Raw genomic sequence first — 72089 nt, 5'->3', positions numbered from 1 at the left:
TCATCCAGAAATCTTTGGACAATGTTCGCTCGATGGGGACAACCCCCTGTTGAAATGGTTGAATGTATGCCTACAGGATTTGTAAGAATTTGTAAAAAGAATTTGTAAAAAAAAAAGTTTTGCTACAAAAAAAGTTGTCACACATTTATTACAAATGTGCTTTAATATTCGCTTGCTATTTTGTCTAATGATATTTATCCCCTATCAATGTACTGCATATTATGCTTATATTTTCTTGCATACCTTCCCCATTGCATGCTAATTTCATTTTCTTTATATCTTTATATATATATATAGTAGATATTCGCTTCTGTTCTGCATTCGCTTGTATTATTCGTATTTGTATATACATGCTTGCTTTCCAATTTTGTTGTTTATTTGTTGTTTATTTTTCATTTGTTTCTCTTTTTGACAAACGCATATCCCTTTTCCGCTTTTTAGTAGATACTAATTGCTTATTATTTTATTACCATATAAGAGTAATTCAGTTCATTTATTTTTAAGCTGGAGCACCGCATGATACATCTCCAAAGATGAGAGATATTATTTCTGTTTTCGTTTGTTACTTTCTTCCAAATGAGAGTATTTTATGTTTGTTTTGTGTTGTGTTTGTATCTGTCTTCTTGCCTGACTATTTCCATTCTTCCTTTCTTCAGATGCTTGCTGAGATGCTGCTTAAGAAGTGTTGGATAATTCCATCTTCCTTACAAATTGTTTATGTTTTATGCTTCTCCTGTTTTGATAAATTTTTAAATGGCTGATACAAATAACTCATCTTTCAAATTTTATGATAATGATTCATCTGATAGAGAATCCAGTGACTTTAATACCTCTTCAGCCTCATATGATAATAATTTTGCAGATAACTTTAATCTATCATCTGAGGAGTTAAATTATGCCAATGATTCTAATCAATGTTCACTTCCAATCCCTCCTCGAAATATATAACCCAATTACAATTAAAAGAAGTAACAAATTTTTTTTCTTCTAAAAACTCATTTTCCTTACTGCATATGAATATCAGAAGCATAAGTAAACATTTTGAAGACCTTCAGATTCTTTTAGACAACCATAATAAACATTATTTTTCAGTTATTGGCTTGACCGAAACTTGGCTTACAACTGACACAAATTTACCTTATGCATTAAATGGATATGATTTTATTGTTAATAACAGATCAAAAAAGTCGGGTGGGGGCGTAGCACTTTATCTTTCCAATAATTTTGAATTCACTGCCCTAAACGAACTTAATTTTATGAATGAATTTATTGAGTCATTATTTGTTGAAATTTCTATTCCTCATAGCAAAAATATAATAGTTGGAATTATTTATAGACCCCCAAACTCAAATAATAATGATTTCTTTCAATTTATAACATCTATTCTGAGTAACGTCAATTTTATTAACAAAGATGTATTTGTAATGGGCGATTTTAATATCGATCTATTAAAACATGCTAGTAACAATTTCTCACATGACTTTCTTGAAACACTTTACTCAGCCTCGTTCTTGCCATTAATTTCTAAACCTACGCGTGTTAGCAATCACTCAGCCACTCTCCTTGACAATATACTGTGTAACTCATTACCACCCCCAGAATCCTTAATAGTCCTTTCTGATATTACTGATCATTATCCAATTATGTCATTTTTTAATCTTAATTGTTCCTTAAATAAAGTATATCCCTTACCAGCAAGACGTAGGGCCACCCCAGAAAACTTAGCTAGTCTTGGTGTCAGTTTAGATAGAGTTGATTGGTCTAGTGTTTATAACACTGACGATGTCGATCTATCCTTAGGCAATTTTTTAAGTATATTTAAAAAACATCTAGATGATCATATTCCTAAAAAGAATGATAATCGAGTTAATTATAAAACATCCCCCAGACTTCCATGGATTTCTAACTCCCTCTTGCGCTCAATTAATAAAAAAAAAAACGACTGTACTATAAATTCAAAATAAAAAAGAATGAACATTCAAAAATTAAGTATACTTCTTATAAAAATACATTAATAAAAATCTTGCGTGCAGAAAAAAAGAAATATTACTCAATTCAATTAGAACAATATAAACATGACATGAAAAACACATGGAAATTTATTAAGCAAGCCCTGAATATTTAAAAAAAGAAATCAAATATTACTAAAATAAGATTTAATAATCGGAATATTGAAGATCCCACAGAAATCGCCAATGTTTTAAATTCATACTTTTCTACCATAGGGGAAAATCTGGCACAAAAAATTCCACAATCTAATAAGCATTTTTCTAAATTCTTGGGACAACCTAATGCCAATTCCATTTTCTTCTATCCGACTACTATTTATGAAGTGACCGATATTGTTTCCGCCTTAAATAATAAACACAGTGCTGGTCATGATGACATAAGTAATTTTATATTAAAAGGTACCATTTCGTCTATTGTTGAGCCCTTGACACATATATTAAATAAATCTATTTTAAGTGGTATTTTTCCTAAGCAAATGAAAATTGCGAAAGTTATTCCCTTATTTAAAAAGGGAGACGAGCTTGATGCTGGTAATTACCGTCCTATATCTTTACTCTCTTCTCTTTCTAAGATTTTAGAAAGATTAATTTTTATTAGAACAACTAAATTTCTTAAAGTCAATGATATATTTACTAACTTTCAATTTGGTTTTAGACAAAAACAAAGCACTATCCACGCTCTTTTAAATTTTGTGCATAAAGTAGCCCATTCTTTGGATGATCATTCGCATCTAATTGGTATATTCTTCTCCAAGGCATTCGACACTATTAACCATGACATTTTACTTTACAAACTTTATCATTATGGAATACGTGGAATTGCCTTGGAGTGGTTCAGGAATTACCTTAAAGAAAGAAAACAATATGTTTATTTGAATAATCACATCTCTGATCAACATGACATTAATTGTGGTGTCCCACAAGGTAGTATATTAGGGCCTCTTTTATTCATTATTTACATTAACGATTTTCACAGATCATCTGACATTCTTTCATTTATTCTTTTTGCAGATGATTCCAATGTATTTTTTGCTCACAAAAACCCTCACACCCTAGTTCAGATTATGAATTTGGAATTGCTAAATTTGACTCAATGGATACGTGCCAATAAACTATCTCTTAATTTAAACAAAACCAAATATATGATATTTAGTAATTCTATTGAATCTTTACCTTCTGACATCATCTTTGATGATACACCTTTACAATGTGTTTCCCAAATTAAATTTTTAGGAATTATAGTTGATGATAAACTTTCTTGGAAACCCCACGTTCTTAATGTGAGCAAAATATTATCTCGTAATATTGGTGTAATTAATAAGTTAAAACACTCTTTTCCTTCCGTCACATTACTCATGTTATACTCCTCTTTGATTTTACCTTACCTTAATTATGGTATATTAGCTTGGGGTAATACCCGCAATTCTTTATTGGACAAAATATTAATTTTACAAAAGAAAACACTCCGAATTATATGTAATGCACCATTTCGTTCTCATACAGATCCATTGTTTCTGAAACATAAAATCATGAAAATAAAAAAATTATATTTGTTTCAATTAGGTCAATTCATGTTTAAATATAAAAATAACTCGTTGTCACGCATATTTGATTCCATGTTTCCCCGAAACCAATCCCTCCATAACTATCCCACCAGGCAGTCAAATGAATATCACTTGCCCCTTCTTAGAACGCTTCTAGCACAAAATACTTACTTATATACAGGTCCAAGATTTTGGAATTCCCTTGACGATGAGATTAAAGACGCCCGTTCTTTACTGTTCTTTAAAAACAAACTAAAACTTATGCTCCTAAAGTCTTAATGAATTATGTTTATTATTCTAAACTAAAATTTTGCCTTATTGCTAGTCTATTATCTATGTTTATACAGAACATGACATATTTTTTCCAATTAGACATACAAAAGTTATAGCTTGTCTATACATTATATTCTACTTTTTATATTGTATATGTGTATGTGTGTATGTCCGTATGTATGTGTGTGTGTAGGTGTGCGTGTGTATATGTGTATTTGTATGTATATATATATATATATATATGTGTGTATATATATGTACATGATGTGTATGTATGTGTAGACATAATATATATGCAGCAGATTAGCTATGCATCCCTCTCCCTATCTCTATTTTTCTTTCTATATTCTAGGCAGTTGTCTTCGTACTATTGTCCACCCTCATGTACCGTCCTGTGTTGTGTTGTGCCGTGTATTGTCTTTTGTCTCTGAATTTCACAATCCTGTATATAAGATTTTTTTGCCCCTTTCGTTATCTTCATGTATTCCTTTACGTATATTTTAATATTTTTTCTATCCTAACTTTTTGAGGGGTTCACATTTTACAAGCTTTGCTTTTCAGTGGACCCCTCCATTCTTCTCATGATATATGATTATATTGATTTAATTATATTTAATTATATTGATTATATTGATTTAAATTTGACATGCATGTTAATTTATATTTGAATCACTTATTGAATATGTATATTATTTATTCAATGTTGAATTTTGTTCATGCTTTTATTTGAATTGAATTGATTTATCATGTAATTATTTGTATTATGTTGAAGAATGAAAATAAATTGAATTGAATTAATTGAATAGGATGGCCATGATCATAGCATTTGAATGGTCCATTTCTTGCAATTTTCTTTTACTGACATTTCTATTGTTTAAGGCATTTAACCACCCATGCATGACTGTGAACATGCAAATGTCATGTCATACTGGAAGAGGAATATTGTCTGGTCATGTTGACATACAATAATTTGCCTTTAATCGAATATCTATATGAAATATTTTAAGTTTTCTAAGTGTCCAAGAAATTTTTTTGCCGAGTGTATTAATATTGTGTTCTATTAATTCATTTGCAATCTATAAAATGGGTTTATTATCAAACCCGCAAGACCATTCCTATTTTTGTATATATCACTCATTCAATTTTTTTTAAATTTTAGCTCGCTTGTTCTTTATTCAATAATGTGCTTTGAATTTCTAGTTTTCCGATCGAATTGTAAAAGAATAGTGAAGCTCGCGCTTTGGACTAGATTCATTTGTTTAATTAGATACACCAGCTCTCAGCCCCTTAATCATATATACATGTATAGGAAGATACCCATCCCTTTCATGATTACCAAAAAAAATGCACATAGTGTCCCGCTTTTTGGTCTAACTCTAGAAATGTCAGCACACGCTTCGCCCTCACAAGATAATCGAATCTTGTGATGGATTTTGTCATAATGTTTAGAATAAGATATTTCACCCTTTTCCCTTTCCGTTTTCTTTCTTTACCTTTTTTTATAGGTGTTGAATTTTTGTTTGCCCCACCCCTTTTCTAATCCAGTGTGACCCTTTAATTTCTCGTAATATTGATGTTTTTTCAACCTGAATATGAAACAAATTATAGAGGCCTATGTAAACCGCAACTCGATTTTACATGATTTCAGTGATGCATTGTCTTCTGCTTTGATTGATTGATTGATTGATTGCATTTATTCTTTTTCATTCCAAAATTTAACAAAAGTTACAATGTATAGCAAAACACAAAAAATTTAATATACAGAAATGAAAAAAAGGGAACCCACTGGAAAGCAAAGCTTGTTAGTATGGGTTCCCTGCAATAAATAGTTAATTAAAGTATATATTTGATCAATGAAATTCAATTCGTAGATTAAAAAGGTTTGTACAATGAAAAAGAATACTAGTGGGGTCAAGCTTTTTATGCCTACTCACTATGTTAAAATTAACAAAAATTATAAGTATTATCATTGATCAAACTGAAGCCCATACAAGAAGCATGGAGTTTCGTTATAACGATGCAGACAATCACTGCTAACCCATTAACAATACGCCGAGTGTTCATTCACAATAGGTCCATGTGGTATATGCACTGAGGCGAATGAGCACACAATGGCGGGAAATTTTGAAAAGCTGATGGGCAGCCGAAAGTGAATGTCTTTTGTCAACAGGAATACAAGCCATGTGACAACAGTAATGGCGTATATGATAAGGCGCCACAACGACCATGAGGACAGCAAATCCATAAACAACGGATAAGTGTTCTCAAATAATTGGACATCAGAGAGATTTTCTTTTCCTGATATTACTACATTCATGGGAGGAATAGATGGAAGCTGCAGTGATTTTAAACATGAGTTTGGTGATGACAAGGTAAGTGAAACAATTATCTAAATATTCTCCAAGGAGCCAGTGTCATTACAAGTTGAAAATCTTGTTTGTTCTGTTTTCCACATAATGCACGATTGGCGATCATGTACGCGAGTCACTCACACAAGCATGCGAGGTTAGTTGTGTTATGAAAATCGCAAAAATCACGGGGAAATTTCATACTTTTTACCAGCCTATACAGTCTGCATAGTGAGTTGAAATATGATTTATATTCACCCTATCATGACTATATATTATTTGTGGCAATATTTAGGGTTGTGAAACGTGACAAAATGCTTGTTTCAGTAGTGTAATCTGAAGTCGAAGCCATATTTCTTTAGAGCCTTTTTTATAGCGGTAGTGTCCACCTTGTGATGACAAGCGACCACTGGGAAATGTTCAAAACGGTGTTAAACTTTTGCGACCTTTTAAAAATGGTTCAAAGCAATCCACTTGTTTCAACCCTTTTATCAATGACGAGAAAACAAAATGTGTTGGTGTTTGCCAATATCCATATCAATGTTTATGTCAGTTATCATGCAAACGTTAAGGAAAACTAGCAAGAATGGAAATAACTTCACAGACACGGCACAACTTCGTTGCAAAGTGACGAAGTGTCAGACATGGGTGTCGATCCGGGGGGAGGGGGATGGGGGATATATCGCCCCGATATTTCAGGTGGGGGATGGCCTGTGTAAGCATCTACCAGTAATTTAAGGTCGAAGATCCTATTTCGATGTGATGAATCATAAAGTATGATCATGATGATACTAATAAACAATGATTATTATGTTATGTTATATTATTTTATTATTATCAATATTATTATCTTAATAATGATAATGATGATTATTATGATGATGGTAGTGATTATCATTTTTGGGTGTAACTACCATATATAGGGGGACAAAATGGGTATCAATCACGCACGGGGGGGGGGGGGATATATCCCCCTTTCAAGTGGTGGTGGCGATCAAACATAATATTTATTATGAATCATATGACAAGCATGTGAGTATGATGTTCGTCAGAGAGTAACACGTGTCGCGGGTTCGCCTCCTCTCTCCCATTACGTAACGTGGATATTTGAAGTTGAAAAAAAAAATCGGTAACTACGAAAATGTCGAGCGGTCATCGAGGGAAACAAGGCGGGAAACGCCCTCGACCATCTACCGGCTCTAGTCCCGAAGGACCTGCTCTCTTGCCTGCCATTAAGAATCTGTTAGCAGAGGAGATAGGAAAGGTACTAGATAGAATTCAAGTTTTGGAACTTAACTTTGAAGCCAAAATAAAGAAATTTGAAGAAAAACTTAACGATGTTGTGAATTCGGTCACCTTTAATGGACAAAATATTTCAGAACTTCAGCAGAAAATAGAGGAGGATAAGGAAATAGTCAACCAGGAAATTGACAGCCTCAAGTCATACATTAATCGAGAAAATTTACTTTTTCACGGGATAGTAGAAGGTAATCAACAGGAAGATGTGGAGAACCTTTTACGCGACTTTTTTGTGGAGCATCTTAGATTGGATAGAGCGATTGCAGATAGGATTGAATTTCAAAGAGCCCATCGGATCAACTCTGCCAAAAGACCGCGCCCCATCATTGCAAGATTTTTAAGATATAAAGATCGCACTGCTGTGTTTCTAAGGGCGAAGAATTTGAAAGGTTCACGCATGTTTATTACAGAGGATCTCCCACTGCGAATAAGAGAACGTCAACGAGCTCAATTGCCAGCCTTAAAGGCAGCCCGGTCTTCAGGTAAGATGGCTTATTTCTCCCGAAGCGAACCTTGGAAATTGTATATCGATCGAGTTTACGTGCCACGGGAGAGACAACAAGTGTTCATTCGGCAACTTCCTACAGAGACACATCCCGGTAACCCAGGAATACGTCTTCAGGGAGCTACTGGTGCAGAGCCCAATCTCCCTGAATAAGCGCTATGAGAATACAAGGAGAAAAGCTTGGATAAGTATCATTTATGTTTACATTCGCTTTACACTAAGCATTTAATTTTCTAGACTACGGAGTTAAAGAGGTTTTCACAAAGTGAGACCCTTCTAAACACCATTTAAACTGTTTAACTGTGATAAGAATTTGGTTTGATGAAATATTTCATAACAAAATGCGAGTCAACTAACAGCAAAATTGTATATTATTTCTGAAAGATGCAATGAGGATGATTGAAGAATATTCCTATTCAAACCAAAAAGGAAGAGAAATGCAGGACAAAGAAGACAGGAAAATATAACAGCAATAACTAAAGCGTGGGGTGAGAAAAGATATGGCGTACTCTTATCAACTGAGAACACTTGCGTGATGGAGAATGAGTTACTAAAAACTATTTTTTTTTGACGCAAGGAAGGAAAGGAGATGCAATGTTCAAAAGTGAAAAGCTAGAAAGCTGATATTATGATTGTCAAAGATATTATGCAACGAGAAGAAACTAGAAGAAGTTCATGGAACAATCACCCTTTATTTTGTGTAAAAGTTACATAGACATGTATACATATATTTATTTTTCTTTAAATAAATATTAATTAGAGCCTAAAGTGGCTCTGATTGCTTGTGTAGGCTATTCTTAGGCCTTCTTATATGTACCAAGTAAATATTAAAAAATATAGGCCTACTAAAGAAAGCCTCTTCTTTTTTTTTTTCTTTTTTTTCACCATTTCTCTTTTATATTTGTGGGAATAAGTAATAACAAAACTTTAAGTTCAAACCAAGAGAAAAGGAGGAAAAAGGTAATGGCATTTCAAGTTGCGTCTTTTTTAAAACTGCAGTGAATTAAAGTGCTGTGGAGCTACTTTGTAAAATAAGTATGGATTTCCTTTGCAAAATAACTATGGATTTGAAGAGATAATTTTTTTTATCCAATATAAATAAGTGGATATACGTATACATTGTATGTATTTACAATATGCATTTTTATTTTATGATCTCCTTCTATCTCTCTCCCTCCCTCTCTATACGCTCTCGGGGACTGCCTCAAATAATGACAGGAATGCAAGTTAATGTTGTAGGTCTGATGCCAATATCTATAGCTACGTGTATCTGGTTTTGTCAATCTCTCCGCTTTGCATAGCAGATAGGAGTAACTGTCTGAAAAAAGGGAAGACAAAAAAGGTAAATCTTCCTTCAATAGTTATGATGTTAATTGGATAAAAAAAATAGCGCATTCCGATAGTCCATTGGTATTGTCATTATTGTAAGCGAGAGGCGGAGGGAGAGAGAGGGACTGGCAAAAAGATGTTCTTTATTTATTTATTTTTTTTTTTTGAGAGAGTTTATGCATTAATCTTTGGTGTGTTGAAAAAATAAGGTACACAAATGTTACCTAACTTGCAATTAATTAATTTTTGAGCTTGAATTTGCAAGGTAGGAAGGGTTTTCTTGGCTGATTCACTATACCACTTTTAGCCAAAAAAAAAGGTGAAGAAAGGAAAAAAGGAATGGAATGCACAGTCTAATTTAAATGCATAACCTTAATCGGTTTTATAAAAGAATAAATATTGCTAATGAAGGTAGACAGGATGAATAGCTCTGTGTGCAGTTGCAATTTTGTTCGTCTGTATGACCCTGAGTTGAAAGCAATATCTTGTTGCTGGTGATTATGCATTAAGTCTTTTTTCTATCGCCCATCCCAGAAATTTTTGAATGATAATAGTCGCATGGAATGACTCTTTCAACAATTAGAGTCCTTGAAATTTCTTAAGGGTTATTGATCTACATATTCAATGAAACAAAATAATGAAGGAGTGGAAGGATTTTGCTTCATGCAGGTATAGCTTTAATTGGCAGAGTACATTATTTGGATATCTGTGTTACAATGGCTCTAAACAAATTAGCATAGGCAATTTGAATAGCTCCATTAATGTTATTGAAAATAACCAGCTATTCGAGTGGCAAGAAATTTGCTCTCATTTGTTTCTGATTGTTCTGATTAGAACGGCGCTATTTTATATGGGATCTCAAGTACTCTGAAGAGTTTTGTCATTTATTCTGATGAACTGGGGGACAGAGCGATTTTGAATGATGTTTATTGTGTGGGGCAAATGTTTGTTCCATGCATGCATGTATAGTGGGTCTAGTGGGTGGAACATGCATGACTACATCGCAGAACGAGTCTGAAAGATTCCCATATACATTCTTAAGGATAATCATGACGTTGTTGTTGGTATTGTCATTTGATTTGAATTGATTGAAAGGTGTTCTTTTTTTCTTTCACTCATTGTATCACTTATCATGCTTATTATAAATAGAGGACACGTGATAGTAGCTCTTCTCATACCAAATTTCATTCATATTGGTTTACAGAAGAATAACAAATATGCCAATGCAGGTATACAAGTCCTGATGTATATGTTTATTGGAACGGTGTTATTGTTATTTGGTATTTTTGCCTTTCTATTAGGATGTAGAAGAATATGAATAGTTTGGACAGGTTGGAACATAATGGTCATTGAGCGGTTCACATGTGCGGTCATGTGTATTTTTTCATGCATGTATAATGAGTGTAGACTATTAAGTGTACAGTCTAATGGAAGTACATCATGACATGTTTAAATTGGGTTCTTGGGTTCTTTTGTTCATATAGTGATTCACCAAAAAAAGGGTGAAGAAAGGAAAAAAGGAAGGGAATGCACAATCTAATTTAAATGCATAACCTTAAATCGGTTTATAAAAGAATAAATATTGCTAATGAAGGTAGACAGATGAATAGCTCTGTGTGCATTTGCAATTCTGTATTAATAATTCATTCGTCTGTATGACCCTGAGTTGAAAGCGATATCCTTTTGCTGGTGATTATGCATTAAGTCTTTTTTCTATCGCCCATCCCAGAAATTTTTGAATGATAATAGTCACATGGAATGACTCTTCCAACAATTAGAGTCTTTGAAATTTCTTTAGGGTTATTGGTCTACATATTCAATGGAACAAATAATGAAGGAGTGGAAGGATTTTGCTTCAGGCAGGTATAGCTTTAATTGGCAGAGTACATTATTTGGATATCTGTGTTACAATGGCTCTAAACAAATTAGCATAGGCAATTTGAATAGCTCCATTAATGTTATTGAAAGTAACCAGCTATTCGGGTGGCAAGAAATTTACTCTCATTTGTTTCTGATTGTTCTGATTAGAACGGCGCTATTTTATATGGGATCTCAAGTACTTTGAAGAGTTTTGTCATTTATTCTGATGAACTGGGGGACAGAGCGATTTTGAATGACGTTTATTGTGTTGGGCAAATGTTTGTTCCATGCATGCATTTATAGTGGGTCTAGTGGGTGGAACATGCATGACTACATCACAGAACGAGTCTGAAAGATTCCCGTATACACTCTTAAGGATAATCATGACGTTGTTGTTGGTATTGTCATTTGATTTGAATTGATTGAAAGGTGTTCTTTTTTTTTTCTTTCACTCATTGTATCACTTATCATGCTTATTATAAATAGAGGACACATGATAGTAGTTCTTCTCATACCAAATCTCATTCATATTGGTTTACAGAAGAATAACAAATATGCCAATGCAGGTATACAAGTCCTGATGTATATGTTTATTGGAACGGTGTTATTGTTATTTGGTATTTTTGCTTTTCTATTAGGATGTAGAAGAATAGGAATAGTTTGGACAGGTTGGAACATAATGGTCATTGAGCGGTTCACATGTGCGGTCATGTGTATTTTTTTTTCATGCATGTATAATGAGTGTAGACTATTAAGTGTTCAGTCTAATGGAAGTACATCATGACATGTTTAAATTGGGTTCTTTTGTTCATACAGTGATACATGCAACACTGATCTTAATTGGATATTGACTGGAAGGGTATTTTACTTATTCATTGTATCACTTTAATTTTAATGGAAACAAAATAGGTCAGCACACATACCTGGTGATGTTTCCTCAATGAATATTCTTGACTGATAGTTTCGAATTTTTGTTTTGTTTTTATAAGCGTAGTTTGGGCATTTGATTAAAGCTAGATAGTACAATTGTAAATATGTAAATAGATAAACGAGAATAGGTACAAAAGAAAGGCAAAAAATAACTTTTCTCCTTATTTAATGCTTTGTCAAATTCTACAAAGACAGACAGACAGGTGCCTTAGTTTCTGAGCTTTTTGGGGGAGGAAGACTTTAAGAAATGAACGGGAAGGGAGGGGGGGGGTGGAGCGCGTCACGCATCAGTCTCTACATCTGTGCATTTTTTTTATCTCTCTTGTATACATAATCTTTCAAAACCCTACTCAAAGGGCTCTTTTAGAAACAAGCTTCGTCTCAGCATCTCTAGAATATTTTGAGGTATATAATATTTGTCATTCATTTTTTTTTTTTCTTCTTAATGGATTTGGATCGTTTATCTGTTAATTGCAGTTTTCTCTCTTTGAATGTGAAAGGTTTAAGAGATAAGTTAAAAAGAGAAAGAATTTTTACTTGGTTGAAGGATAAGAAAGCAGATGTAGTTTTCTTGCAAGAAACTTTTAGTACAAGGGAAGTCGAAGAAGTATGGGGTTCTGGGTGGAATGGAAACGTATACTATAGTCATGGTACATGTCATAGTCGGGGGGTCAGTGTACTAATCAACTCCAAATTAGGCATCCAGATTCTGGACACAAAGACTGACGAAAATGGAAGGTTTATAATTATGGAATGCATTTTACAAGATATAAAGTTAGTTTTAGTTAATGTGTACTTCCCTGTTCAAGGTCATAACATGGAGCGAAACACAGTTTTACACAATTTGAATATAGTTTTAAAAGAAAAACATGATCGAGGTGTTCCTCTTATTATAGGGGGAGATTTTAATTTAGTAAGGAATAATAACTTAGACTACATGGGAAATAATACAAGACAGTTTCAGTCTTCTTTTCAGAAGAACTTTGATAATTTTGTGTGTGATTTAAATTTAGTTGATATTTGGAGGGAAATTAATGGCGTTAAGAGACAGTATACTTTTAGACAAATTAACCCCTTTATGCAAAGCAGGTTAGATTATTGGTTTATTACAGAAAGTTTTAGAGAATATGTTTTAACATGTGATATAATACCGTCTATAGCGCCAGATCACTCGGCGGTTGTATTTCAACTCTTTAATAAACCCTCTCAGCCATTCCAAACATTTAAAGGCACTTATTGGAAATTTAACAATAGTTTGTGTACAGACGGTGATTTTACTCGACAAATGAAAGACGAAATTATCAATTTGAAAGAAACTTTTAAAGAAGAAATCAAAGATAAGAGAATATTTTGGGATTTCTTGAAAATGAAAATCAGCAATTTTTCTCGGAAATATTCAAAGGAAAAGGCTAAAAAACGAAGAGAGAAAATCAAAGATTTAGAAAAAGAAATTGATGGTATTCAAACGAGATTAATTACAAATATGAATAAACAATCAATCGATTTATTAGAGAATAAAAAGACAGAATTAAAGGCATGTTATGATTATGTGAGCGAAGGTCTTAAAATTAGATCGAGAGCTTCTTTTTATGAAAGTGGGGAAAGGGATACCAGGTACTTCACTCAGTTAATGGAATCCAACAAAAGGAAAACAAATATTCGTAAATTATCAATAAGAGATATAATAACTTTTGATCAAAAGGAAATAAAAAATGAAATAAGGAATTTTTATAGCATGTTATATGCAAAGAGAGATGATAAAATCCTTGATGATGATTTTTTCTCCGATGTAACAAAATTATCAGACGAATCGATGAAGTCATGTGAAGGGAAAATTACGGAAGGTGAATGTTTAGCTGCCTTAAAAGGGATGAAGTTAAATAAATCACCAGGTAATGACGGGCTTAGCGTAGAATTTTATTTAGTGTTCTGGCCGCTGATTGGGGATGTTTTAGTTGATGCTTTAAATAATGCTTTTATAAGAGGAGAACTTTCGCCATCACAAAGACAAGCAACTATTACTTTAATTCATAAAGAAGGAAAGGATCCATTATATATTAAAAATTATCGGCCCATCTCACTGTTAAATGTAGACTACAAGATTTTGGCGAAGGTACTATCAACAAGAATAAAGGAGGTGTTGCATGAAATAATCAATGTCGACCAAGTAGGATATTTAAAAGGAAGGAATATTGGGGAAGCTATTAGACTTATAGATGACATGATTTTTCATTCAGTAAATAATGATATATCGGCATATTTATTGGCCATTGATTTTGAAAAGGCATTTGATTCGGTTTCACATTGTTTTTTATTTAAAGTATTGCAAACTTTTGGTTTTGGACTATCATTTTGTAAATGGATAAGTACTTTGTATAAAAAAGCTGAAAGTTGTGTTTTTAATGGCAGTATTTCAACAGGTTACTTTGATATAGGGAGAGGGGTAAGACAAGGAGATCCGTTATCCCCCTATCTCTTTATTTTATGTATTGAAATTTTGGCTAACAGAATAAGACTCGATCCAGAAATTCACGGAATTAAGTTTGGAAATACAGAAGTTAAGCAAATTCTATACGCAGATGATATGACAATTTTTGTAAAAGACACTCGGTCCATTGAAAAGTTAGATATGCTGTTCAAATGTTTTGCCGAAACGTCAGGATTGAGGATGAATAAAGATAAAACCTTTATTATGTTACTGGGACACCATGAACAAACAGATCAAATTTTACCTTTTGGTAAAGTGGAGCAGATGGTTAGGATCTTAGGTATATATTTTTCATTAGATAGAGAAAGTCAAATAAGAATAAATTACAAAGAAATACTTAGTAGAATAAAGAAAATTTTGATGTGGTGGAAGCAAAGGGATTTGACATTAATGGGCAAAATTCAGTTAATTAAAACATTTGTACTATCTAAATTGATATACATTTCTTCTCTTACCATTATCCCGACATGGGTAATAGAGGATCTTAATACATTGATCTTTGGATTTTTATGGGGTGGTAGAGATAAAATTAAAAGAGACATTGTTTATTTAGATTATGATCATGCTGGTCTAAAAATGACAGATTTTCAGTTATTCATTAAGACACAAAGAATTATGTGGATTAAAAGACTTATAATGGGAGAGCCAAAAATGAAATGGAAACAATATTTCAGATACTTAGCACACGGTATGGGAGGATTGCTAATTTTTTTTAGTAACCTCACAATGGATTTGATAGGATTTGAACTGCCGGAATTTTATACAGAAATGTTAGATGTATGGTTTAATAAGAAATTGTTTTTACTTAAAGCAGAGAAGAATAAAAGAAATGAGATCATTTTTAATAATAGGTGCATCCGTTTGAAAGGACAAACATATTATAATGAAAAGCTGTTTTTGAAGAAAATTTATAAACTCCATCATATTGTAGATAAAGATGGGAAAATGAAGTCTATTTCGACCTTTCAAAAAATGGGGTTGGATCGTTTTGAAATAGAAAATATACTCGAAATTTTTAATAATATTCCATACTTTTGGAAGGACTCGCTGAAAAAAAATGGTCAAAGTTCCATAGATAGTGAGTTAGTTTTGGATTTTCAATTAAAGGGCAGGATTTTTGATTTGCAAGACATCACATCAAAAAGAATATACGATACTCTTATAAGTATGAAATCGGATATACCCCAAGCATTTAAAAAGCTTGAGGAAAAATATAATATAACAAAAAAAGATATTTCTGAGATTTTTCTAAGACCACGAAAATCGACTCTGAATAGTAGACTCAGAGAATTTCAATATAAAATATTACACAATATACTATACACAAAAAAATATTTATATTTATTTAAAATGACAACAGATGATTTATGTTCATTCTGTAGTAAAGAAGAAGAAACATATGATCATATATTCTTTTCATGTGATAAGATAAAAACTATATGGAAAGAATGTGGGAACATGCTTCAACTCCCTATCATTACAAATATAGATAAAAAAGGTGTACACGTAGGCGTGGAATGTTCAACTAAAGGAGAGGCTCAATTATTAAATCACATAATAATCCTGATAAAGTATATGATTTTAAAGAATAGTAGAAACACAAAAGATCCACCGACCCTTAACCATATTAAGGAAAAAATACAAGAAGATAGACTAGAAGAAAGAAAACTAGCTGAACAGAGAGGTCTATTAACAAACCATTTCAAAAAATGGGACAAGTTTATTTTCTAGAGATGCTGGGGCTAAGAAAATTCAAGCATACATTTAGGTGGACAAGTTAGATCATGATTGCGGCACAGAATGCAGATTGAAATGGAGGGTAGCTAGGTTGAGGGGAGGGAAGCAGGCCGCGCTTCCTGGGCTGGGCTTAGATGGGATATGGAGGGGGGGGGGGTTACTCATTCATTTTACTCATTCAATTTAATTGCGTTGCTATAAAATTTTTGTTGTTGTTGTCTGTATTTTTTTTTTCTACAGACTAAGTATTTACTTTGTTGTAGATGACTCGAATGTTATATTCTGTATTTTTTGTATGTATAATTTTTTGTATTATGAACAATTATTTATTTGACTTTGTGAACAGTGTTTTGTTGATATTATATTACTTGTATGAATTTGAATTGAATGATTTTAATAAACACTATTACAAAACAAAAAAAAAAGCATCATCATGGTAAGAAGAGTATTATGCTGATGGTTCCGTAATGAAGATATTGATTGTTGTATATATTTGCTTTTTTTCTCTGAATTTACTTATCTATTGAATAAAACCATTCCTTACAGATATTGTTAGAAACAGATAGATAGAGAAATAGAAAAAAAATCCAGGATAAAACAGAATAACATTTTCATACATGACATTATCTTTGTTAAAATTTACACCTACCGCAACCAAGCGCTTAGGGTGTGCTCGCGCACCCTTTTGAATGTCACCTCATTTTTTTGTTAGTATTCTTTATCCCGGTTTATGATGCAAAATAAGTGGAGAACATACATTTGTACATTGTAAAAGAAATGAGAATTGGAATTTTATAGAGTGTATGAAAGGTTAGTAACCCCGTAAACCGATAGAATTTCTCAAAATGGCTAATTTTCAGGACAGTTAAAAAAAAAAAGCTCGGGATTCGCGCTCACATTGATCTCGTACACAGTGGCGTAACTACGGGGGGGGGGGGGGCATGGGGGGGGGCACGTGCCCCCCCAATCGGCTGGCCAAAAAAAAATAAAAATAAACGGGGAAAAGGAGAAAAAGAGGGAGAAAGGAAGAGAAACGTGGTGGGGAAAGAAGAAATTATGTTCATTATAAATGTTATATTATATCATAACTATGTTATATTACATAAGAAGCATTTTTCATAACTTTGTGAAACATTATTTGCTCAGGGCCTATGTCTTTATTGTTCCTGGTGCTCGCATAGACTGTTTAACGAGATATATAATCCTGTTGTACTAAAACCTCCCGTTTTCAAATCAATATACTGTACACCAAATATATTTCCTCGCAATTCGAGTTATTATTATTTCATGTAGTGACATTTGCTTCTTTTTCATGACTACTTAAAGTGATTGCCCGATTTAAGGTCTTAACATAAAACATTTCCTGTCTGTGCTAATTTTCGCATTAGTTGATAGGTGAGATGTCTGCTCTTCATGAATTCCTAAAATCAGTCCTTTTCTGATCTCAATATCAAAAATTTTCAGCTCGCGCTTCGCGCTCGCATCATTTGGTTAGTGAAATACGTACGGTCTTAGTGAATTCCTGCAAACAAGCCTTAGAATGCCCCTCTTCAGGTCTGAATTTCCTAAATTTTCAGCTCGCGCTTCGCGCTCGCAGTATTTGATTAGTGAGATTCGTATAATAATCATGATTACCATGTCTACAAAAAGTGCTAAATGTGTTTAGATGTAATTCTAACAAAATCAGCAAAGGATGGCACTAGCATAAAATGACTATGCTGAGATATGTATACTCTTAATGGATTCCTAAAATACAAAAATTCCCTGTTTGGGGTCAATATATACAAAAATTTTAGCTCGCGCTTCGCGCTCGCATTGTTTGTTTAGCGAGGCAGGTACGTTTCATGATTACAAAAAATTTGCTTATAATGTCCCTTTTTAGGTCTGAATATCAAAAAATTTTAGCTCGCACTTCGCGCTCGCATTTAATCAGTGAGATACATATCCGTTTAATGGCACTGCATGTCCTTAAAATGTCTCTATTAGGTCAGTATACCTGGCAACTGAGCACGCTTCGTGCGCTCCCTAAATGACTCGAATTTTTTGCTGTGACCCAATGCCGTGTACGGCATTTAGAGAACATTTAGAGAACATTTTTTGCTGTGACCCAATGCCGTGACCCACGGTACGCCACTGCTCGTACATGTAAGTAGTACTAATAGTCTTCATGTAGAAATAGAGCTAACTTGTACTTAAAACTGTAGTGTTAAGGACAACCCCGGCGGCGTACAGATGTGGGGCTTGGGGACCATGGAGGAAAATTTCAAATATTTTGTCAAAATCTATTACAGTATTAGATTTTTTGCATTAAAAGGAAAACAAATTAATGCTGCATTTTACATCCTATCTGGCCTCTCAGAATTCTAGACTCATTATTCAATTAACAAAAGTTGGGTCGGTCATCCCATGGCCGTACGCGGAGTGGGGGAATTGGCAGGAAAAAATCACAAAATTAACCAAAAGTGTGCACGAAATCATTCCAAATCACTTTAGAAAATGTTAAAGCGCCCAGTGACAAGCTCGGTCGCTTCGCTCCTTGCTTCGAGTTTCTTCGAAATAAATTTCTCATCTTACCCCCCGAAAAAAAAAAATTGCGTACGGCCATGGTCACCCCCCCCCCCCCCACCATGAACACCGATCGACACCCATTGTCAGAAGAATTTTTTATATGAAGAAGTTAAAGTACATATGGGTGATTCCATACGTGTCGTACGGGACATTTAGAGAACATTTGACAGTTTTTTTACAAGAAAAACTAAAAATATTCCAGTAACTAAAGGTGATCATCAAGTACTACCAGAGTGTTAGAAAAACCAAGACTTAACATGACTTGAATTCACATCCTGTATAATACAGATTTAAAATAGTAATGTGTCGTACGGACGCAGAAAAAGTGGCTTTTTTCGAAACCTCAAGTTTGTACTCTAAAGTCTGTGAGTTGGACAGATAATTTTCATAGAAACTGAACTCAAATTGATATTCAATTACCCAAGAACAAACACGTCTATGAAAGAAAGCAAAATAAACATTCATGAATAAATAAAGCAAATTACAATTTTGGAGAACATTGTGGCGTACGGGACACTCAAAATGTGTCGTACGGGACATCTCTAAATTGAAGCCAAACTTTCTTACTTTATGTCTCTTTGACTTCTTCAATCACTTTATTTGGCTGATGATAATGATAATCCTATCAAACTAAAGACATTCATTATGTTAGAAACCGCTATTAGCTGAATGTTTCTGTCAATATATCATAAACAAAATAATGTCTCGTACGGGACACTTGTGTGTCGTACAGGACACTTCTGTGTCGTACGGGACACTTGTGTGTCGTATGGGACACTTGTGTGTGTACAGGCACTTGCGTGTTGTACTGGGCAGTCTGAATAAAACAATGAACTTTTTATCAATCAGAAGGGGAGCATTGCCCCTAAATTCTTCCCTTTTAATGAAAAGTCTTTTAATAAGTAGTCATTCAGGACAATATAATTAAGTAACCTCAATATATACAATCGGGAGCAATATGTTATCATTTTTTTTCATGATGGGAAATGTACAAGGGTTCACAGCATTTTTACGAGCTGAAAAACTTGAGGTTTTGTGTGAAGCTATATTTTAGTTAATTAACTGATGATTTCCAATACACTATTTAAACAATGAATGAATGAAACTGTTTGTGTAAATCATGGGGCTAAAATGTTATAATTTTTCATACAAAATGTATCTATATACATGATATATGTCACAACTCTCATGTGTAATTCCTTTTTTTTTTCTAAAGAAATGCGGTTCTACTTTTTCAAACCTATCTGCATTTCATGAAACCATATGGTTTGTCTTATTCTCCAGAATTTTTTTGAACAACATGGTTTGTCTTATTTTCCAGATTTTTTTTACAACTTAAGGGGTTTCAATACAAAAAAAAATTAGTGATCATCAAGGGAAGTCCAAATAGTTGATTGATATGTAATTTTTTTTACATCTTATAATAATTCCACATTAGCACGCAAGAGGAAGTCATCTTCCAGGCTAGGGTGAATCAATTATAAAGGTTTTCTTTTCATGCTCAGTGACAAAGAAATTAACCTGCTCTGACCAGTGAAAATCACCAGTTTAGCTGAAGGGATTCACAAAAGAATACACCTACATGAAATCAATTAAAATAGTTAGAATCACCTATTTCATGTTCTATGGAAATAAAAAAGTATTTTTTCAGTTCACTTTATGTCAAATCAATTACTTGAATTAAAATAGGCATACTATTTATAGTTTCTGAATCCAAATCCTGCAATTAAATGCATTTTATATTGTGTGTCGTACGGGACAACTTTTAATAGGACAATTATTGAAAAATGAAGGGCAGTGATAAGATCCTTATGGGATAAATCGATCACCCATGGGTCACAGAAAGAGAAACTGATATTGTGAAATTGCATCATCAAAAATAAATTTGTAGGAAAAACTTTTGCATTTTCATGTGTCGTACGGGACATTGCCAAAAATAGGTTCGGAAAAATCAGGGCTGCCCCTATTATGGATGATGAAAACGTTGTAGATATTATTTGGAACCATCAATGATACATTATTCCATTGACCTGCAATATTTTCAATCTTCTCGTGCTTTGCCAATAATTGTTTCAGGCAGTCTTTGTACTGACTATTTAATTAGCAAAATTATTGAAAATTTAAAATTCCATTGATCCCCCCAAGAAAAACTATATCTGACTTCACTTTTGGTTGAAACTCATGATTTTCATAAGATTTAGGTATCATTGTAAAATATTACACTACTTATGACTTCTTGAAAGCATGTTGAAATGTATGATATTTTTGAAGTTCTAGTGTGGAATCGCCCATATATGATTAATTTTTCGTCAGTGAAAGTGAGTGTCTTTTTGAAAAGGAATTGTTTCATACGTAGGGTTTACAATTATTGTCACTTTGCCAATAGTGTACTGCAGGAAACTTCGAATTTGGTTTACTGCTGTGATGGTCTTAATTAGATCCATGGTTGTCATAATGGCAAACTTACTAAATTGTAAGTCTTTATGAAATGAACCTAGGAGGATATAGGAAGATTATGCAAAGTACTTATAAAGGCCAAGTCCACCACATTAAAAAAATGATTTTAATAAATAAAAGAAACAAAATAAAGATCATTAAATTCGGATTTGAGCTTTGGGAACTGACATTTTCAGGTTTCGGTTGAGACAGTTCAACGCATATCATGGTGAGTATGCAAATGAGGGAATGAAGTTCACCCTTTCTTCATTCTTTGTTATATATAATATGAAAATCTTAATATTTTTTCTTGAAGTATTGGCAAATGATAAATCCAATGTCAGCGGCGAATGTCACAGATTATTAGGGGGTCAGTAATCTGAAAAACACTCCAAGTGGTACTCCTGGCTGAAAATGATTTAAAAAAAAAGAAGAGTCAAATTCACTTAGCAAATCGCTGAATAGTCCATCAGAATCTAGAAGCAAATAACGAAGTTAATGAATTCTAAACTTTAGCAACATTTAGTGAAAACATGTACATGTATATGCACACTGTTATGAATAAGCATTCGATGGGCTGATGATTTCATGTCCAACTTTTCTCTTTCTTGTGTTATTACATGAAATCATAATTATTTCATATTTTCATACCTGTGTGTATGATGTGTTTTTCTTGTAACAAAACAAGTTGCTGCAATGACTACCTTATACATTAATTCAGTTTTCATTCTTGGTGGGGAAATTATGAATGAACACGATATCAAATATATATAAAATACAAGAGAATAAGTGGGGGATATATAATCATCAGCTTGCTCATAGCATATTCACCAGGACATACAAAGAGCAGTAGTGCCGAAATGCAACGTTTTGAAATATCACATCTTTGTTAATTCTTGCCCGATTTTGATGACATTTTCTGTGTTTTGTGTGTCTGATTTTCTATGATCTCTTCAAATCATATTATTTTCGGCCTGCAGTACCCCTTCAACCAAAGGTAAAGATTTTGAAATTTCACGATAATTTTGAAATTATCAGTAAGTATAATGTTAAACATTAATAGGGGTGATTAATCTGGTAATGCCGAATAGGCCTACCATTTGGTTTTTCACTTCACATGAAATTCATGCATTTTCTTTCGAGAAGAGAAGACATTCAATATACGTAGATCTCTGATGGCTGTATCCTTTTGATTGTTTCATGATTGCAGGATTGCACCGCGTATGCTTCGGCCTTCTTTGATGAAGAGATAGATGAACCCCTTGTGAATTATCAAAGACTGAATCCCCATCAGGCAACCAGACAGCTTCCAGGCATTATACAGGCAACGTCATCCAAACAGCTTTCAGGCAGCATCCCAGCACCATACCAACCAAGCAACCAGACAGCATCCAGGAACCACACCAAGCAACCGGATATCATCTAGGCACCACATTAAGCAACCAGACAACATCCAGACACCACACCAAGTAACAAGACAGGCACCACACCAAGCAACCAGGCAGGCACCACACCAAGTATCCAGACAACATCCAGGCACCACAACAAGCAACCAGACAGCATCCAGGCACCACACCAAGCAACCAAACAGCATCTAGGAACCACACCTAGCAACCAGACAGCATCTAGGCACCACACCTAGCACCCAGACAGCATCTAGGCACCACACCAAGCAACCAGACATCATCCAGGCACCACAACAAGCAACCAGACAGCATCCAGGCACCACACCAAGCATCCAGACAACATCTAGGCACCACACCTAGCACTCAGACAGCATCTAGCCATCACAATCAACCAGACAGCATCTAGGCATCACATCAAGCAACCAGGCCGCCTTCAGGCACTTTATCAAACAAATGATCCTTGATGCAATCAGTGGAGGTCTCACCATTCCATCTCCTCATGTCCCTGAAGCAGGGAAGACAGGGTAAGAAGATGAATAAAAGGGAGGAAATCATAAAGAAGACGCTGATGTTCCTTAAGGTAAAGATAGAAAGTCCTCGTCCAGAAATTCAAACTCTTTTATTTTCTGATTTGTTGATAAGATCAGTGTATATGTCTTTTGAGAAAGCATCTTTTCAAACCAGTGTGTCATAGTATAATCGATTGTGCTTCGTTTGGGGTCCCGTGAGATAAGTTTAGTTCAGATAAAAATTAGAATATCGCATGCAATTATTGGTTATTTCAGAAACACAAAATACAATTTCTCGTACATTTGTGATAACTGTCGCTTCAATTTTGGATGACCGGAGCAGCAAGGGAGAGGGCACCAGACCATATTATGATTTAGCCATCATGTATTTAATATACAAGCAAATGTTTGTGACGATTTGTATAGATGTTATTTTGGTTAGTTTGTAGATTTGTTTATATTTTCAGCTTGTTTACATACAAGAGAACTGTTGCTGAGCTTGTTTCATGAGCGTCTTTTAAAGGTGTGTGCTCTCTAAAATATACACTTTTATTAACATTACTATAGTGCAATTTCATAATCTTCTTGTACGTCCGACCCCATTTTTCTCAAGTTTAATTCACTTCATAAACTGACCAAGTCATGGTCATTTGAGCGCATTAAAGACTGTCAAAAGAACAAGAAATCAGAGAAAGAAAATTCTATGAAGGTCCCACTTATATGGGGGGGGGGGGGGGGGTCGGACGTACATATTTTATGGAATTGCCCACATTGCATAAATTTGTGTTCTCGGTTAAGAAAACATTGTTTCCCAAAACAATTATTACTCTGTTTGTCTCTCTGCCTTACAGCCCATGATGAATGCAGCACCAGTATCTTGGTTCTCTCACCTGGCAGCTAGTGCTCGTTATCACTGTTGGCCATCACAGTCAGTGTCGTTGATATAGAACACATCTATAATACTCAGGTAACACTTGCTTTATCCTCTTTAAGGAGTATAAAAAAATAGATCATGTTGGTGTTTCAAAAAGACGTTCGTAAGTTACGATCGACTTTACGAACCACTGGTGATCATATACATGGGCGGAAATCTCTCCCCGAAGGTAGGGGGGACCAGGAGCGGATCCAACTCCCGTCAATAGGGGGGAGGGCAAATTTGTATCACCCATATTCTCCCCGATCGGCCGCTCAAAGTTGATTTTGGTTTGTTTCTTTGAAGGTGTTGTCCCAGTGGCGTAATGAGCCAAACATTTTGAGGGGGTTTGATACGGCGTATCACGTAAAGTTAATAAGAAGTTGCGAGCGAAGCGAGCGAGCAAAAATTTCAAAATGTTCATTACAAAAATCAAAGTTTGTGATAGATTTTGACATGACATTTGGAAAACAATAGGCTTTATATTTCACCCTTATCCCTTTCTTTTTCTCTTTTTGTTTCTTGGTCGTAAAAAATTGGGGGTGGGGGCAAAACGCCGATGTCCTAACAGTCATTTCTAACTTTATTCTTATAAAAAAACATTAAAAAGTGTATTAATCTCATAAGCTATATTTAAATAGTGCGAACGCGAAGCGCGAACTGAAATTTTTTGGAATTTCATGTATTTTGTCCTGAAAATTGAATACTCTGGGCAATGTGTGTGAACCTGAACAAGATGCGTATGTAGCTAAATAATTACTGCGAGCGGTTCTGGCTTGAACTGTAAGGGACCTGTGAAGGACGTTTTTCAGTTAGCCATTAAGACGATACACATTTCAACTATTAAATAATGCGAAGCGCGAGCTGAATTTCTTTTTGACATTCCGTCCTAAAAAGTTGACATTCTAACCACTATTTATAATCATTAACGGTATAGGTATAAAACCAAACATTTAATGCGAGCGCGAAGCCCGAGCGGAAAAATTGAGATTTCAGACGTAAAAATGGGACACTCTATTCGTGTTTTGTAAATCATGAAAAAGATGGGAAATTTGGTCTTTTCCTACATTAATGATGCGAGTGCAAAGCGCGAGCAGAATGTTTTTTCATATTCTGATCTGAAACTGGATAATTTTAATACGTTTTGAATAAAGATCAAGCTGCGTATCTGAATAAAAATGTGTGCGCGTGTTTTAGAGTTAGGCAGAATCTAGGCATTCTGAATACATTTCATTTTTTATCATGAAAATCAATGATGCAAGCGCGAAGCGCGGGCGGAAAATACTTGATATTCCGGTATGAAAAAGGTGAATTTAAGCACTATCTAAAGCACTGTGTAGGGAAATTGTGAAGTGGATATGGATAGCACTTAATAAATGATGCGAGTGAGAAGCGCGAGCTGATATTTTTATTACTATTTTGACCTGAGACCTGGACATTCTTACCCTAAGGACATTTTGTCATATGAAAATGATGACCCATCATCCTATTCTGTTATTAGGAATTCATGAAAATTTTATCTATCGTATTTATTAATGTTATAAGCATAATGAGTGAGTGACATTGAGGCCTGAAAACTGGATATTTTAAGCACTTTTTTAATCATGAATAGGATTTATGAGTTGATATATTTTCAACAATAATGCCAGCGCAACTCGCGGACGAAATTTTTGATAAACTGTCATAAAAGGGGGATTTTAAGTAATTTGTTATAGGATTAATATATAAAGAATATTATGGAATGAACAGAGACAACAAATCAAATCAAATGAAGCGAGCGCACAGAGCAAAAAGCTGCAAATGATATTCACACAATAAAATGGACATTTTACAATTTGTAAATCAAACGAAATAATAAAAGCTCGATGTTCGAGGTGAAATATGCATTGTATATTTTAAAACTTGATATCTTAAGCTTCATATCAGCCTATTAAACACGATATGTATTTCGTCGAACAGGCTATGCGAGCGTGAAGCGCGAGCAAAAATTTTATATAGTGATATGAAATATATTTTCAAATCATTTTCCAAGTCTTCCCTTGACCTTATTTTATTCACTCGTCTCCCTCCTTTTATTTTTCCTCTTCATTTTTCCTCCTTCCCCCTTCTTTTTTCTTTCTTTCCCCCTTTTTTCCATTTTTTTTCTCCTCCAAAATAGTATTATTTCGATTTTTATTGATGTATTTCTTTCCATCATAAAAGACCAAAAATAGTAGGGGGGACAATTGATATTGTGTTCCCCCTACTATTTTGGGTAGGGGGGACGCGACCCCCCTGTCTCCCCTGGGATTTCCGCCCATGATCATATACCCTGGTATTTAAAACAACACGATTGGAAATCTGCTGTGCATCATTCACCACAATTAAAAGGTCATCAGTCATATGTAAACTCGCTCGTAACTTAACCCTAAAAAGACTGGGGGCCATGATGCCCAGCCTCAAAGCTCCGCGCGATGTTTCCGAAATCGAAAAAGATAGCGCCGCAAAAGTTATGACTCTTTCCTTTGAAGTCTCGATCAATTTTTTAGACCAAATTCGCGACATACGGGTATTGCATCGCGACGCCACATGACTTTTTACAAGACAATGTCATGCCGAAAGTGGCTCATTTTTATACTTTGTGAACAAAGTTTATGGGAGATGAAATTCATAAAAGGGTGATTAATTTTTTTCTAATTGGTCTGCTTAATTAATTTAGGGTTTAACTTAGTTGTCAACTAGTCTGTAATAATTTTCATTGAAAAAAAAGCAATGAAAAAAATGAAAAAACAAAGAAATACATAAGGAAAATGTTGGCTTTCGGAATTTTGTATTTGTGGAAACCTTTGAATTAGATTACAAAGATGACATCTGGAAAAAAAAAAATTTGAAGTGAAATTGGGTGTTGAATATGCAAATTGTAAATTTGCATATTTTATTCATAATAAATAAAAAATAATTATTTTCAGAATTTTGTTTATACTGTAATGTAGTTTATGTGATAAAGAATGTGCGTGCCAAATTGCAGCGTGATCGCGCGAACGGCGGTCGAGATCAGAAGGGGGGCATATGATGGCCCCCAGTCCCCAATCATTGTCAATACACCTCCAGTAGCCCAGTCCTTTTAAGGTTAAGAACAGCTTTAAATGAAACGCACACAAGGCGGATCATTTCATAAAATAACTTGTGGAATGTTTTATCCGACAAGGTCTATTTTATCTGGCAGTTACTAAAGTAGCATTGCTTATTAGCCAATCAAAAGCAAGAAAAATTGTCTGATCTGACAACTTGTCGGTCGATAAATGTCAATGTTCCCCTGTTTTCTGAAGCGAACGCCAAGGCAACTGACGAAACGGAGTTTGAGTTTGATAGCCACCAGTCATTTCAGTGGTGTGGATTTGAATCCCACCGCTGCCACCAATAATGTGTATTGACATCGCGGGGTACTCATGCTGCTCTCGTTTTGCGATATTGCAAATCATTGATATCTATAATTGATACATTAACGAAAAGGTCATCTCAACGAATGTAACGTTATTAAAAGTGACAAGAACACTACTTAAGTCTGTTTCTGGTGTTCTTCCAACCAGTCACTTCCCCCTGTTGATTTCAACATAATCGTGAAAGTGATTCAGATATCATTGTAGATATTTAACACTGTATAATGATACTCAGCTGGATCTCTGGACTCCTACCATGCATTCTCTTCTGCTTCTAGGATTTTCGAAACAGGATGCACCACGGGCGCCACCTGTAAAGTACTTGCCGTTGACATTGTGAGTCAGCATCTGTAGACTTGCCTTCCCGACTTCCTACCGTTTGACCCAAGACACTCTCATGGACATACAGATGAAGAAGCAGAATGTGCATTAGAGGACTCTCGCAGAGAACACATCAATCTAGAAACTGAAATGACATCTGAAAGTAGGCCTATCCAAATCAAATTCAGCTGTTGGCAATATCTTGCCATTTGACAGGTGAAATTTCTTGTGTGCACTTTATAATTACACATTTAAAAAAGAGGGTTGAGGTTTCGTGTGCCATTGAGTTTTGAGATTGATTTTGAGAAAGTTTATGTAAGGAATAATAACTTAATTTTCGTGTTTTGGGTACATTTTGTCACTGATTGTCAGCATTTTATCTAGTCCCTCTCTTTTTTTTCTGTCAGTAAATCGGGCTAGATAGTACTTAAAAGGGGTAATCTGGGCTAAAATAATAATTACATCTGAATGAATGGTGTAAAATTTGCAGAACAAAACGCTGAAAATTTCAAACTAATACATTTAATCAACTCTTATTGTATCACCGTAATGTCCATAAAATCATTATGTGAAGAAGGAACAATTCTAAAATGTAACTTTTATTTTACAACCTATTTTAATCAAATTTTCAAAGCTATGCCTGTTTCATTTTCTCTTTTTATCAAATCAACTTTTTTATTGGGGTGGCATTTTCCTTTAGGTGAGCTCCAGACCGCATTCCTGTAGTGACACCCATTCGCCGTTGGGATAATAAAGGGAAAGTGGTAGCTTTGCCAGAGCTAACCAGCCGTTAGCAATTTTAACATTAAAGGTTCAGTGTCAGAGATACTGAACATCACCAGCAAGAGAAAAACAGTGATTGTAACATGTCATTCAGGACACTAGGAACGATTTTGGAAGTGGGGGAGCGCATTTAAACAAAAATTGACAAGCAAAAATAAAGTTTTCGTTCCCCTCTGCCACCCATGCACCACCGCTTCCCATAGTTATCCATTTAGTGATAACTGTTTAAGTGACGTCGACTCCGATTGGCTGATGTCACTCACTGTAGGGATGAGGTATGGAGCTTGGGTTTTAGGTATTTGGGTATTTTCAAATAAAGAACATTATCTAAAAACATTATTCAGCACTGCGCATCAATATGAACCAACTTTAATTGAGTAGCAATACAGGATCCTTTAAATCGATGCGAGTAAAAGAAATCACCAAATAGTGACAGCTATATGTTAATTTGAATTATAGTGACTGGCATAGAAAACTTGATCGTTATTGGCTGCTGGTCCCTCAATACCATGGTGGTTAACCTAATGAAAAGGCTACAATTGTTGTATGGGTAACTCTTTATGAAATTGACTCTTGGTTTGTTATTTTTTTCTTGATCAGCTCTGCAACTAACCTGTTGTCGACCAAGACTTCAACCTCGTTTAATTCGAGCGATTCCCGCCAAGTTCATCCTGAGCTACTATTGGAAGTAGATACATGCTCAAGTACACATCACCATCCATACAGCCTGGTCAGCGAGGAGTGGAACATAGCCGGAGTTTACAGTCCTTGTAAAGGTTATGAACTACCGTTGCTGACAAAACTAAAGCTATTAGTTATTACTCTCAATCTTTAACTTTGAAGGTCAAGGGGTCAAGCCCACCCCAGAAAATGTATATTTGAATTGATAGAGAAATCAAACAATCATAATGTTGAAAACTTCATCAAAATCCTTTCGCTTATTTTTCACAAGACAGTTATTTGGAAAACTCAGTGACATGCAAATGAGAGAGTCGGTGATGTCCCTATCTCACTATTTCTCTTTTTTATTTTTACCGTTTTAATTACACAAATATTCCCATTTTTACAGATTTGACATAAAGGGCCAACTTTACTGAACCATAAAATATTAAAACAATGGCAGTACCACATGTTCAGGGAGAAATATAACTTTGTTTCACAGGACTATTAGATTAGAATATCTCATATTTTATGTAATAACCTACAAAATAAATATTGATTGGATGACGCCTTCAATACGTCAATCCCCTCATTTGCAAATCGAACAGGATGTGCATACATAGGGGAAGGCGGGGTAAGTTGTGACACTTTTTGCATTTTGCATGTTAGAATTGATATGACTAATAATATTGTAAAAATAAGTACCTTGCCTTTAAATTTGATTCTTGGGAAATATTTTCACCTATATATAACTTTCTACCCCCACACTGAAATTCATTGTGACCTTTGAAAAAATCGATGTCAAATGGCTCAACTTGCCCCATATGTGGGGTAAGTTGTGCCACCTTCTGTGGTAAGTTGAGCAAAAAAAACTATGTACAAAATGTATGCGGGAAGAAGCAGCATGTCAATTTTTCATTTCAAGTCTTTTCACTTGCTAATTCTCTATAAATACTAACATCCTCTAAAAGTAAATAAACTGTCATGTAAATTTACACCTTTCTGCCTGCATATCAATGACTTTTCGAGTTTTTTTAAATTTTTCATTCTTATTACCATAAGAATTACCATGGCTCAACTTGCCCCATGTTGGCTGGCTCAAAGTACCCCAGTCCGAACTTAATGCGATATTTTCACATCCACACATTTCTTATGCATCCATCATTTAAAAGACTATGACAAGAATGAAGATCCATACCTGGACTAACAATATTGTTCTTATTTCTTTATTATATTTAAAGACGTGTGTGGGTAAAAGCGCTCCTCTATTTTACACCCTTTTTTACTTTTTTGGCTGAAATTTGTATTTTTCCGTCTAAAAAGTACTTTTTGTTTCAAAGTCAGAAACAATATGGTTGGGTAAAGGGTTATGTAATGGGTCATCAATACATGACACCACCACAATGTCTGACTCATTCATTATTGGCTGGGGGTGGTGGCTCAACTTGCCCCTATGCTCAACTTACCCCGTCTTCCCCTACTGTTTTGTGAAATTAAATAATTACTTATTCGACATCCGATTTTGATGAAAGTTTCAGTGTTGTACTTGTTGGATCTTTCTCTTTTTATTCAAATCAACTTTTGTCGGGGTGGACTTATCCTTTAATATTCAGTTTGGGATCATCTCTGGCATTTAATTCCAGTAGAGATTTCGTTTTAACTTTCATGGGCAAAAGTGAAAGAAAATGTATTTTAAGAATAAAATTTTTGATTGAATATGACGACGTACATATCCATGTATATATATCTGAAAAAAAAATAAGTTTCAAATATGACGAACACGAAGAAAAGCAACTAGCATAAAAACATAGAATGGGCTTAATTTCAGTGTTAACGCCCGTCTGCAATCGAGAGGGGAGCAATAAGAAAAAATACCCCGCAAAACGTTACATTATCCTTGTACTTATTAGTCCTTTCTCGTTTCAATTATATTTTAGATAACCAAACTCTATAGTTCCGTCAGCGACAGGAGCGCGCTTACATTTATTTCGGCCTGTGCGAGTTTGTAATAAGTAGGCCTTATTCAAATCAATATCAAATTAGTATGTGTCATATATGCCTATTTCGATACAATATACACTATAGTATTCATTTGCATCTCTGCGAACAAAATTCCATGCAATTATTTCTGTATAGTTTATTGTTAGTAGTTGGTTTAATTTTAGTGCTCCCATGCCCCAGTACTTTATGAATATATATATCTAATTTTGGATGCCTTGAATATTATGACCAGAAGCTACAGGTGAAGGCAAAGAAACCGTTTTTTCTATTATTCACAATTGCAAGGACCTACTACAAATCGTTGTAGATCCATGACAATTGTAATGATTTCATACTCTCAGATTTGATTACTATTGCTATGAACATCATAGTTCATCCTCGTTCAGACATAATCTGCCGAACTTTTCATAAATGAAATAATGAATAGATGAATTAATAGTTTGAATAAATGGATAAGTAAGTGAATATAAATAAATAAATAAATAAATAAGATAAATTGATAAATAAAATAATCGATCAATAAACCTATAAGTAAATGAGCAGATGAATAATTTAGTGAATACATGGTAATCATTTTCATCACCTTGTATTTTGATATGGTTGTTCACAAGATAAATGCAGAAGTATAGAACATAAGTAGGCCATATACTGCCCCCGCCCCTCCCTTTGTGCAAAATAAGATAGAAAATGAAGACTTTAATGACGGCAGATTGACCTGGTCGTTAAGTGAGTAAATATTATTTCTTGGCAAAGACATGGATATTTCTTTACGACGTGTAGGAATTCAGTAATGATTTATTTCTGAAATGTTTTATAAATGCATTTAAAAAAAAAATCAGCTTTAAATGAGCAGCGAACTGACAAAAACATTCATTGACTGATATAAGTAGCTAGTTTTTAAATGTAATAAGACTAATCTTTACTCGTACTAAGAGAAACTAGATGGGTTTTTTTTTTAGAGAGAAGTACTTCTGTTGTTACTAAGTTAAATAATTATTACTGTATGTATTTATTCAGAAGTAATTTTTGCATGTTAGCATTTAAAGGGTAATTTCACCCTGAAGATTTTTTTTTGTAAAAATAGCAGATAAATAGGCCTATAATTTAAAATAATGTGAAGATTTGATGAAAATCCGTTAGAATTTTAATTTTGGGATTTGTGACGTCATAAATGAGCAGCTATACCCCATATGTTATGTAATATAAAATTAATGAATTTCATTTTTTAATGGTTCCTGATGACTTATTTTTGTTTTCTTTTCACGACAGGGTGTGAAATGATTTGCCTATTGATATTCAAAAGGTACAGTAAAAAACATTTTCAATTTTCCGACGAAATGACATTTCATTGATTTTTTTTTACCATTCGCTAAGTAGGAATGCTGCTCGCATTTGACGTCACAAATCAAATAATTGAAATTCTAATAACTTTTTAACCCTTCGATGGATTTTTCTCACACCTTCGGCCATATTTAGAACTTCCCTTTTAAGTAGACCAATGATTGTTTTACAATCAGCGTTTACTTAGCTGTCTCGTTTGACTAAAAATGAGATTGCTTTGTTTTTTTTCTCAATTTAAAGTGTGTGTTGGTATATACAAGTGATTAGATATCTATTTCTTATCTATTAATTGTGAGGCAAGAGGACAGCCACTTATTATTTCATGGGGGTCCAATCTTTTTATTACACTTTCTGCCAGTTTCATTATTATTTTTTTATAGACAGGACACTTTGGACAGAAATGGATTTGACAACATGGGAACATCTATTCTCAGTTTGTTGTATGTACATGTAGACAAGTCTTCTTGTACACCCACAAGCATGTTAATCAAGTAATGTCTATTAACAATGAGTACAAAAACACCGAATTCGGAGAAGACATTTTTAGACAGAATTGGCACCTCATTTGGGGTTAAATGTCATTGAAAAAATCAAATTATTTGTAGCTTTTAATAATGAAATTATTTGTAGCTTTGATGGTTTTCAGTTTTTAAATACTGCATTTCAATTATCAATTCTGGGTGGTAAAACAATGCCTTATGATTACTAACGATAAAGATGCGAGGGCTCAAAATTGGGGAAAACAAAATGAGCCAGATTTGGTCACTTTTTAGAAGTAAATGTGTATTTCACTTAGTTTTGTAATGTTCTCATGCAGGTTGCTCTAATATTGTCCAACAGATTGCTATCATAAATTTGAGATTACAGTTTCTTATGATTCACGGATTGATTTTTTTCAAATTATACTCTGATTGTTATACAACCCATAACAAGAATACAATGCTTGTTATGGGTTTTAAACTTTTGATAGATTTGAGAAGTTGAAGACTCTGGTGGTGCAATTAAGGCTGCTAGATCGTGTCTGCTTAAGATTATCAAAAATAAACTTTGTTAAGAATTTATGTATATTTGAAATCCCCAAATCGTCCAGGCAAAATAACGAATTTTTAAAGTTAAGCATCATCATGTATCATCAGAGAAATCGGGCTACCGTATTCTACCTAATATCTGAAGTGCACTAGAAAAATCCGAACGATAAGTATCTCTGCAACAAACATGTTTGCAAATTTAAGTACCGAAGTGTGACATCATAAATTTTCACTTTTTGCATATCAGCGTTTTTGATACCATATTTTGGTATAGCATGATGAAAACCCCACAACCCAAATTTGGTGAGAATCGGTCCATGGGGGCCTCAGATATGGCCTCATGAATATATAATTAGCCCCATTAATACACTGACTAAAATGTTGCCAATTATGTATTCATGAGGTCATATCTAAAGGCCCGCATGTGCCAATTCCAAAAACGCTGAAATGCTAAAAAAAAAAAAATTGTGACGTAATCACTTTGGTACTCTATTACATTATTGGCCTAATTTTTAAATTTATTTTGCCTGGACGATTGGTTATTAAATGATCATATTACACCACCTTTGTGTGACTTGTATTTATTACCCCTCCACCTCTCTCTCTCTCTCTCTCTCTCCCATCTATCACTCTCTGTCTCCTCTCCCTTCCCTCTCTGTCTTTCCCTCATCTACTCCCCCCCCCCCATCTACAGGGGCTTTCACACTTAGTTGTGCAAGCTTTTGATTACACTTTGCGGACAATAGCATTGGTCGTAAACGATAAAACAACTAATTGTGAAAGCCCCTCAATACATCCGGTGAAATTCATGAAATGTATGCTTAAATTAAACCTGATTTAACAATTACTTCAGCAAACAGAATGTAACAAACTTCCGATTATTGATTTCAAACCTTTTGTGATCAATGCAAGAAACATTTGAAAACTTTAAAAACATTGTCCAAAGAAGATTACTTCTCTTTAGCATTGTCAATTCTTGTCTGGTTAAACTGGTATATTTTCCATGCCCTTTTAGTGAATCAATAATTATCAAAAATACAAATTAAATACTTGATTGAAAATAAAATACAAATCAAACGTGTATTCAGTACAATGTCAGAAAATGCTCTTCAAACGAATCTAAAATTACATTTTGTGAAGTTCACCTTTGTAAACTAAGTATGTTGCAAAATGTATTGTTTTACTTGTTGGCAATTAAGAACCTTTTGATACTAATAACTTTATGACCATGGAAAAATAATGGGTTGATTGGTCAAGTATTCAATAGAGTGGATATAGGAATATTGCATAACATAAGTCGACATGGTTGCTTTGGTATGAAAACTCAATTAATTGAAAAGAATGAAAATAATTGCCATCAACATCAATCCATTTTGCAACATTCACCTCCCCCCCTCTCCTCAAAATAATCTGGAATCTGCAAGTCAAAATGTGACATTGTCCTTGAAAGTACTCTATAAGCTGACATTTTGCAATTTAATCACCTATAAAATTGCTCCCCCCCCCTCGAAAATAAAAATGGGGGCTGAATGAATTAAATCCCTCAACCTTTGATGAAATAGAAACTGCACCTAAAAAAGAAAAAAAAATCACAATGACGCACCTCGACCTAAATTTACAATCTATACATTGTACAGTACCCACGATAAAACTAAGAACTGGGGTTTCAAGAACAATGTCACATTTGGCTTGCAAATAAGGGTTCCTTGACATTTGCTCCTGAGACAATTGCTCTTCTGGAGGAAGCTAAACATAACCCTGACCTCTAACCCAATGCTAATCCTACACTGAAGAACCAACACCCATGTTATAACACTAACCCCATTAGGGAAGGAGCAATTGACTCGGAAGCAAATGTCACATGTGTAACTCACCTAAATACCAATAACTGCTCACACCAGACATTCCATGTAGATGATAATATCAAGATTGGTGTCATGTCCTTGTTTCTGGTAGACAAGCTCTCTCATTTCTGCTAGTAGATGGTTCACACAAGATACGGGATGAAGCCATGTTGTACACTGAGTGATATGACTGCAGATGTAAAGGAAAAGAACAAAATATTTTTTAACAACATTCCTTTTCAAAAATCATTCATCGTACCACGAAACATGTAACTTTGAAATGAATTAAAGCTTCCGTTGGGACTAATGCACTGCTGGTAGACTACACATGAACACTTTTCAGAGCAATTTAATTTTTTTAAGGATTCGTACCATTATTTACTATCAACAACACCTCACAAATCTCACCTGATTTTCGTGGTACATGTATCTGGTTTATAGATTTGAATATATGAATATTGCAATAAAATGGATTATTTATGTTTACACACATACATTTCCAAATTTAAGAACAAAATTTCCACAAAATGTTTCCTTCTGAGAAGAGCGTACTTTATGCAGAGGTTGCAACAGAAACATGATATACCCTCAGTGAAATCACCTTGCCTATTCAATTGGTAATTTTTGTTTTGGTAGAAAGGTTCAGGGGCATAGTAAAGAGGCAGTGGGGGCTGTGGGGCAGTTGCAATGGTAGCATTGTGGGTATGGGGGGGGGGGGGTATTTACTAAAAAGGATATAAACCTAAATTAAACAATTCTGTCTCTCTAATTTGATATATATAAATGCATATAAAATTGGATAAAAATTTGATGACAGAGTATTGGCTAAATATTTTATGATACATTTATGTTTTGGATCATAACTCACCTAAATATCAATAACTGCTCACACCAGACATTCCATGTAGATGATGATTTCAAGATTGGTGCCATGTAATTGTCTGTGGTAGACTAGCTCTCTTATTCATGCTGGAAGATGGTTCACACAAGATAGAGGATGTATCCATGCTGTACACTGAGTGATATGACTGCAGATGTAAAATGAAAGAACAAAATATTATTCTAACAAAATTTCCTTTTCAAAAGCATTCATTGTACAATAAAAATGTAAGTATGAAAGTATGAATCATCTTTCCTTTTCCGTCTAATTCACAACAAAAATTGTCTCCACTTGTGTTCAAAGTTGGTAAACTCCATCCAATCTGCCGCCACTCCCATAAGCTACTTTTCCTGCTTTTCCTCTTCATTGAAAATGATGCAGGCATAAATTAATGCAGTAATATATTGGGGAAAAAATGGTTTATCAAATGCGATGAAAATTCATTCCACGTCCTTGGCTTGCACATCCATCTCTGTGCTGTTTCCCACCTTAATTTGACATTTTGAATGTCAAGTCAATACAGTTTCTTAATCATTCATAATGAGGGTTGGGATATGATTCTTAATCATTCAAAATGAGGGTTGGCATATGATTCATAAAAATTATTCCTAAATTTGATGAATCACAGAGAATTCTGCAGTTTGCAGAGTAGAAAAAAATAAAATAATTCCATGCATCATCTCTTTGTCAATTTAACAATTTGTTAACACATCATTGTTGCTTAATATATTATGATACAAAAACTCCATCGTATCTGCCACCACTCCCTATAAGCTTCTTTTCCTGCTTTTCACCTTATTACCGGACAACAAATTTTTAAATTTACTTTTAAAGTTACTCGTTGAAAATGATGCAGGCATAAATTAATGCTGTAATATATTGGAAAAAAATCAAGTGCAATGAAAATTCATTGCACGTCCTTGGCTTGCACATCCATCCCTTGTCCTGTTTTCCCACCTTAATTTGACATTTTGAATGTCAATACAGTTTCTTAATCATTCTAAATGAAGCATGGGATAAATGTCAAAGAAATTTTCCTAAGTTTAAAAATTACAGATGATAATGCAGTTTGCAGAAAAGGGGAAAATTTAATTCCTTGCATCATCTCCTAAATCTTTTTACTAATTTTTCTTCATCATCTTGGAAAATTACTTAAATTAAATCGTTGAAGGTACCAGAAATGAATATAAATTTGGTTAACAATTTGATGAGACATCATGTTTGCTCAATATATTATGAAACATTTATGTTTGGAAACTTCAAAGATTCAATGGTATGTGCAGGAAAGAAAGTCTCCCTGTACACCAATCTACTCATCAGTTTCACAAGGTAAATACATGTATGTTTAATGTTTTAAAAAGTTTAATGTCACATCTTATGCCTCTTTTGGCTCATAACTCACCTAAATACCAATAAGTGCTCAATCCAGACATTCCATGTAGATGATAATATCAAGATTGCTGTCGTGTAATTGTCTGTGGTAGACAAGCTCTCTCATTTCTGCTAGTAGATGGTTCACACAAGATAGGGGATGTAGCCATCTTGTACACTGAAGGAAATGACTGCAGATGTAAAGTAAAAGAACAAAATATTTTTCTAACAACGTTCCTTTTCAATAATCATTCATTGTACCACGAAACATGTAACTTTGAAATGAATTAAAGCTTCCGTTGGGACTAATGCACTGCTGGTATACTACACATAAACACTTTTCAGAGCAATTTAATTTTTTTAAGGATTCGTACCATTATTTACTATCAACAACACCTCACAAATCTCACCTGATTTTCGTGGTACATGTATCTGGTTTATAGATTTGAATATATGAATATTGCAATAAAATGGATTATTTATGTTTACACACATACATTTCCAAATTTAAGAACAAAATTTCCACAAAATGTTTCCTTCTGAGAAGAGCGTACTTTATGCAGAGGTTGCAACAGAAACATGATATACCCTCAGTGAAATCACCTTGCCTATTCAATTGGTAATTTTTGTTTTGGTAGAAAGGTTCAGGGGCATAGTAAAGAGGCAGTGGGGGCTGTGGGGCAGTTGCAATGGTAGCATTGTGGGTATGGGGGGGGGGTATTTTTCTAAAAAGCATAAAAACTAAGCCTGAGTCAAATCGATTTTAAAATTGGAGTTCGATCGATGTCATCGAACACCGGTGCAGATTTTGCAAAATCGGTGCATCGAAAAAAAAAGAAAAAAATATGTCGGCCGGCCGATTTGTTTGGTTCTCACAATCAATCATCAAAATATCAGTAATGTCCAACTTGACTACTACTTACTTGATTTCTATTGCCCCCAAAATGAAACCGATTGTGTAATTATGATGCCTATTCACCATTAATTTGAAGTTTATTTCGATAATATTTCGAGTATTACTCGTCTGCTCGTGCCGAGATAATTAATGCAAGATGAATTCATGAATGGTAGTCATGGCCATCGATCGTGCATGCGCAGTAATCAAACCAGAAAATGGCCGGAAATTGACGCGATCAACGTAAAATAAATCTTGCTTTCATGAACAATATTAACATCATGACCACAGAACATTATTCAATCGTAATATTTAACAATAATTTGCATATGATAATCATTAATATGAATTTAGAGCTTGATGTGAAACGTTTGTATTTCGTTTCAATTTTCAATGGCAGACATCTCATGACGATCGACTTGAATCGAGTGAGTGCACTTGTCTAAAAAAAAATAATTATCACGTCAGGATTCATATTGTCTACATGCAAAAACTCTTTTCAAGATCGTAATATCACCATACAATAACATTTTACATGACAAAACAGAGATAATTGCATTTTATATTTTTTCCCATCAATTTGAAGCTAGTTTGTGCCTAACTTTGGGCTCTGATTTCATGAATGGAAAATATGTCATACGTCATCGAACAAGCATGCGCATTGTGCTTCTTTTCTCGGAGCTCGGAGGAGACGTCCAAAGATGGAATAACAAAACTAGATTTTAATTCGTCATGCGGACGAATTAGGTGGTCTGTCCTTATTCTCGCCATCATGATCACCATTACCATGTTCCAGCAGATCAATATGATCTTCATGATGACAACGGAATGTTCATTATGGATGGAATACTTGTGAAAGACGGGAGATGATAAAGCACTGTGAAAATGGTCTCTTTGATATATGACAATACATGTGATATGAAAAAAGTAATTATAGTCTGTTTTATCTTGCTAAATTTTAACTTTTATACCTTTTAATTATCATAAAGGATCATGTACGAGGTGGTAAAAAAGAAAAAAAAATGAAAACAAAATCATCTTGTTTACCCCAGGACTCGAACCTGCGCCCCCGAGAACGCAAGTCAAGTGCGTTATCCATTGAGCCACGACATTCCCCATAGAGATTACACGTAAGCAAATTTGAGAATTGCAAATCCAATTTTGCAAGCGAAAAACGGGCATGATCCCGGCATCTGATAAAAAAATGGAGGGCACACTTCCGAAAGCTTAGAATCTCAGCTACAACATTTTAAAAGCTCAGAGACAACTGACAAGAAAAGGTGGAGATATAGCTCACGAAATAGAGGAATGTAGAATCTATTTTTGAGAAAAAGTCATGTCCCATAGAGATTACACGCAAAATGAGGAAAAATGACATGCCTCTTTTGATCGCTATTTTACGCCATGTGTTTTTCAAAATGAAAATTCATGGGCATTGAGGAGAATAAGTACATTCTAAACTACAACATATCGAAAATTGGGCGAAAATTGACCAATATTCACGGAGTTAAAGCCTAATTTGCATAATTATTATGACGTCATAACAAGGAAAATGGATATTTTAACTTCCGACGCCATTATGATGACGTCATGATCAAATTGAGGGACAATGGTGACATGAAATCAAATCTACAACTCATACTCTATCGATATATGAAAAAAAAATGGGGGTCAACGCACTATTTAAAGAGCTACAGTGAATTTTTAATAGGCATGTTTTTGCCCATATATGGCATATAGTAAGAGCTCGCGCGCACACGTGCGGCAAACTTTAACGGGTGTTAATTTCGTTATTAATGGTCGTAGAAGGTTGATGAAGGTATCAAATTGCTCAGAATTATATTATCAATGCAATGATATTAAAAAAAACGGCGTTTCTGCGTTGCGTTGAAGGCGTTACGCGCGGAAACGCGCGCGCATACGTGTGCGTGCGCAAATTTTTGAAATGCTTAAAATGACCTGAAACGTACTCTACTTTGGTCAAAAAGTGATTTTGAGCAATTTGAAATTTTGACGCGCGCGTACGCGCACGTCGTGACCTTTACATGACCTTTGATGACATGGACAGTTGACCCTTGACCTGAAGTTAATGTGATGTAAATATGATTAATTTTTGATAATTGATAATGACGATATGATTGATAATGTGATTTCACAAAATGGCGCCTGGATGACGTCACGATGACCTGATGACCTTAAAAATATTATTGTCACGTCTTATGACAATGACCTTTGACTGTGCCAAAATTGAAAGAAATTGACAAAACCGATCTGGAGTTATCCTAGGAACAAAATATTGGCGGAAATAAATAAAAATAAATAAATAATAATAATAATAATAATAATAATAATAATAAAGAAGAAAGAAAATTCTGACAAAACTAATAGGTGATCTGTCGTTGACAGACCACCTAATAATAATAATAATAATAAAGAAGAAAGAAAATTCTGACAAAACTAATAGGTGATCTGTCGTTGACAGACCACCTAATAATAAAGAAGAAAGAAAATTCTGACAAAACTAATAGGTGATCTGTCGTTGACAGACCACCTAATAAATAATGCCAGTATTAATTCTTCCATATGAACATAACATACTTTGCTGACATCGTCAATATTCTTAGTATGACCATAAAATCTTGTTAAATCGTAATAATTTATATGAATTTTGCTCTGTCATCTGCTTGTGCAACGTTCACATGGCCAATGCCAGCGCATACTGTCAGTGCGTAGTGCATGCATAGCGCATTGATGCGATGGATGGGGCAAACAAAAAAAGACTAAATTTTCCCCGCCTTCAATATTCGATGCATCGATGTTTGATCGAATTAAAGCTGTCGAACACCGGTTTTCAAAATAATCGATATGACTCAGGCTTAATAAAAACCTAAATTAAACATTTTCTATCTCTCTAATTTGATATATATTAAATGTATCTAAAATTGGTTAACAATTTGATGACACAGTATATAGTATGATACATTCATGTTTTAGATCATAACTCACCTAAATATCAATAACTGCTCACACCAGACAATCCATGTAGATGATGATTTCAAGATTGGTGTCATGTCCTTGTCAGTGGTAGACTAGCTCTCTTATTCATGCTGGAAGATGGTTCACACAAGATAGGAAATGTGGCCATGTTGTACACTGAGTGATATGACTGCAGATGTAAAGTGAAAGAACAAAATATTATTCTAACAAAATTTTCTTTAAAAAAACATTCATTACACAATCAAACATTTAAGTATGAAAGTATGAATCGTCTTCCCTTTTCCTTCTAATTCACAACAAAAATTGTCTCCACTTGTGTTCAAAGTTGGTAAACTCCATCCAATCTGCCGCCATTCCCATAAGCTACTTTTCCTGCTTTTCATCTTCATTGAAAATGATGCAGGCATAAATTAACGCAGTAATATATTGGGAAAAAAATGGTTTATCAAATGCGATGAAAATTCATTCCACGTCCTTGGCTTGCACATCCATCTCTGTGCTGTTTCCCACCTTAATTTGACATTTTGAATGTCAAGTCAATAGTTTCTTAATCATTCATAATGAGGGTTGGGATATGATTCTTAATCATTCAAAATGAGGGTTGGGATATGATTCATACAAATTATTCCTAAATTTGATGAATCACAGAGAATTCTGCAGTTTGCAGAGTAGAAAAAAATAAAATAATTCCATGCATCATCTCTTTGTCAATTTAACAATTTGTTAACACATCATTCTTGCTAAATATATTATGATACATTCATGTTTGGAAACTTCATAGGTTCAATGCTATGTACAGGAAAGAAGGTCATCTCCATGTACACCGATCTACTACTCTGTTTAAGTTAGATATGATTAATGTGACTAAATGTTTTAAAGAGTTTTTATGTCAAATCCAATGCCTATTTACATGTAGGATCACAACTCACCTAAATACCAATAACTGCTCACACCCGACATTCCATGGAGATGATTTCAAGATTGGTGTCATGTCCTTGTTTCTGGTAGACTAACTCTCTCATTTCTGCTGGAAGATAGTTCACACAAGATAGGGGATCGCTGATGTGGTTTATGGTACACCATGTGGAGTGTTATAAAAACAGTGGAAAGAAGAAGAAAAGGAATTGGATAGGCGAGAAAGTGGAAATTTGAGAGTAGAGTATTCTTTTCTTGAAAGTAGTCCTGAAAAGGACTGTAAACCAGAAGAGATTGATGAGTTGAAGAAACAGCTTGAGTAGTAGGATGAATGAGTTGCTGGCTTGAGTCGGCGAGTAGAAATGATGAGTAGAAGCAGAAGACAGACTTGACGTTTCGGGCAGGTTGACTGTATGTCTTCAGGAGTGAGTGTTCGCTCAGCGTGCGGCGGTACTTGTGGAGTGCGTGCGGACGTGGGGGAAAGCGCTGGGCCGGCGGTCACGGCGGGCTGATGTCATAGGTGACGCTCTGTGCGTGGGTCGGCGGTTTTGGCGGGAAACGAGTGGTGTTGGTATGCGGACGTGGTGCGTAGACGGCGGGAATAGTTGCGGCGCTCTGTGCGTGTTGGTCGGCAGATTCTTTGGGTAGGCTTTGGCTGGAGTGAGTGGGTGGCCTGGTGTACGGATGTGGTGTTGGGTCGTCGGCGGAGGTTATAGCGAGGTGTAGGTGGTGTGTGCGTCGGCGAAGTCGCTGGTTGGGTTGGTGGTACAATTGGACTGTTGTGCTGGGTAGGTGGGCTTGGTAGAGTGATGGTGGACGGTGGGTTGCTTGTGGATTGGTTGGAAGCTGGGTGGAGACGTAGGATTGGGTGCCAGATGCTGTTGATGCGGAGGCCAGGGACTTGAGGTAAAGTGCTGTGTTGATGTATCTCAATGGCTTCCCTAACCCTTCTGGTATTCCAGTGACGGATGTTGGTGATTAAGTGGCTCTTGTCCCAGTCTATGGGGTGATTTTCTTGTTGTGCGTGTTTGACAATGGCAGATCGGTCCCAGCCGCTGCGTCGGTGGTGGGTCTTGTGTTCCTTGAGTCTGGTGTCGAAGTCTTGGCCGGTTTCTCCAATGTAGACTTTGCCACAGTCGCAGGGGATCTTGTAGACGCCTGGTTGCTTGTTGGATGTGTGCTTGTCCTTGTGGGAGTGAAGGATGGAGTGTAGCTTGCAAGAGAATTGGTGTCTGACGAGGATGTTGGCAGAGTGGAGGATACGTTGTAGTTGGTGTGAAGTCTTGCCAATGTAGGGAAGTACTATGGTGGCGATAGGCTTGGTTTTGGATGGGTTTTCGGTGCTGTTGGTGCTGGGTTGGTGGTGGGAAGGTTGAGTGTTGATCCTTCTTCTGGGGTATTGGGTGATGGTGGTGAGTGCGTGGGTGAAATGCTTGAGTTCCTGTTGTAGGTATGCCTTGTCGCTGAGTTGGTGGGCTCATCTGATGAGAGAGTCGGCGACTGATTGGTGTACCGTAAACCACATCAGCGATTGTACATGCCACCATGCAAACCTTCAAACAACAAGATGTATTGAGGGATGAAGCCATGTTGTACACTGAGTGATATGACTGCAGGTGTCAAGTGAAAAAAAAAAAAAATATATTATTCTAACATTACCTTTCATATACATTCATCATCCAATGGAATATGTAATTATGAAAATAGGAACTGTCTTCCCCTTTCTTCCTAATTGATAACAAAAGCGATTTTGTGTCTCGCCCACTGATGAATATAACCAGAAATATCGTGATTTGCGAGGGCATGCAACAGAATTGTATCGAAAAATCATTGTAACATGACTGGGATGGAATAACATTTGTCATAAGAGCCTTGCACGTAAGCTTTGATGTTGACCTGAAAATGACCTTTGACCTTACCATGTGACCTCCGACTGCAGCATTACATGCAAGTCCCCCAAGTCCATCTACCTTACAAGTTTGGTTGAAAAGCGACTTACGGTTGCGGAGTGAGGTGTCATAAGATAGTCTTGCATGTAAACTTTAACGTTGACCTGAAAATGACCTTTGTCATTAGGTTTGTGACGGATGAACGACGGACGGACGCTGGACGGACGACATTTGGATCCCTAAGTCTCGCCTTCACCTCTGGTGGGCAAGACAAAAAATGTCTACACTTGTGCTCAGAATGGGTAAACTGCATCCTTTCTGCCACCACTCCCCATTGGCTACTTCTCCCGCTTTTCACCTCATTAACAGACAACTAATATTAGTTCACTCAGGTTACTCATTTACAAACATGCAGGTATATATCAATTAAATAATGGGACAATTTTTATTTATCAAACGCAATAAAATTTAATTCCATGACTTGCATATTCATCTCTTGTCCTGTATTCCGACCTTAATTTGACATTTTGAATGTCAATATAGTTTCTTAATCATTCACAATGAGGCGCGGGATATGAGTCAAAGAAATCTTTCCTAAATTTGACAAACCACAGAGGATTATGCAGTTTGGAAAAAAAGGGAAACATTCTATCCTTGCATCACCTCTTTGCCAGTTTTTCCACTCTATTTTTCTTCATACAGTTTCGTAATCATTCACAATGAGGCGCGGGTTATGAGTCAAAGAAATCTTTCCTAAATTTGACAAACCACAGAGGATTATGCAGTTTGGAAAAAAGGGGATACAATCTTTCCTTGCATCACCTCTTTGCCAGTTCATAATCTTTGAAAATTATTTAAATTAAACAGATGAAGATGCTAAAAATAAATATGAATTTCGTCAACAATTTGATGACACATCATGTTTGCTAAATATATTATGATACCAGTACATTCATTATTGTAAACTTCAGAGGTTCAACGCTATATGCAGGAAAGGAGGTCTCCCTGTACACCAATCTACTCCTCTGTTTCACATGTTAAATATGTCTAATGTAACTGTTTTAAAGAGTTTTGTGTCAAATCCAATGCCTCTTTTGAATCATAACTCACCAATAACTGTTCACACCAGACATTCCATGTAGATGATGATACCAAGATTGGTGTCATTTCCTTCTCTCTAGTAAATAAGCTCTCTCTCTCTCTTATACTGGAAGATGGTTCACACAAGATAAGGGATGTATCCATGCTGTACACAGAGTGAAATGACTGCAAATGTATAGTGAAAGAACAAAATATTAATTCAACAACATATTTCCTTTACATGAACATTCTTCATACAATAAAACTTGTAAAAACAAAATGAAATAAGGCTTACATTTGGACTAATGCACTGCCGGTATACTACACGGAAGCACTTTTCAGAGCAATTTAAATTTCTCTGAGGATTTGTACCGGTATATATCATCAACAACACCTAACAAATCTCACCTGATTTCTGTGGTATCTAGTTAATAACAGATTTCAATATATGAATATTGCAATATACATGTAATGGATTATGTTTGTTTACACACAAGCATATCCAAATTTAAGAACAAAATTTCCACAAAATGTATCCTTCTGAGAAGAGCCTACTTTAAGCAGATGTCAAAACTGAAATAATATATAACTGAAATCGCCTTGCCTAATCAGTAAGTTTTTTTGGTAGGAAGGTTTCAGGGGCATAGTGAGGAGGCAGTCGGGGCAGTTGCAAAAAGAAAATAAAACATGAAGGGAAAGAAAGATATATATTCAATATAGCAGCAGTGCTGATTTTGAAAACTACTATAACTCGCACAAGATGTTCAGTGATACTTGGTTACTCTTATTTCCACGTTTTATGAACTAGACCAATACATTTATAGAGATATGATGGCAATTCAACAAATACCCCCAACATGGCCAAAGTTCTTTGACCTTACATGACCTTTAACCTTGATCATGTGACCTGAAACTCGCACAGGATATTCAGTGATACTTAATTAGTCTTATGTCCAAGTTTCAAGAGTCAGATCCATCAACTTTCAAAGTTATGATGGTAATTCAACAAATACCCCCATTATGGCCAAAGTTCATTGACCTTTGACCTTGGTCATGTGACCTAAAATGCGCACAGGATGTTCAGTGACACTTGATTACTATTATGTCCAAGTTTCATGAATCAGATCCATAAACTTTCAAAGTTATGATGGTAATTCAACAGATACTCCCAATTCGGCAAAAGTTCATTGACCCTAAATGACCTTTGACCTTGGTCATGTGACGTGAAACCCATGCAGGATGTTCAGTGATACTTGATTAACCTTATGTATAAGTTTCATGAACTAGGTCCATATATTTTCTAAGTTATGATGACATTTCAAAAACTTAACCTTAGGTTAAGATTTTGATGTTGATTCCCCCAACATGGTCTAAGTTCATTGACCCTAAATGACTTTGGACCTTGGTCATGTGACATGAAACTCAAGCAGGATGTTCAGTAATACTTGATTAACCTTATGGCCAAGTTTCATGAACTAGGTCCATATACTTTCTAAGTTATGCTGTCATTTCAAAAACTTAACCTCAGGTTAAGATTTGGTGTTGACGCCCCCGCCAACGCCGTCGGAAAAGCGGCGCCACTCTGGCTGTGCAGGTGAAACAAAAATGGAAAAAATCTTTCCTTGCATCACCTCTTTGCCAGGTTTTCCACTCTAGTTTTCTTCATAATCTTTGAAAAGTATTTAAATTAAAATTGGTGAAGATGCTAAAAATATATACGAATTTGGTTAACAATTTGATGACACATCATGTTTGATAAATATATTACGATACATTCATGTTTGGAAACTTCGGAGGTTCAACGCTATGTGCAGGAAAGGAAGTCTCCCTGTACACCAATCTACTCATCTGTTTCACAAGGTAAATATGTTTAATGTAACTGTTTTAAAGAATTAAATGTCAAATCCAATGCCTCTTTTGGATCATAACTCACCTAAATACCAATAACTGCTCACACCAGACATTCCATGTAGATGATGATATAAAGATTGATGTCATGTCCTTGTTTCTGGAAGACTTCTGCTAGTAGATGGTTCACACAAGATAGGGGATGTAGCCATCTTGTACACTGAGTGATATGACTGCAGATGTAAAGTAAAAGAACAAAATATTTTTCTAACAACGTTCCTTTTCAATAATCATTCATTGTACTATGAAACATGTAACTATGAAATGAATTTATGAAATGAATTAAAGCTTACATTGGGATAAATGCACTGCTGGTAGACTACACATAAACACTTTTCAGAGCAATTTATATATTATCAACAACACCTCACAAATCTCACCTGATTTCTGTGCTATCTAGTTTATAGATTTCAATATATGAATATTGCAATATACACGTAATGGATTGTTTGTTTCCACACATGCATATCCAAATTTAAGAACAAAATTTCAAAAAAAGTTTCCTCCTGAGAAGAGCCTACTTTAAGCAGATGTCACAACTGAAATAATATAAAACTGAAATCACCTTGCATGATCAGTATGTTTTTTTTTGTAGGAAGGTTTCAGGGACATAGTGAGGAGGCAGTTGGGGTAGTTGTGAAAAGAAAGTTAACATGAAGGGAAAGAAAGAGAAATATGAATGCAAAGGAAATAATGGTAGCATCCTGGTTATTTGTTTTTGTTTGTTTTTTGTCAATAGCATAAAAACTTAAATTAAACACTTTCTCTCTCTCTTATTTGATATAAAAATATATCTGAATCTGATTAACAATTGTATGACACATTATTTGCTAAATATATTATGTAACATCCACATTTCCAAACTTCAGAGGTTCAACGTTTTGTGTGAAAAAGAAATTCTTCCATTACACTGATCTACTCCTCTATGTCACAAGTTAGATATGTTTAATGTGACTAATGTTAAAGAGTTTTTTGTCAATTCCAATGCATCTGTTAGTTCATAACTCACCTTAATACCAATAAATTTTTACAGCCGACATTCCATGTAGATGATTTCAAGATTGGTGTCATTTCCTTGACTCTGGTAGACTAGCTCTCTCATTTATACTGGAAGATGGTTCACACAAGATAGGGGATGTAGCCATTCTGCACACTGAGTGATATGACTGCAGATGTAAAGTGAAAGAACAAAATATTATTCTAACAACATTTCCTTTTCAAAAACATTCATCATGAAATCAAACATGTAATAATGAAAGTATGAACCGACTTCCCTTTTCTTTCATATTGATAACAAAAAGTTTCTGCACTTGTAGTCAAAATTGGTAAACACCCTCCTTTCAGCCACCACTCCCCATGGGCTACTTCTGCTTTTCATCTCATTACCAGATTCACTTAAAAAGATGCAGGCTTAAATCAATGCTGAACTATATTGGGGAAAAAATAGTTTATCACATGCAATGAACTTCATTCCACGCCCTTGGCTTTCACATCCATCTTTGTGCTACTTTCCTAGCTAGCTTAATTTGACATTTTGAATGTTAATACAGTTTCTTATAACCATTCAAAATGAGGGGTGGGATACGAGTCATAAAAGTTATTCCTAAATTTGATGAATCACAGAGGATTATGCAGTTTGCAAAAAAGGGGAAAATTCTTTCCTTGCATCACCTCTTTGCCAGGTTTTCCACTCTATTTTTCCTCATAATCTTTGAAAATTATTCAAATTAAAACTGGTGAAGATGCTAGAAATATAAATGACTTTGGTTAACAATTTGATGACACATCATGTTTGATAAATATATTATGATACATTCATGTTTGGAAACTTCAGAGGTTCAACGCTATGTGCGGGAAAGAGTGTCTTCTCCCTGTACACCCATCTACTCCTCTGTTTCACAAGGTAAAAATGTTTAATGTAACTTTTTTTTAAAGAGTTTAATGTCAAATCCAATGCCTCTTTTGGATCATAACTCACCTAAATACCAATAACTGCTCACTCGTGACATTCCATGAAGAAGATGAGATTGCTGTCATGTCCTTGTTTCTGGTACACTTACTCTCTCATTTCTGCTAGTAGATAGTTCACACAAGATATGGGACGTAGCCATGTTGTACACTGAGTGATATGACTGCAGATGTAAACTGAAAGAACAAAATATTTTTCTAACAACGTTCCTTTTCAAAAATCATTCATCGTACTATGAAACATGTAACTATGAAATGAATTAAAGCTTACATTGGGACTAATGCACTGCCGGTATACTACACGGAAGCACTTTTCAGAGCAATTTAAATTTCTCTGAGGATTTGTACCGGTATATATCATCAACAACACCTAACAAATCTCACCTGATTTCTGTGGTATCTAGTTAATAACAGATTTCAATATATGAATATTGCAATATACATGTAATGGATTATGTTTGTTTACACACATGCATATCCAAATTTAAGAACAAAATTTCCACAGAATGTTTCCTTCTGAGAAGAGCCTACTTTAAGCAGATGTCAAAACTGAAATAATATATAACTGAAATCGCCTTGCCTAATCAGTAAGTTTTTTTGGGAGGAAGGTTTCAGGGGCATAGTGAGGAGGCAGTCGGGGCAGTTGCAAAAAGAAAATAAAACATGAAGGGAAAGAAAGAGAAATATGAAAGCAAAGGAAATAATGGTAGCATTCTGGTTATTTGTTGTTGTTTACTTTTTGTCAATAGCATAAAAACTTAGATTAAACACTTTCTCTCTCTCTAATTTGATGTAAAAATGTATCTGAATCTGATTAACAATTGTATGACAGTTTTTATGCTATTCACATTACGCTTTCTAAAACTAGTTTACTGGAAACCGATTCAGGAAGCAAGTTGGGAAGATCGCTTTGCTAGCGTTCCCACTTGATCACATGAAAGTGGTTTCCAAAATCACTTCACATAAAGCGATCATGTCGCTATGGAAACGCTCTCAGCGGGGTGACACTTTTTGCACGAAATTCGAAACTGCAACGTAGGCATTCTTCACCTGTCATGTGGAGTAGCATGCTAAAATGTTAAAAGATCGCTTCCCGAAGAACGGTTCTGTTCTCAATTAATCTAAAACCAGTTTAACAAGGCAAAGCAATCTTGAAAACTACATCGCGAGGTGTTTAGGAAGATCGCTTCCAAGACTGCTTTGACCATTCTCACTACGCGTTAAACTAGTTTCTACTAAACTAGTTTCCAGTAAACTGGTTTAAGGAACGTTGTGAGACTGGTGTCCTCCTTTATGTCACAAGTTAGATATGTTTAATGTGACTAATGTTCAAAGAGTCAAATCCAATGCATCTTTTAGATCATAACTCACCTTAATACCAATAAATATTCACACCCATCATTCCATGTAAATGATAGTATCAAGATAGGTGTCATGTCCTTGTCTGTGGTAGACTAGCTCTCTCATTTTTGTTGGTAGACGTTTCACACAAGATAGGGGATGTAGCCATTCTGTACACCGAGTGATATGACTGCAGATGTAAAGTGAAATAACAAAATATTATTCTAACAACATTTCCTTTTCAAAAACATTCATCGTACAACCAAACATGTAATAATGAAAGTATGAACCGACTTCCCTTTTCTTTCATATTGATAACAAAAAGTTTCTGCACTTGTAGTCAAAATTGGTAAACACCATCCTTTCGGCCACCACTCCCCATGGGCAACTTCTGCTTTTCATGTCATTACCAGACTCACTTAAAAAGATGCAGGCTTAAATCAATGCTGAACTATATTGGGGAAAAAATAGTTTATCACATGCAATGAACTTCATTCCACGCCCTTGGCTTTCACATCCATCTTTGTGCTACTTTCCTAGCTAGCTTAATTTGACATTTTGAATGTTAATACAGTTTCTTATAACCATTCAAAATGAGGGGTGGGATACGAGTCATAAAAGTTATTCCGAAATTTGATGAATCACAGAGGATTGTGCAGTTTGCAAAAAAGGGAAAAATTCTTTCCTTGCATCACCTCTTTGCCAGGTTTTCCACTCTATTTTTCCTCATAATCTTTGAAAATTATTCAAATTAAAACTGGTGAAGATGCTAGAAATATATATGAATTTGGTTAACAATTTGAAGACACATCATGTTTGATAAATATATTATGATACATTCATGTTTGGAAACTTCAGAGGTTCAACGCTATTTGCGGGAAAGAGTGTCTTTTCCCTGTACACCCATCTACTCCTCTGTTTCACAAGGTAAAAATGTTTAATGTAACTTTTTTTAAAGAGTTTAATGTCAAATCCAATGCCTATTTTGAATGATAACCCACCAAAATACCAGTAACTGTTCACACCAGACATTCCAAGTAGATGATGATTTCAAGATTGGTGTCATTTCCTTCTCTCTGGTAGATTATAAGATAAGCTCTCTTGTTTATGCTGGAAGATGGTTCACACAAGATAGATGATGTATCCATGCTGTACACTGAGTGATATAACTGCAAATGTAAAATGAAAGAACAAAATATTATTCTAACAACATATTTCCTTTTCATAAACATTCATCGCACTACAAAACATGTAAAAACAAACTGAATTAAGGCTTATATTGGACTAATGCACTGCTGGTATACTACACCTGAGCACTTTTCAGAGCAATTTAAATTGCTCTGAGGATTTGTACCGGTATATATCATCAACAACACCTCACAAATCTCACCTGATTTCTGTGCTATCTAGTTTATAGATTTCAATATATGAATATTGCAATATACACGTAATAGATTGTTTGTTTCCACACATGCATATCCAAATGTAAGAACAAAATTTCAAAAAAAGTTTCCTCCTGAGAAGAGCCTACTTTAAGCAGATGTCACAACTGAAATAATATAAAACTGAAATCACCTTGCATGATCAGTAAGTTTTTTATGGTAGGAAGGTTTCAGGGACATAGTGAGGAGGCAGTTGGGGTAGTTGCGAAATGAAAGTTAACATGAAGGGAAAGAAAGAGAAATATGAAAGCAAAGGAAATAATGGTAGCATCCTGGTTATTTGTTTTTGTTTGTTTCTACTAAACTAGTTTCCAGTAAACTGGTTTAAGGAACGTTGTGAGACTGGTGTCCTCCTTTATGTCACAAGTTAGATATGTTTAATGTGACTAATGTTCAAAGAGTCAAATCCAATGCATCTTTTAGATCATAACTCACCTTAATACCAATAAATATTCACACCCATCATTCCATGTAAATGATAAAATCAAGATAGGTGTCACGCCCTTGTCTGTGGTAGACTAGCTCTCTTATTTATACTGGAAGATGGTTCACACAAGATAGGGGATGTAGCCATTCTGCACACTGAGTGATATGACTGCAGAGGTAAAGTGAAAGAATATTATTCTAACAACATTTCCTTTTCAGAAACATTCATCATACAATCAAACATGTAATAATGAAAGTATGAACAGACTTCCCTTTCTTTCATATTTATAAAAATCAATTTCTGCACTTGTAGTCAGAATTGGTAAACGGCATCCTTTCGGCCACCACTCCCCATGGGCAACTTCTGCTTTTAATCTCATTACCAGACTCACTTAAAAAGATGCAGGCTTAAATCAATACTGACCTATATTGGGGAAAAATAGTTTATCAAATGCAATGAACTTCATTCAACATCCTTGGCTTTCACATCCATCTCCGTGCTGTTTTCCTAGCTAGCTTAATTTGACACTTTGAATGTTAATACAGTTTCGTAATCATTCAAAATGAAGCGTGGGATATGAGTCAAAGAAACATTTTTCTGAATTTGATAAATCGCAGAGGATTCTAGTTTGAAAAAAAAAATGAAAAATTCTTTCCTTTCATCACCTCTGCCAGTTTTTCCACTCTATTTTTCTTCATAATCTTTGAAAATTATTTAAATTAAAACTGGTGAAGGTGCTATAAACATGAGTTTGGTTAACAATTTGATGGCACATCATTTTTGCTAAACATATTATGATACTTTCATGTTTGGAAACTTCAGAGGTTCAACGCTATGTGCAGGAAAGAATTCTCCTCCCTGTACACCCGTCTACTCCTCTCCTTAAAGGAAAATGAAACCTTTGGACCAAGATAGCTTGTGTGAAAACAGAAAAATCAAAGAAACAGATCAAAGAAAGTTTGAGGAAAGTCGGACAAATAATGAGAAAGTTATGAGCTTATGAATATTGCGATCACTAATGCTATGGAGATCCTCACATTGGCAATGCGACAAAGATGTGTGATGTCACTCTTGAACAACTCTCCCCATTACTTTAGTATATATTTCACTTAAATTGCCTCTTTTATTACATCTATCAGTAGAACATGTATTCTTTCTATAGGAGGGCATGTAATACAGATTTTTACAGAATATATCATGGATAAAGAGTTTGTATCACCATACGAAAAAGCAAAAATACGCATTTTATAGGGTATTTCATAGTCCATCAAAGGGAAAGTTGTTCATGTGTGACATCACACATCCTTTTCGCGTTGCCAATGGAAGATCTCCATAGCATTAGAGATTGCAATATTCAAATGCTCATAACTTTCTCATTATTTGTCCGATTTTTCTCAAACTTTCTTTGTTCTTATTCTTTGATTTTTCTGTTTCGGCACAAGCCTACTTGTTCCAAAAGTTTCATTCCCCTTTAACCCTAATTCTCCCGGGGGGCCATAATGGCCCCCCCCCCCCCGCCCCCCCCCCCTCGACAACTTTCGCGATATATCTGCTGCGCAAAATTTTTTGACCTCGCCGCTCACTGACTTTTTACTTTCAAGTCTCGCGCAAATTTTGAGACCAAATTTGTGACGTCCAGGTACGCGGTTACGACATTACGCAACATTATGTAAGTGCATGTCAGACCCAAAATTGCTCATAAACGTGATTTCATGTACAAATCCAATGCAAATTGTGTATTTAGCAAAAATTCATAAATGTATCAGGGCAATTCCATGTTACTCACGTTACACAATTTAGGCACCTTAACCACTTTGTTCAAAAAGTGTCCTCATACTGATTGGAATAACAAGTAGTGGGTTTATGATTTTTAAAACTGGCATAGAGGTTCACAAATGTAGGTGCTCAGAATTTTTTAAAGTTGAATTAAGAAGACGATTCCAAATATTGAGATATTTACATTAATAGCAAGCTTACAACCCCCTAAACACTAAGAGGTGATTCGCCGCCGCCGTCGGAAAAGCGGCGCCTATAGTCTCACTCTGCTGTGCAGGTGAGACAAAAATTGAAAAAATCTTTCCTTGCATCACCTCTTTGCCAGGTTTTCCACTCTAGTTTTCTTCATAATCTTTGAAAATTATTTAAATTAAAACTGGTGAAGATGCTAAAAATATATATGAATTTGGTTAACAATTTGATGACACATCATGTTTGATAAATATATTATGATACATTCATGTTTGGAAACTTTGGAGGTTTAACGCTATGTGCAGGAAAGGAAGTCTCCCTGTACACCAATCTACTCATCTGTTTCACAAGGTAAATATGTTTAATGCCTCTTTTGGATCATAACTCACCTAAATACCAATAACTGCTCACACCAGACATTCCATGTAGATGATGATATAAAGATTTATGTCATGTCCTTGTTTCTGGTAGACTTCTGCTAGTAGATGGTTCACACAAGATAGGGAATGTAGCCATCTTGTACACTGAGTGATATGACTGCAGATGTAAAGTAAAAGAACAAAATATTTTTCTAACAACATTCCTTTTCAAAAATCATTCATCATACTATGAAACATGTAACTATGAAATTAATTTATGAAATGAATTAAAGCTTACATTGGGATAAATGCACTGCTGGTAGACTACACATAAACACTTTTCAGAGCAATTTATATATTATCAACAACACCTCACAAATCTCACCTGATTTTTGTGGTACATGTATCTGGTTTATAGATTTGAAGATATGAATATTGCAATATACATGTAATGGATTATGCATGTTTACACACATACATTTCCAAATTTAAGAACAAAATTTCCACAAAATGTTTCCTTCTGAGAAGAGCCTACTTAACGCAGATGTCACAACTGAAATAATGTAAAACTGCAATCACTTTGCCAGTAAGTTTTTTTTTTGTAGGAAGGTTTCAGGGACATAGTGAGGAGGCAATTGGGGCAGTTGCGAAAAGAAAGTTAACATGAAGGGAAAGAAAGAGAAATATGAATGCAAAGGAAATAATGGTAGCATCCTGGTTATTTGTTTTTGTTTGTTTTTTTGTCAATAGCATAAAAACTTAAATTGAACACTTTCTCTCTCTCTCTAATTTGATATAAAAATATATCTGAATCTGGTTAACAATTATATGATACATTACTTGCTAAATATATTATGAAACATTTTGCAACTTCAGAGGTTCAACATATTGTGTGAAAAAAAAGAAATACGTTCGAATACAGTACAGTGATCTACCGCTCCACATTGTATATCACAAGTTAGATATAGATGTGTAATGTGACTAATGTTTAAAGAGTTTTATGTCAATCCAATATGTTTTAAATCATAACTCACCTTAATACCAATAAATCTGTACACCCGATATTCCATGTAGATGATGATTTCAAGATTGGTGTCATGTCCTTGACTCTGGTAGACTACATGTAGCTCTCTTATTTATACTGGAAGATGGTTCACACAAAATAGCGGATGTAGCCATTCTGTACACTGAGTGATATGACTGCAGATGTAAAGTGAAAGAATATTATTCTAACAACATTTCCTTTTCAGAAACATTCATCATACAATCAAACATGTAATAATGAAAGTATGAACCGACTTCCCTTTCTTTCATATTTATAAAAAACAATTTCTGCACTTGTAGTCAGAAATGGTTAACGGCATCCTTTCGGCCACCACTCCCCATGGGCAACTTCTGCTTTTAATCTCATTACCAGACTCACTTAAAAAGATGCAGGCTTAAATCAATACTGACCTATATTGGGGAAAAAATAGTTTATCAAATGCAATGAACTTCATTCAACATCCTTGGCTTTCACATCCATCTCCGTGCTGTTTTCCTAGCTAGCTTAATTTGACACTTTGAATGTTAATACAGTTTCGTAATCATTCAAAATGAAGCGTGGGATATGAGTCAAAGAAACATTTTTCTGAATTTGATAAATCGCAGAGGATTCTAGTTTGAAAAAAAAAAATGAAAAATTCTTTCCTTTCATCACCTCTGCCAGTTTTTCCATTCTATTTTTCTTCATAATCTTTGAAAATTATTTAAATTAAAACTGGTGAAGGTGCTATAAACATGAGTTTGGTTAACAATTTGATGGCACATCATTTTTGCTAAACATATTATGATACTTTCATGTTTGGAAACTTCAGAGGTTCAACGCTATGTGCAGGAAAGAATTCTTCTCCCTTTACACCCGTCTACTCCTCTCCTTAAAGGAGAATGAAACCTTTGGACCAAGATAGCTTGTGTGAAAACAGAAAAATCAAAGAAACAGATCAAAGAAGGTTTGAGGAAAGTCGGACAAATAATGAGAAAGTTATGAGCTTTTGAATATTGCGATCACTAATGCTATGGAGATCCTCACATTGGCAATGCGACAAAGATGTGTGATGTCACTCTTGAACAACTCTCCCCATTACTTTAGTATATATTTCACTTAAATTGCCTCTTTTATTACATCTATCAGTAGAACATGTATTCTTTCTATAGGAGGGCATGTAATATAGATTTTTAAAGAATATATCATGGATAAAGAGTTTGTATCACCATACGAAAAAGCAAAAAGACGCATTTTCAGGGTATTTCATAGTCCATCAAAGGGAAAGTTGTTCATGTGTGACATCACACATCCTTGTCGCGTTGCCAATGGAAGATCTCCATAGCATTGGAGATTGCAATATTCAAATGCTCATAACTTTCTCATTATTTGTCCGATTTTTCTCAAACTTTCTTTGTTCTTATTCTTTGATTTTTCTGTTTCGGCACAAGCCTACTTGTTCCAAAGGTTTCATTCCCCTTTAACCCTAATTCTCCCGGGGGGCCATAATGGGCCCCCCCCCCTCAACAACTTTCGCGATATATCTGCTGCGCAAATTTTTTTGACCTCGCCGCTCACTGACTTTTTACTTTCAAGTCTCGCGCAAATTTTGAGACCAAATTTGTGACGTCCGGGTACGCGGTTTCGACATTACGCAACATTATGTAAGTGCATGTCAGACCCAAAATTGCTCATAAACGTGATTTCATGTACAAATCCAATGCAAATTGTGTATTTAGCAAAAATTCATAAATGTATCAGGGCAATTCTATTTTACTCACGTTACACAATTTAGGCACCTTAACCACTTTGTTCAAAAAGTGTCCTCATACTGATTGGAATAACAAGTAGTGGGTTTATGATTTTTATAACTGGCATTGAGGTTCACAAATGTAGGTGCTCAGAATTTTGTAAGGTTGAATTAAGAAGACGATTCCAAATATTGAGATATTTACATTTATAGCAAGCTCACAACCCCCTAAACACTAAGAGGTGATTCGACCCCCCATTTTCTTTTTTCAAAATAGTGAATTTGAATGATTTATCCCTACCCATTTTCCCTGAGTTCGCTCCTGCAATGCCTACCGAGACGGGTGTTCTCTGAGTGTGACGTCACCGGAGGGTATTCGGTCCCGGTGTAGTAAACAGGGCAGTGCCGCTTTGTGTACTATGCACGTACGCCTTCATATTTACTTTTGTGTCAAAAGTTCATTTTATCGCTATTGATATTATGTGAATGATATTGAAAGGAAGTAATAATTATTCAAAGTCATATAGTCAATAACGTGTCCCTACATTGTTAAAACTGTTCTTCTTCGTAGCGATTTTAGACGATTTTAATGCCTTGTTTTCTTTTGGGACTGTGTCCGTGGCGAAACAAGTCATGATGGAATAAACTGCAGTTGAAGTTGTATCTGCGAGCCGGAGAACTTGCAAAGAGAAAATGATTAAAAGTGTATTTATGGCCGTACTATTATTCCAAATATGTAAATTCACTCAGAATGATATCATAGAACCTAAAGGAATAATTTCAAGGCGAATAATATGAAATTTGATCGAGATCTTCTCACCAGTCGATAACGTAGCAGACGTGTTATTATGACATATTTATCCGCGTGTGATGCGGCTCTTGCAAAAAACACAGTTGGTTGCAGAAATGCTTTATGCCGAACGGCTGCCCGCTCCGGCGCAGCTAGCTGTCGAGCTACCGTACCGCATACCTTTCTTGCTGTCTTCAACTCACTTGCGAATTGCGTTTGTATGTGTGACGGTGACCCCTAGCGTAATTAAATATAGAAAACAACTCGGAAGCCAGAGAAGAATAGTACGTTTGATCCAAGATTGTTCTGTGGAATGAGCTATGAGTGGAAATGATCCAGAGGATATAAAAATGGAGTCAAAGACAATAGGAAAGAAGAAAGAGATCATGTTAGGGGATCGCTGCATGATCATGAGCTGCGGGTTGACATACCAGACCACTACAGTACACTCAATGCCTAGTACCGGGTGTTGTGTGTATTATAGGCATGCAGCGCGCGCAGAGCTGAGCTAGCCGCCCGAATTACTTTCCAGCAACTCACTTGATGGAGCATCGTGATAAAATAAATGAGAAATAGTGAAAATATCATTCAATAACTCACTGTTTGCAATCTTACATCATGATTTAAGAGTTCATGATAGTTATTCATACTGTTTTTTATACAGGGAAAGTAAAGATTTATACATATGAGTTCTATTTGTTTGATTTGGTTGCTTTGAAAAAAAAAATTGTAAAATCATCTCTCACTCTCTGCATAGCATTTCTGTATTACATTTGGGCACCTCTTATACTAAATTCCCCCCTGTGACGTCACACTCCGAGTGATTTTTCTGTACACTCGTCTCTCGGGCTCTGACAGGTGGCTAATTTCATAGACTTTCAAAGCAAAATATAGAGAAGGCAGAGGATTTTTGTGACATGCTATCTGTTTGAACAACTGATATATACATGTACTATATATTGTGTGTGGAACCCATATTTATGGAAACTCACCCCCTTCTTAATTCAACTTTAAACATTTCACATCTTTGACAAATTTACCAAAATTAGCGTTACTCACGTTACATATTTAACATAATTCATTACCATGCCCCTGACCATGAATATTTGCTTGAAAGTGTATATTTACATAATTAACTATTAACATTATTTTAGGCATAAAATGGAACAGTTTTGTTAACCTCTTTTCTCAAAAAATACTGTATAGCCCATTTTATATGACTTATCATCAACATATAAGCAAAATTACCACACATACATTTCATTCTTTTCTTTCCCTCTCTTTTTCCAGTTTTCATTAACTTAATTCTTTTAATAATTACTAATGTTTTTTTCTACTCCGTTTTTTTTTTCGTTTCTCTCTCTCCTCCATTTACTCATTTCTCGCTTCCTTTCTTTCTTTCTTTCCTTCTTAAGCTTCCTTTCTTTCTTTCCTTTCTCTCTCTTCCTAGCTCCATTTCTTTCTTTACCCTTCTCTTCCATTTTATCCCTTCTACTTAGCCTTTTATCTATCTATCTCTACTTTCTATGCCTCTTTTTAACTTTTATATAAGCTAAGAATTCATACAGGGATGCCAGTGGCAAATGGTCCCAGGGCCTGAACTTTTTTTTGGAAGGTAAATTATGTGAGCGAAGCGTACATGACGAGCGCGAAGTCCCATTCAGCCAGGGTCCAGGGCCCGCCCAAGGGCCCTGGAAGCTCTAGGGTTCTAAATGGTCTCTGATGCAATCTGAGCCTATTTTAGGGATCATTTTCCCAAAAATTTAGCTCAAGTTTTGGGCATTTTTTAATGTTGCAGAGCCTCAACTTAATTAATTCATGAAAAATATTTACGTCTTGATGAAGTCTACAAGAACATAATTTACTGTACTCTGTAGTCTGCAAACTCTTTTGCAGTGAAATGGTGCCACAAAGAAAAATAAAGAGTTTGAAGCACACTTCTTAAATATTTTTAATTTGTGTAATTTTCAAATTAATCTAAATGAGTGGGTATAAATATATAAATAATTCTGTCCGGCCTGAGAAAACACGACCAGCCGGAACTTAAGGTCGGAAAAATGAAAAAGCCGGAATTCCGGCTATAGCCGGAACTCTGGCATCCCTGTTCATATGTTAAGACTGTTTTACATGCTTTTGTCTTGCCCTTGGTTACAGGATCCATTTCACAGGCCTCTGTAGCTGTACATTAGGTTCATTTACATGACCGGAGTTACGCTGTTTTGTAAATTGTCAAATTTTATATAGGAAGTGCAATCAATTAATAACGTATCCATCTGTTGTACACTCGCAATCTCTTTTTATGATAACTGTCTTTTTTTTTTACTTTCTCAATTCACCTCATTGCTTTTCTCCTTCCTCTCTCCCTCTTTCCCTTCATTTCTCTCTCTTTGATTTTCACTCAATTTCCCTCTCTTTCTAATTCCTATTGTATCTTTTCTTCTCTCTGTCCTTTGCTTTGAGTAAACAACTTAAGATGATGAACTCATATTATTTCATTATAACATTTTTAATCAGGTTAATACGGGAAAGAAAAAACGAGTCTTGCCATTCAGATGTGAATTTTTAATTAATCCGTTAGATTTTTTTTTTACAACATATTACAACAAATGCATGTACTATCAGTATCAATTTATTTATTTAATTTATATCGTGATATAAGTGTATTTATGATGTAGAATTTGTGTAAATTGACTTGTTTTTTGTTTGATATTGATTGTATTTTTATGTAAATTATTGTAAAGGGTAATGCAATTCGGCTTTTCAGCCACTATAGACACCCTTGTTGAATTACACCGTTTTGAATAAATGAATAAAAAAGGCTTAAAACTGAACAGTAAACTTATAGAGGCAACAATTATTACCGGTAGCTACATCTGGTTTATCTAGATGTTAATGGCAAAAGAATGTACATGTAGTTGCAGCAAACAATTATTTCATGGGGAAGTCTTTAGAATCAAGGTTGATTGTCATTCTATTGTCATAGATCTAGATAAATTTATAACAAACTTATCTTTGTGAAATCATGAAATCTTAGCTGAAAACTGACAACACTTATGATCACTAACACAGAAAAGCATATGTGGGACAGTGTATCAATACTGCTTGGAAAAATACCTGACATTTGATGGAATTTAAATTGCTAATTTCTTAGCAATTACACATTTTCTTCAAGAGCCATTTGGCACATTTTTATTCATTTTATTTATTTAATATATGTATACAAACACTTGGTTGGTCATTTAATTTGATTCTGATCGAACTAATTTTGTGATCTTTACCACAAATGGCAAATTTCTCTTTAATGACAGTAATGACCACTTCAAAAGGGTCATTAAAGGTCATTAATGGACCAAACTCTTTGTTTTTACCCCTTAGTCATACAGTCAAAGGGTACTTTACCATAGCCTGTGAAAAACATATTAATATCACAATTTTATGTCGTTACTCACGTTACATTGTTACTCACGTTACATTTTTGGGGCCTTATTTATTGTAATACCATAACATGTATACAGCTCCTACTTTATTTTTTTCATCAGGTACAAGGAGAATGAAGAGAATTTCCATTGGCGCATTTTGAATGGAAGGGAATATTAAAAAATAAAACTTTTTCAGTTTTTTCGTTACTCACGTTACATTGGTTTAAGCGATGGGGTGGCATGCTTTTTACCCACTCATGGGATTGGAAGACATTTTTGTGTCTTTGGCAACTCAAAACTAATGCTCCATACATTCTAAAATTCAACTTGACAACTGCTGACCATTCTTTAATTATTTTTTAATTCAAATTAATTCTTTTGGTAAATTTTTAGTGTTTTTCTCAATAAAGTTGTAAGTTGAGTTCAAAGTTCAATATTTGCAATACTTGATGGAATTTTTGGAGAATAATTGCTGTTCCGTATGCCCAGAAGTATACTGAACAAAATTAGGTGGGTGACAAATTCCAAAATATGAATTTATTTTTTCACCCTATGGCAACCATCTTATGGAATTGCCCATCATTATTTCTACTTTTACTGATTAAACTTAATTAATTTTGCCTTGTTTATGATCAGAATTAAGTCTGGAATGATTTCCATTGAAAAAACAATAAAAAACAAAAAGTAAAAAAACAAAGAAATACATAGGAAATTCATAAAACAATAAAATACATAAGAAATTGATTTCCAAACCAAAGTTTTTTTTTATTGCGATTGTTAAGAATGCTACAAAGAATATTTTTATCAAAAGTTAGCATTCTAGGAGCTTTATTTAGTGAATTAGAGCAAAAAGTATGATTTATGTATAAATTAGTATAATAATAATGAATAATTAATATAATAAATTCATATAAAATAAAATCTTATTATTTTGAAAAATTTTACCATACAGCCTTGTAGATTACATCGCACACAACCAGCGTGCAAATTTTTGCGTCGCTCGCGCGATCAGCGGCCGAGATCTTAAGATGGGCCATAATGCCCCCCCCCCCCCCCCCCCCCCCCGGAATGACAAGAATCAAAATACCCCGGGAGATTTAGGGTTAAAGGACATGTCCAACCCAACAAAAATTTGATTTGAATAAAAAGAGAAAAATCCAACAAGCATAACACTGAAAGATAGTTATGACATTTTAAAGTTTTGCTTAATTTCACAAAACAGTAATATATGCACATCCTGGTTGATATGCAAATCAGGCAACTGATGACATCATCCACTCACTATTTCTTTTGTATTTTATTATATAAAATATGAAATATTCTAATTTTCACCTCATTGTCAAGTGAAACAATGATTAATTCTTCCCTGAACATGTGGAATTAGCAATGTTTAATACTATATGGTTCAGTCAACTTGTCCATGTTGTCAAATCTGTAAAAAATGAAATATTGTATAATTCAAGCAATAAAAAACAAAAAGAGTGAGTGATGGACATCATCGACTGACTCATTTGCATGACACTGAGTTGTGCATATCACTGTTTTGTGAAAAATAACAAAATTTTTAAAATGTAATAAATTTCTTATTTTACATCCGATTTTTAATGAAATTTTAATTGTGCGCTAGTTTAATTTTTCTCTATTTATTAAAATCAACATTTTTCTAGGGTGGACTTGACCTTTTAGTTCAACATTTTCAATTTGTCTAAATGTTTTAACCCTATCTAGGCCGGGGGGGCCTCGGAGGCCCCCTTCAACGATTCGTGCAATATTTTTGCCGCGCGAAATTTTTTGACTGCGCCACTCGCTTAATTTTTACTTTCAAGTCATGCGCAACTTTTGAGACCAATTTTGCGTCACATGTATGTGGTTCCGAAATTACACAACATTATGTAAGTGCATGTCAAAACAAAAATTGTTCAAAAACGTGTTTTTGTGTACAAAGTCAATGCAAATTGTGTTTTCAACCAAAAATCATAAATGTATGATTATTAGTTTTGCTGATCTAAATTTTTATGCTTTTTATGATCTCAGAAGAGTCCCCAACAAATTTCACTGAAAAAACAATGAAAAACAAAAGGAAAAAAACAAACAAAGAAATACATAAGAAATTGCTAAAAAACAATATAATACATAAGAAAATTATTTGATATCACAATTTTGTTCATGTTTTCTATTTTTTCTATACAAAATATTAGAACATTTGGAGCTTTATTTAGGGAGTTAGAGGAAAAAGTATGATTTTGCATACTAATTACACATAAATTAGCATAATCACTTAGACTTGGAAGAAAAAAAAAGAATGAAAGAAAGAAAGGAGGAAAGAGAGAGAAGAAAGAATGAAGGGAGGAGAGAATTAAACAAAATAATAATGGAAGGGGAGAAAGAACGAAAAGAAAAAGGAGAGGAAGGGGGAAGGAAGCAAAGAAATGTTTAAAGAAAGAATGAAGGAAATAAAAAAGGAAATTCAATAAAGAGGAAAGTAAGATAAAAAGTAAGATAAAAAAGGAAAGCGATTTTGTGTCTCACCCATTTAAGAAAATAACCAGAAATATTGTGATTTGCGAGGGCACGCAACAGAATTGTATCGAAACTTCATTGTGAAATGACTGGGATGGAAAAACACTTGTCATAAACTTTATTGTTGACCTGAAAATGACCTTTGACCTTACCATGTGACCTCCCACTGCAGCAAAAAATGCAGGTCGCCTAAGTATATCTACCATCCAAGTTTTGTTGAAAAGTGACTTATGGTTGCGGAGTTAGGTGTCATAGGAGTCATTGCATGTAAACTTTAACATTGACCTGAAAATGACTTTTTACCTAACCATGTGACCTCCGACTGCATCATAACATGCAGGTCCCCAAAGTCCATCTACCAGCCAAGTTTGGTTGAAAAGCGACTTACGGTTGCGGAGTTAGGTATCATAAGAGAGTCTTGCATGTAAACTTTAACGTTGACCTGAAAATGACCTTTGACCTTACCATGTGACCTCCGACTGCAGCATAAGATGCAGGTCCCCCAAGTCCATCTACCAACCAAGTTTGGTTGAAAAGTGACTTACGGTTGCGGAGTTAGGTGTCATAAGAGAGTCTTGCATGTAAACTTTAACGTTGACCTGAAAATGACCTTTGACCTTGCCATGTGACCCCAGACTGCAGCATAACATGCAGGTCCCCTAAGTCCATGTACCATCCAAGTTTAGTTGAAAAGCGACTTACGGTTGTGGAGTTATGTGTCATTAGATTTGTGACGGACGGACGACATTTGGATCCCTAAGTCTCGCTTTCACCTCTGGTGGGCAAGACAAAAAAGAATAAAGAAAGAAAAAAAATCTAAAAAGGCAGAACAAAAATCATGATATTTGGTGTTTTTCAATATATTTTAAAAATTTTAAAAAACTAAAATGTTTTAGAAATGAATAAAATTTCAAAGTGAAACATTGTTAAACTTAAACATTAGATGAAACATTGTGGCATCATGCACAACAAAACTCGAAACGAAAGCTGAAACGTAACTAGATTTAGTTATGAAAACTCAATAACTTAATTGTTCCTCCGATTGCATCCCCAAATCAGTAATCAAAGAATCCATAATATAATTATAAACGTTCCCGCCGATTTTGTGGTCATTTTGGTGGAAAAACTGTTTATCATGTGAGACTGTTTTCGCCATCGATCCTACATGCCTAGCTAGTAGCCTGCCACACATTGGCAGGAGGCAAGTTCGTGCAATGTATTGGGTAATTAGCAAGAAAATCACTGCACAACTTACAAAAGTTTACAGTTTTCGATTTTATTGTTGTCTCTGCTTCGTCATCTGTTGGTTTTTTATGAAAATTCGTCACTTTTAAATGTATTACCTATACCAATTTGTTGTGTGTCCAGACAGGTTGTGTGCCTGGACGATCAATTTTAGAAAGTCATTTGGAAAAATTTACAAGCGAAGTTTCATCAACTTTTAGGACAAAACGTTAGGAAATATTATATAGGGAACAAAATAGAAGATGATTACAACTATTGAATTCATATTTTTAGTGTAATCCAAAGACAAAAAAAAATAAGGCTTCAAAAATATAAAGTGTCCGGACACCCAACCCCCCATAATACACTTTGTTCAATATTCTGAAATACTGGACAATAGGTGTCCCGAGAAGGGTATGACAGGACGCCGGGATAAAGGAGCAAAATAGATTAAATACGGGACGATCGCGAGAAATACGGGACGTCTGGTCACTTTGGGCTGAGTGGGCATAGTGTAGTGGTAGCTGGTAGTGAAGTGGAGTGGAGCCTGCACGAACATAGACCAAAATCTTTGGTCTCTGTTATTGTTGGTTGTTCTGGTGAACTCCGTTGGCTCCACTCACCAAAATACAGAGACCGAAGTTTTAGCTCGATCTGTACAGGGACTCAATGGCCATATGTTTATGTATTAAGTTCGGATAAAACAGGAGGTTGCGCGATAGCCGAAGTAAGTCCCTGTTTTTTCCCCCTTTTAAGTTTATTTTTCCCCGATTTGGTGCATTTCAGGCCAAAACAGAATAATAATCTTTATTTTTGGTACATTTCTTTTTATATATTTTTATGAAATAAAGACAAAAATCGATGAGCCCCGTCGGGGGGATTTTGCATTGTTGCCCCCCTAATGGTGGCTGCACGATAGCGAGCCGTCTGTGAACGAGGAGAAATTTTTAAACCATGTTGGCTCCACTCACCAATACATAGACTGAAGAGCTTGGAAGCGGGATCAGGACAACTACCCCTCCCGGACAACTACCCCCCGCACAATTACCCCCCGGAGAACTACCCCCCGGACCACTCACACTATTGCGAGGTTAGTATATGCTATACGAACCTCGCACAACCAACATGTTTTTGTGGTGGATTTTAGAGTTTTTGTTAACATCGCTTTATAACGTGAATGATGTTAGCCGAAACCCATTCCGCTACCCACCAGGGCTTTTCCTGGTAGAAAGCATTCCATTTTCAATTTTTAACATATTTTTTTAATTTAAAAAGGACACAAAAAAAGAGCAAAATCGCTTACCTCCGCCTAGAGAGTGGCTTTGCACGTCTCTTCCACGGAAATAAAAGGAAGGTCGTTGGTGGCGCTAATACGGTTCACAACCTTAATTCAGCTTGGTGGTATTTTTTAAACTAGCTTCATGATTCATTGTATGCGCAATTCCAATAATTGTTTGATAAAATAGAGACCCCAATAAATGCAATAACTTAAAAACATACTTTTTTATTGTTTTTGGTGACGATAATACTTTTTGGAAAATATTCAAAACGATGACAAATTGAACAAAAAATATAGAAAATTCTATGTACCTTGAACGAAGCCCCGCAAGTGCTACCGTTCGTTTGTCAATTAACGTTCCACCAAGGTCTTTACAAGAAAAAGATTGAACACTTTGCCGACTTCGCATAACGCTTTGCATCGATTTACGTGTAAGATAATTTTTGTGTCTAGTCTTTCAATTGTAGTGTCTTTGATATGAAGATAAATCGCGCGCCCTCTTTCGCTCATTAGACGAAAAATTTGAGAGCTAGAAAGGTGGGTTTCGTATTTTGTCAACGAGAAGAAAAATCAACGCTTAAATGACGCATTTTGAGGGATATTCATCACATTATGAGGAATTGACCCAACGTTACGCGACGAAAGCGTCCGTATCGTGGGTGAAGAACAATAGAAAACAAGAATCAAGACAAGATGGCGGCGTAAACATCGGGCATGTCTCTTCCGTCTTTTCATTAGCCCTATATTTTTCTCACTTTTTTGATGAATTCTTGTCTAAAAATAAAATCCATAGCATAGAAATGTCGGAAATGAAGTTGTATCCCAGGCTAGCCTGCAGGCGTCTGGGGAGTAAAAATCATGGTACTATCCAGGCTATCCCACTCCCAGGCCGTGTACATGAATTAGGAATAGGCTAACCCAGGGAGCTGCGCGGGCGGGAGCTCCCTGTGTTAGGGATAGGGCTGGGGCCTCGGCTCGCGTTCCCTGGCCCGGGTTAGCCTGTGATTTGTGAACTGTTTTAAGAGTTTAATGTCACATCTAATGCCTCTTTTGGATCATAACTCACCTAAATACCAAAAACTGCTCGCTCGAGCTCCAGACATTCCATGTAGACTTTCTAACTGATAATATCAAGATTGATGTCCTTGTTTCTCTCATTTTAACTTTGTTCACACAACAGCTCATTGAAACTAAACAACGAACGTAGAGGGCAGCAACACACGACGGGGGCCAAGGCCACTGAACTAGAAATACGTTTTCTAGTTCAGTGGCCAATTATAAGCCTCTGACCACTGATAGTCGATTTGACATGTTTCGAACCTAGAAATGTTCTTTCCGATGAAGTTTTTTTCTTGATTCGTGTTCCTATGTGGTCCTAGAACGAATTCAGCTTGGTTGCCCAAAGTTGCCGTTTGGGCAATTTTGCTAATTTGCATAAATCCAAAATGGCCGCCACATGCCATCGTGAACACCTAACTTTTGAACCCCTTTTTGTTGACCAAAAATGATGAGGACTCATAACTCGTTTTAGGGGTTTAAGGGCGTGTAGAATCCATTTGTATTATCATTTTTGCAATTATAAGGTCATCTTTAGGTCAAATCCAAGATGGCCGCCAGATGCCATCTTGAGAAATTGAAATTGAACCCCTTGCCCCCGGCCCAGAATGATAAGTAATACCTCTGTTTAGGGGTTTTATAGGGTGCGTAGAATCTCTTTCTGCTATTTATTTTGCAATATGAGGCCATCTTCTGGTCAAATCCAAGATGGCCGCCAGATGACGCCATCTTGAATTCTTGAAATATTAACATTTGAACCGTTTGCTCCAGAATCATGAATAATACCTCTTTTCGTGAGTCATTTTGGTATGTTGATTTAATTTATGATGTAATTTTGCAATAAAGGATAATCTTATAATTCTGATCAAATCCAAGATGGCCGCCAAACGCCATCTTGAAAAATTACTTTCCGAGGTTTATGGTGTAAGAGCTTATATGTAAGGGGATTTCAGTAAGAATACTCATTTTTATTCATTCTCAATTTTTAGTTCAAGGGGAAGTCAGATCTGCGATGTTGTCAGACATTCGACATTAACTGCTTTCCTGAATCATCTTTAGGGCTGGGCGCTCTGATTCATTTCGCGTGTTCTTATCAAAAACTTTTCAATGTCCATCCATACTTCGTACTGAAGAGGTTTTAATGTCTTATTTGAATTTGAAAATGTTTTCTCCATATTTGTCCTAAATCAAAGTGTCCAATAATAGGTATTAAGCATCAGTTCCTCTCAAAAGATGATTGTGTAGCGTGGTGGGTAAAAATGGCAGAGGTAAAAATGACAGAGGTATAAATGGCCAGTCTTAAACCCCTATGCCCAAAAACCTAATAGCCCCTCCATGTAGAGTAGATTAAATAAGAAAGGTTCTGAGAATAGAGAGAATAGAATGGGTAACATTCAATTTATTTCATTTTCAACAGAACAAAGTAAAGTGATCGAAATAATTACAATGAACTTATACAGACAATATAAATTGAGGCATGCACATTATATGATATTTTTCCATAAATAAAACAAAACAAAGTATTATATATTAGCAAAATATCATTATAAAATAAAATTCTGAGAAAATGGAGGGATCCACTAAAAACAGTGCTTGTATTGTGTGGACGCCTCTAAATAATTATTGTAGTATATCAACATACAAATCATTTCACATCCGCTCCTGAAAGACTTTTTTTAGCAATCATGAACCACTGATTAAAAATATGAAAAGTAATACGGGGCAGCTGCTCGTATTATGACATCACAGCACAGATCAAAAATTCAAACTTCTAATAACTTTCTTAATATTTGATGGGTTTTCCGTAAACCTTCACCAACATTTTTTTCTGCTATTTTTACAGCAAATCATTTGTCAGGGTGAATTTCCCCTTCAAAACAGGTCGATAGAATGGTACCTATGAAACGCCTATAAATTTGAAATAAAATCCTTGATTCGCTACACATTTCAAAATTCATGCGGTAACCGTAACCATAGAAACTAGTTTAGGAACCTAGCTGACATCCCGCACTTGGACTAGCTGCAATGAGGTATTGCTCTGAAAAACTGAACGCTAATGGCTATTATTATATCATTTACATTGAACTATATACGTATCATATCAACGTCTATTCGGATCCATTATGATATTGAAATATGAAAAATTACTTTTATTACAGAACGTTTTGTTATTTTTCAAGTGGTTCGAAGAAATCCCGAACTTGTCTATTTCAGTGTGTTAATGGTAGCGCATATTTGGTGTTTACATTAAAATTCGTTTGGTATGTGTGTGATTAACTGCTGTTCTACTCTACAAAAATGCCCAGATAAATCATTTCATCACTCACTAATTGAAATCATTTTGGCATGAAAACGTTTGAGTTTAATCATATCAACCATAAAGTATAGAGCTGACCTAAAATGAATAAAGAAATCTAAATAATATCTTTTCAGTTCATAATGCTCATTCCGTCGATAGGAGTCCCTTCAAGGCCAATAATTATACCGATATTAACTGAAGCTCTGTCTTTTCCTTGTTGATGTAGCATGCCATGATCTACACCTCTGCCATGTATACCTCTGCCATGTTTACTTCTGTCATGTTTACCTCTGCCATTTTTACCTCTGCCATATTTTTACCTCTGCCATTTTTACCTCTGCCATTATTACCTCTGCCATTTTTACCTCTGCCATTATTACCTCTGCCATTTTACCGGTAAACCTTTTTACCTGGCACCGCGAGGACATTATGCGTGTCAATTCATATTTTGTAAAGAAACAGAGGGGGAGGGATATAGGTTGCATGAAAGAGGGGGGGGGAGCACAAAGAGAAAGAGAACCTGGATAGAGAAAGAAATTTAGATGAAGGGATGGCGAGGACATTCATTGCGAGAGAGGGGGAGGGAGAGAGATTGCAAGAGAGAGGGGGATTTATGTAAATGAGTGTGCTCGTCCATTGATCGTTCATGTACAAATATTTAATGAAGCTATAGAACTATCTAGAAGTCCATGCGCCTGCGCACTTCAGATTTTTAGCTCAATTTATGAATAATTCATGTATCATAGCGTTTCCATGTACGGAAAAAAAAATCGCCTCCGCGACACGGTGGAGAGATCAATGCACGGCACCCTCGATGACAGGGTTGGTTCCTGAGCCTAATTACAAGAGGCGGGATAAAGATATTCGTTCGACCCAACCCATTCGAATTTTTTTTCCCCATTTGTTATTGCTGATTGACAAAGGTGTATGAATATAATTGAAAATCTAACACTGACTCTAGAAATGGTAACTACTTAACTTCCTTTGCCCAATTAAATTAGAAAGATATAAAATGACTTGGAACTATTTTTTGAATGGCAGAAGAATTAGGGCTATTTTCCTGTTTCAGTCGATGAATTTGCTCCGATCACAGTCAGTCCGCAAGCCCTGAAAAAGTAGCTTCTTTTATCCAAGTGATATTCATGACAAGAGGGTTTTTGCATAGTTAATGAGCTTGGTGCGAACCAAAACACCTCTTTTTATTCGGCCATTGCTGCTCTAAATATTGACCAAATTTCATGTTTTTGGTATCTTTGTAAAGAAGAAGAATCATTCTTTTAGGTCATGTGTTTGGATTTTTAAAATAATGTTGTAATATAGGAAAAACTTTTTATCTAAAACATGAAACAAAATATTTTTTTTCATGCAACAAAAGTTGTTGTTTTCACACTTAATTTCTGTTTAGGCACAAATGATTTTTAAATCATGATAAAGCTGAAGATCTAAGCTTTAATATGATATAATTTTCATAAGAAGTTGTATTTTAGATGGGTCAGCAGCCAGCTTTTCATAGGCCAAGTACATTTTGCAGCTCAAAAACAAGAATACTGCGCTCTGATTGGTCATAGACCACACACCCACGCAAATTCCAATGTTCCCCACACTGGGCCTCTGCAAGGTCACACTCACCATGTGGGAATCTCTTCAAATTACCCGCGCCTGTTTGTTTTGAAAACAGTACTCAGCCAATCAGAACTCTGGATTTTATGTTACTCAGAAATTTCAGAAATCTCGTCT

General features: G+C 35.1%; 2 long non-coding RNA genes across 2 annotated transcripts; one reads left to right on the top strand and one right to left on the bottom strand.

The window, feature by feature from the left end:
- Positions 1–22528: 22528 nt before the first annotated feature.
- LOC135153493 (uncharacterized) lies at positions 22529–31806 on the top strand. The gene is made up of 4 exons (XR_010292867.1): positions 22529–23256; positions 24093–24208; positions 27852–28110; positions 29278–31806. It is a non-coding gene; the product is annotated as an uncharacterized LOC135153493 (long non-coding RNA).
- Positions 31807–32412: 606 nt separating this feature from the next.
- LOC135153492 (uncharacterized) lies at positions 32413–56193 on the bottom strand. The gene is made up of 14 exons (XR_010292866.1): positions 56026–56193; positions 55022–55169; positions 52673–52832; positions 51797–51964; positions 50826–50985; positions 49465–49631; positions 48496–48652; positions 47512–47659; positions 45609–45764; positions 42624–44219; positions 41704–41863; positions 37834–37993; positions 36420–36579; positions 32413–35741 (listed from the first exon to the last, which is right to left on the bottom strand). It is a non-coding gene; the product is annotated as an uncharacterized LOC135153492 (long non-coding RNA).
- Between the last annotated feature and the right edge of the window lie 15896 nt (positions 56194–72089).

This window comes from Lytechinus pictus, chromosome 3 (assembly GCF_037042905.1).
Source record: "Lytechinus pictus isolate F3 Inbred chromosome 3, Lp3.0, whole genome shotgun sequence".
Lineage (NCBI taxonomy): Eukaryota > Metazoa > Echinodermata > Echinoidea > Temnopleuroida > Toxopneustidae > Lytechinus > Lytechinus pictus.
The sequence above is the reverse complement of the archived record's forward strand: the minus strand, read 5'-3'. Positions and strand labels throughout refer to the sequence as shown.